Source organism: Phaseolus vulgaris, chromosome 1 (genome assembly GCF_051622355.1).
Source record: "Phaseolus vulgaris cultivar YP4 chromosome 1, ASM5162235v1, whole genome shotgun sequence".
Lineage (NCBI taxonomy): Eukaryota > Viridiplantae > Streptophyta > Magnoliopsida > Fabales > Fabaceae > Phaseolus > Phaseolus vulgaris.
The window spans coordinates 17,969,071-18,041,159 of record NC_143498.1 but is presented as its reverse complement, the minus strand read 5'-3'; the positions used below and the strand labels follow the sequence as shown (position 1 = coordinate 18,041,159).

The following is a 72,089-nucleotide window of genomic DNA, read 5'->3' as shown; positions in this document are numbered from 1 at the left end:
TCTCACGTTCGCGGTGCCATCTTCCTGACTGTCGTCGTCGCACCGTGCAGCCTCGTCGTTGCACCATGCAGCCTCGTCATCACACTGCGCTGTGCATCGTCGCGCCACTCCCAAATCACCACAGAAGTATTTGTTGTTGGTGTTCTAGGTTGGGTTTAGAGTTATTTTAAATTGGATTTAGGGTATTTTAAATTGGGTTTAGGATTAGTGATTTTTTAATTAGGGTTATTTTTAGGTTTTAGTGTTTGGAAATTTTTGGATAGATTGTGGATTTTTGGGGAGACTGGGGATTAAAGGATTTTTTAAAGATTTTTGGTAGATGAAGATGAAGATGGTGATGGAGATGATGATAGAGATGATCATGAAGATCTTGGAGATGATTGCCTTAGAGGATTAGATGAATGAGACTTTTAAACTTGATAACATTTGTCTTGTTTTAGTTATTTTGTTGGTGTATGAAGTTGTTTATTTTAATATTACGGAAATGGTATCATGAAATTTTTTTTTGTTAAATTTTTTATGTGAAGTAGACTCTTACGAGTTTACGAGTCAATTTTACAGGCCTCCCACGAGTCTGAGTAGACTCTCGAGTCTGATAACCTTGAGAGTATGTATTAGATGCTTAAAGGAAAACTTCGTTAGATGGTTTAATGAATGCATGAATGTAAAGCGAATTAAAATTACAAACTAAAAGTAAAATACAAATGAATGCTTGCAAAAGAAAGTTAAGTATAATTGTCAGATCATCTAAACAAGAATCATCTACTAAAGCGTCTAGTAGTCGTACTGAAGATGAATGGAACATCTAATGGTAGTATTAAGACATAAATGTAAATTGAAAAAATGTAAAAGACGAAAATGTAAATTGTAAGAATGTAAGAATGTAAAAATTGCTCAAACATAAACGTTGGAAATGAAAAATAGAGCATGACTAAAATTTAAAATGAAATTAAAATTAATAAAACTAAATTGAATTAAATGCATAAATTGGAAATGTAAATGCATAATTGTAAATAAGTAAGAATTAGAAGGAATTACAAAAGAGAAAAGCGAATTTCATTCTAGAAAACCGAAACAGGGAATGGAACTATGCTCAAGTAATCTTAGACTTCGAATGCAAGAAACTCAAATATGGATTCCTTGTTAATAAAAAAACACATAACCAGTCAATTTGTATGTTCAAGAAAACAATTTTCAATCAAAATAGAATTCCAAAATAATTTCGAAGAAGAAAATAACTCGAACAAAGCATCGTCTAACATCAGTTCGTATTCACTGTTACCCATTTTCATAATTCAATCAACTTTCAAAGGTAAATTTGCAAAATGTAAAGCAATGAGCAAAGGTAAATTTGCAAAATGTAAAGCAATGAGGAAAGTAAAACACAGAGAGAAGAAGAAAAATGTGAGAGAAAGAAGAAGATAAAACAAATAACTTGAATAGACAAAAACTCTAAACTAAAAATAGAAAAACTAAAAACTGAAATGTAAAGTGAATTTTCTAAGTACTTAACTATTGTGAGCCCTTATTTCTCTTTATTTATTTCCTTTTCATTTATTTCCTTTTTTATAGAGTCCTGAATCACTACAAATGGATGAGCCTTAGATAAAATAGAAATTTCCCCACTAAAATCTAATACAACACTCCTAAACTATATTTTCTTCAGCTTTTTAACCGCTTAATGCTTCATTGACCTTTTGATTGTCTAATGCTCTCTATTAGCATAATTGATGGTTTTAATCCTTCCAACTGAAATATTTCCAATCTCTAAGATCCAAATATATTCATCAAAATTCCATAAGTCAGAGATCATCTTGAAAATATTCCTACAAAAATCGTATACAATTAAATAGTCGGTCTATGCAAATTTTTAGCTGAAAATTGCAGTTTTTGTAGAAAACAACTCTAACTTTCTACAAAAAAAAGAAGAAGAAAACCTATGCTAAAAATAGAAAATAAAAATAAAAGAAATCTCTAGGAGATGCAATTAGTTTAAAAAATCACAAAAAAAAATGAGAGTTATCAATAAGGTTTCACAAGTGATAGCAAAAGATCCTATATAGTTCAAGTTCTTGGTGTTTATATGTGTTTTTTTTTTTGTTTCCTTATGTGAGTCTTATAAAACTTGGAAGCATAATGAAATTTTTTATAAATATGATAAAGCATGAATGAAAACTTCAACAAGACAAGGAAAAAAAGAAAAACTAAATAGCTCAATGTCATCTTGTAAAAGAAAAACTATGTTTAGAGAACAATAGTTCAGGATTTTGTCATCTAGAAAAGTCTCTAAAGTTCTTTGTGTTGTTAGTGCTTTTAATAAGGCATCAGATGAAGAAGAATCTAAGGAAGATGAAGAGCTTACCTTCATAACTTGAAATATTAAAAAAAGATACAAGAGATGAGGCACTAGGTGGAATAATACCAAAAGGTTCTATAAAGATAAAAAGGACAAAACAAGGAGTCATATAGTTTGTCACGAGTGTAACAAACCTAGTCATTTTAGATCATAATGTCTAAAAGCACAAAAGTCAATATCCATAGACACGGGCTTCAAAGCTTGAGAAAAAAGACTAATAGGCACTAGATGACAACTTATAAGAGACAAAAAAGGAGTCAATCATTACCTTGATGATTGCCACCTTGGGATTGGTTATGATAGTTTTCTTTGTAGATAACCATGATTAAGGGATTAACTTGGTTTGTCCTTAAGGAGTAAAAGAGTTGAAATGTATTGCATATATAATGATTGAGTGTAGATTGGTTGCAAAGTCTATTCAATCCCAACACCTTATCATATTTGAAAACCTTTCCTTTGTACACCTGTTCTCAATTTTTATCTAACACTGTTATTCAATCCATAATTTTTTTGGTTTTAATGTATGCAAAGATTTATATTATGCTTTGTAAGAGGAATAAAAACTACTACATTGTCTTCTAGTCCCTGTGGATACTATTGAACAAGGAAGCTTTGATGATTTTATATCTGTCACGAAGACCTGATGATGTGTGTCTAGTTAGGTAGATTTTGTCTTGTAAGTTTACATCTAGTTATGATCCAAGTAAATATGATTTCAAATCTTCTTTAAATGTTTTGTTTTCCAAATCTGTGTTTATTTTAACTAGTTGATTCATATATTAATCAATTCAAATTACTTCAATACAAGTTTGTTGACTATAACAAGTATTTAAACAAATTGATTTATCGTATCAACCTGTTGAAAGTACTTAAAGGTTTTTAAAGGATTTAAAAATAATTTGTTTTCTTTTTGTCTTTTATGTTAGTGAAATCAACCAGTTATTTTGAAAAAAGAACCGACTTTTTATATGGTGATTTCATTAGTTAAAGAAAACAATCAGTTAGTTTAAAAAACAATTAAATGATTTTAACATAATACTGTTATGTTTTTCAAACTATGTTTAATTGATTTACACTGATTTCATTAAATGATCAAACTACTTTAACAATCTTCTAAGCTTACATAAGATGTTTTATGATAATTTAGCATAACACTTTTCAAGAGAAAAACAAAACAATTTTAAAATCATTCTTGAATATTACATTTCAATCTTGGATCATTGTTGTGATGTGTAGGTTTTGGGTTATCATTTCTATTTTTCTTCATTTGTATCAAACCCAAGTGTATTTGAACTTCATTCCTCTTTACTGTATTTTGTTGTAAATAGATTCAGATAGGGTTTTTGAAATTTGTGTGTGTTCTTAAAGGATTCAATATCAACACTCTTGACTGTTTTTGGTAATCTTGTTTGATTGCTTTAATGAATTCTCAGTGGTATGTTGAGGATTGGATGTAGCTCTTGTTTAAGAGTGAATAAGTATAATATCCTGTGTTATCTCTTTCTTCCTTACTATGATATCTATCATATAATTTTTTCAAGTGTTCTGTGTGTAAAACAATCAATTGATTTCTCGAAACAACTGGTTTATATTTTGATTATATAATTGTTAAGCTTTTTATAATCAGTTGAACAGGTAAATGAAGTAGTTGATTTAATTTTATTTTTAATCTAACACCAGTATTTGCGAAAATCTTACGAAAATAATTCACCACCAATTCTAACAGATACAATAACCATTTATCAACTATATTATAGTTATATTGGTCCACTTCCTGAGAGGTAGAATTATCACCATCAACTAACAATGACTTGTTGAAATAAAACTTGGTTAGACCAAGAATGACTTGATAAAGAATACTTAGATAAGCTAGAGTGGTTTGAGAAAGAGTACTCAATTGAGTCAAGTGTTAGTTGGGAAAGAATACTCATTAAGCAAGAGTGGTTGGAGTCAAGAATAGTTAAGGGGTTAGCTAGGAGTTCCTAAGAGTCCAAAAAAATATACTCTAATGTACTTCACAAAATGAGTATGCCTTGTTGAGCTTGATATGTTAGTCAAGAACTAGATGTAGTTCGTTGTAAGAGATGAACCAATATAAATTGTTGTGTGTACTTTCTCTCTGTTATCTCCTTTACTTTGCATGTTATTATTATTTTCATTAACCCAAGAATGAAAGTTATGATTACAATATGAACTAAACATGTTTTTAATTAGAACTTATTTTAACTATTTTAAACATCTTAAAGTCCAGTTCACTTTGCAGAACCCTGGAATTCTGCAATTAAATTATAAGAGATGACAATTTGGGTTGGACTTGGTTATACCTAAAAGTATTTTAATCTTTTTTCAACTTTTTCAACTTTAATAATTTTTTAATCTAGTAACAAAGTGATGGAACCCTGAGAGATGAGGCAACCACTGAACTAGCCCAACCCTCTAGAAGGATGACCAGGAGCGTGACACAGGACCCATGGCTAGGTCAGGAGCATTCCATAACTAGTGTATTGAGACCTATCATTCCTCATAGGATTACCAGGAGCAGAGCCCACATGATGGGACCTGAAAACCAGTTATTTTCATTAATTTTACTTTAATTAGAGTAGGGTGCACTTAGCATAAATTGGACTTGTGCCAAACCAATTACTCTTCATATGTCACCTAGGTTTAGGTCTTTTTTTAGCCTAACTTCTAGAAACTAGGCTATAGGGTGCGACATTGACCTAGGGTCAACCCTAGCCACCCCTTTCCCTACCCCTTTATCCCTCTTGCTCTCCAAGTCACTCTCTCTTATATAAATGGTTTCTTGGCTCATGTATTGACACTTGAATTTGAATATAGAAGAGAAACTTTGTTTGAGTGATCAATGAGCTTTGTCTCCTACATTTTTCTTGGGTCTTATCTGTTGAACCAAGTGGTGTTCAAGTTTTGAAGAATCCAAATCCTTTGAAGGATGTTGAAGCCTCTGCTATGCTTGATGTTGCTGTGCTGGTTTAAGCTTTGTTCTGGGGTAGTTTATATGTTGTAATCCATCCTATGATTAAATCAAAAGCATTAGCATTCTCAATCTTTGTGAAAGTAAAATGTTTTCAAACTAAGTTAAAACAACCGATTGTTTTGTCGAAACAACCGATTGTTTATACTTAGGTGTTTTGAGAAAAAGATTGAAAACTGTTTTGAATGGTTGAACTGTTAAGTACCAAAACAACCGATTGATTCGAGGAAACAACCGATTGTTTGTTTTGGGACCATAACAGAAAAAACTGTTTTCTTTGACTGAGCTTTAAATGTTTTAACTACTGACGCTCCAGTCATTAAATGCTTTGACCAATCTTTTAATGCAATTTAAGAGTTTGTTAAGATTTGATAACAAACTACATCTTTGAATAAATTCAGAAAAATAGATTTGACAATTAAGAATCTTTGACAAAGTTTTTCAAGAGAGTTTTTCAAAGTGCTGAGATTGCTAAGAGTTTGTGGTTGATCAAAGTGTTGGAATAGGATTCTGCTTGTATTGATTTCAGATTATCTTCTGTAACAAGTGTAATCCTTGTACTCTATTGAACAATTCGTTTTTGTGTTTGCTGAGATTGGCTGTGTGTTCTTGAGGTGTTCAAGATCAGCAATCTTAGTGTTGGCCAAGGAGAGTGTGTTTCTTGAGGTGTTCAAGGTCATTCTCTTGGTTGTGGTGTAAGTGATCAAGTGGTGATTGCTCAGTGGATATCCTCAGGGTTTCTGAGAAGACTGGATGTAGCTCTGGTTTGGAGTGAACCAGTATAAACAACTGTGTACAATCTCTCTATCTCTAACTCTTTAAATTCAGTTTATTTGTTGTTTGTTGGTATAAACAACCGATTGTTTTTCTGGTACTATAGCTTTTGCTTGCTGTTTTGGCTAACTGAATTGCTGAATCAATTGGTTCCTGAGATAAATTCATTCTAGTTTTGAAATGTTTGCGAAAACCCTCTTTAAACAATTCACCCCCCTCTAGTTTAAAGCCATCTTTTCTAACAATTGGCATCAAGAGCTTGGTTCTTGAAAGTTATTCAAGTTGATCCTAAAAATCTTTTTAAATGGCTGATAGACTACCTTTTGGGGAAGGTGCTTCAATTAACAGACCACCTTTGTTTTGTGGTTTGAACTACCAATTTTGGAAACTAAGAATGAAAATATTTATGGAATCTCTTGACAAAGGAATTTAGGATGCAATTGAAAATGGTCCTTTTATCCCAAAGTTTGAAAAGGATGGATCTGTCATTGAGAAGCCATGGTCTCAATGGACTGATGCAGAAAGCAAAAAGGCCAAATTCGATTGCATTGCCAAAAATATTATAGCCTCTACTTTAAATTCTGATGAGTTTTTCAGGGTCTCACAATGCAAATCATCAAAAGAAATGTGGGACACTTTGGAAGTCACTCATGAAGGAACAAATGAGGTGAAAAGAGCTAGAAAGCATGCTCTCATCCAAGAGTATGAGATGTTTAGAATGCTTAAAGGAGAAACAATTGCTGAAGTGCATAAAAGGTTTACGCACATCATCAATCACCTAATGAGCCTAGACAAGACCTTTGATAAAGAAAAGCTGAACATCAAGATCTTGAAATGTCTTGATAGTGCATGGCAACCAAAGGTAACTGCTATTTCCGAATCTAAAGATCTAACATCATTAAGTGTTGCTTCTTTGTTTGGAAAGCTTAGGGAACATGAGCTAGAGATTAATAGACTCAATGTTCAAGAGAGTGAAGATAAGCACACAAGGAGCATAGCCTTGAAAGCATCCAAACACAAGGGAAAGCAAGATTCTAGTGATGATAGTGATGAGGAAAACCTTAGCTTGCTGTCAAGAAAATTCAGCAAATTCCTAAAGAGAAACCGCAACAAAGACAACAACAAGGATAGGTATGGAAACAAGAAACCCAATGAATTCAATTCAAATAACTATACTTGTTTTGGTTGTGGTGAGCAAGGTCATATAAAGGCAGATTGTCCCAACAAGAGCAAAGAGAAAAAGACTAGTTACAAGGAGAAGAAAGGCAAGACAAAAAGAGCCTACATAGCTTGGGATGAAAATGAGGTGTCATCATCAAGTTCTTCATCAAGTGAAGATGAAAAAACAAACATATGTTTGGTAGCTGAAAATGATGATGAATCTTGCAGCTCAAGTGAGGTAAGTTCATGTGCTTCCTTAAATGAACAAAATTATAGTGAATTACTTGAAGTTTTTCAAGAAACACATGATGAAGCTAATAGATTGGTTCTTTCAAACAACCGATTGAAAGATCTTAACAGTTGGCTTGAAAAGAAAGTTAAATCACTTGAAGAGGAACTGGAAAAAGCAAAAAGTGATTTTGAAAAATTGGAAAATCTTTTCTGGTACTATAGCTTTTGCTTGCTGTTTTGGCTAACTGAATTGCTGAATCAATTGGTTCCTGAGATAAATTCATTCTAGTTTTGAAAAGTTTGCGAAAACCCTCTTTAAATAATTCACTCCCCTCTAGTTTAAAGCCATCTTTTCTAACATTATCTTGTACCTCAAGTGAAGGCTCCTCACCACTCATCTTGGAACCATCCACCATTCCAAGTGGCGTGACCACCCCATAGTCATCCCTTACAGAAGCTTTCTTTTTCTTAACCCTTTCCTTTATTTCTCTCTCCCATTCCACCATTTCTATTTCACTATTTTGCTTATCTTTGTCATCTTCTTTAATTTGGTTTTCCTCTTGCTTCATTCCATTTTATGTTCTTTAATTACGCAAGTCATCATCATCATATTAATCATATATTGTGTTTTCTCTTTTGCTCTTTAGAAGAGAAACTTCACACTTACTTAACCACTTGGTTAAGTTTGTGTCCAGTGACAATCTTCTTCGAGCTTATCACCACGATTGTTAATTCAAAAATTATAAACACAAGTGCGACTCATAAAATGTGCAATCCTAAAATCAACTCACATCACAAAGTTTTCATTTGGAATAGAAAAAAAAACATAATCTTAATCAAAACGTACTTAAATTCAAAACTTTGATATGGGATATTTTCATCATTAACAAAATAGCTAATCTTTTGGATTCCACTAAAAAATAAATAATTTAAACACTTGAATTATGAAAATGAATAGTTTGTGATAAAAAACTGAAAATTAAATCAAATCAGTCAAAAGGGATTCTCAAATTTTAGAAACTAAAACTACTTATGCTACAATCAAGATGATCAATGCTGAAAAACAAAACTTGCAAAAGCTAACGAGCAAAAAATATAAAAGATAAAAAAATTATATTCAATAAAAAAGGAAAAAAAGTCCATAGCCACAACACAACACATGAAACCTGACTGTGTCATGCAGAGATAAAACATCTTAATGTAAATTAGTTAAAAGAGTCTAGTATAGATAAAAATGTTTTATTTGTTTGATAGAAACAATTTTGGTGTATATATATATATATATATATATAAATAAAGAGAGTTCAAGACAAATAAATTATTGTGTATTTTCTCTCTGTTATCTCCTTTTACTTTGTATGTTTTTATCATTTACATTAATCCAAGAAGGAGAGTTATTATGGCAATATGAACTACATTTTTTTCAATTAGAACTTCTTCTAACTATTTTCAAATATGCTTGTCATGTTTAACTAGACGCAAAAATCATGATCTAATCACTTGAGAATCATGAATCAAGTAACTCAGATGATTTGTACAATTTGTGTTTGTCTTGAACTCTTAGACGAAGAAGCTGAATTGGTATCTTCATTTGACAAATTCTTGTTGAGACTATAACATCTTGTTTAAATAAGATAGAATGTGTTGAAATTATTTTAAGAAAACATATGATGTAGTTCCAAGTGGGACTTGGATGAATTGAAGTGAAGATGTAGCAGAAGAATGAAGAGTTGCACCAAATGAATGATGAATGAAAGAAGTTTCTGACGTGTTTGAGGTACTTGAAGGTAAGGAGAAGTTTTGCCTACTTCTTAGAGTTTCACTAGGCCTTTAGGCTCACTAGCAAAGAAAGATTTGGAAGAGAATGGTTTTGAATTCAGAATGGTCCTTCAATTAAATGTTCAAATTTGAATTTCAAAGAGGAAGGAAGTCCTTTATATAAGCTTCCATGGGTGAAGGTAGCTTATGATTTAAGCTACCTTAACCTTTCCTAGTTAACCATGGTAAGCTTTTGTAGCTTCTAACCAAGACAAGGTGTCGTGAGTACTTATGTTCTTGTGCTCTAGAAACCCTAATTGTATATTAATTAAAATAACATTCTACTTTTTATATACTAAAACAACTATTTTATGTTGTACATTATTCTATTCTTAGTCTTGTGTTTGGTGACTTGGAGCTTGTGGATGGTCCCCCAACATACTTTATCATGTCATTTTTTGATACAAAGTTGTGTAATTCCAAATTGCTTTATTATCTATTAAACATAAGAATCACGATCTGATCATATGTTAGTCAATAAGAAAATATCACAGGATAGATGATTCAATAGACTCAATCAAATGCGTCTAACATTATATATCAGATGAAAAAGGTTACAGTCTGTTCGTGTAATAAACTAAATTATTTTTAAATGCCATCATGCAAATGTTATTTTGCATTTTTTTTTTAAATTCAATTAAAACACAATTCAATCCTCCCTTCTTGTGATTTTCCTTTTTTTGTTTTTTTTCTCTATTTTTTTACCGTTATCGTGAGGGACTCCGCCCCGAACTTGCTTTTCAACCAACCACGAGGAACTGGCTCACGGGAGGTCAACTTTCACCCCCTGCCTCACATTTAACTAGTTAAGTGTGGAGGAAGGGGTGACGATGTGTGGCACCCAGGCAGGCGTGCCCTCAGCCTAATGGCTTTGGGCGCAACTTGCGTTCAAAGACTCGATGGTTCACGGGATTCTGCAATTCACACCAAGTATCGCATTTCGCTAAAATTATGTAAATGGTTATATTTTTATATTTTTCACATTTGAAACAGTGTTGTCATAGTATTTTTACCTCTTTTCTATAATATTTTTACACTTGTTTCAATTAACAACATTTTGTATGTTGAAAGACTCAAATATAATCTACTGAGCGTAAGTTAATTATATTCAAATATATTCAAAGAAAAACATCATTAGAAGTATGCCAAATCTTTCATGGAATGCAATTAAAAATTTCTTTCAAATCCAAAAGTTGTGTTTCCACTGCTAGACTCCTAAAACTTATGCATATGGATCTGTTTGGTTCTACGAGGATTCTAAGTCTTAGAGGAAAAATATATGGTCTGGTCATCATTGATGACTACTCTAGATATACTTGGGCTTTCTTCCTTGCCTACACGTGTGTGTCTTTTAGGGTGTTTGAGGTATTTTGCAAAAGAATACAAAGATATCATGTCTTTTATATCCTAAGTATTAAAAGTGACAATGATACCGAGTTCAAAAATGGAGCATTTAAGATGTTTTGTGAGTCTAATGGCATATATCACAATTTCTCTTCATCAAGAACACCTCACCAAAATGCGGTTATGGAATGAAAGAATAAAAATCTCAAGGAGATGACAAGAACCATACTCTAAAAACTCCTTACCTAAGCACTTATAGGCTAAGAAATTTAACATCGGTTGTTATGTACAAATAGAGTGCTAATTAGACTCGTGCTTGAAAAAATCCCTTATAATTATGGAGTAATCGAAAACCCAACATCGATTATTTTCATGCTTTTGGTTGTGCTTCCTTATCATTAACACCAAGGATCAAATTGGAATATTTGACTCAAGAATTAATCTTCCACTACATGGGGAGAAGGCTAGTTTTCCATTATACTCTTATAGAAGATCTCTTGAAGAAGAAAGGTTGGTGATGATAAAGACTACGAACATACCTTATTGTAATCTTCTTATAACCCTTGTGTCTTAGCTGTGAAACAAGAACATTGTTTGTGTTCCTTAGCAACCTAAAAGAGTTTTCTTAATATTGTATCCATCTTAGGATGTTACTCTCTCTCTTTTGGAGAGCAATCTTGTGATATTTTAGATCACTTTTTTGTAACTCGTTGTCTTAGCCAAGAGTGGCTTCATTCCAAATAATACTCGATTTTAGCCAAGAGTGATTGCATTCCAAACAATACTCAGATCTTAGCAATGAATGAATGGTTGCATTTCGAACAATGGTCAGAGTTAGCCAAGAGTGGTTGCGGTCCAAAGAATACTCACCTTTATATTTGCAACGATAGTTTATCAATGACACTTGATGGTGTTGATCAAGAACTGGATTGGGTTTTCATACAAATTAGCATAAAATCATATAGTGTAAATCTCTCTCTATTAATATATTAGAATTACATATTAGTTATTTGCAATTAACTATGAAAGAGAGCTTTTCTAAAATGACTTTTAATCCATGTTTTTTATAGTACATATGTCATCTTAAAGTTGCACATGGTTGTCTTCGTCAAACGCTATTTCTACAAAAAAAATCTATGATAGTGTGGCTATCAAGTTAAAACTTCATCTATATACTGTTATTAGAGGTTGGTTTTACAAAAAAATTAAAAAATAATTAACTATATAATTCAACTCTCCATTCTTATGTATTTTGACTATTTTCACAAATAAGAAATGAACACCCAACTTGATGGGTGTCTACTCTTTGTGATTTAATAATTGTGAGGTCATAGATTGATCCCGCTAATAGGGTGAAACGACTTAGAGGCCGATCTGTATAGTTAACGGAAGAATCTCATTTTAAAAAGGGAAGGACATTAACAAAGGGAATAGGTTGGGTACATGGGATAGAGAATAATGAGGGAATAAGGGCTGGAAAGAAGACTAGATACAAGGAAGACTGAGTATAAGGGAGAGGGGAGGTCAACGAGAAAAAGACAGACTATTGAGCCAGAAGCCATTTTTTCTTGTTAAACTTCATTCTCTAGATTGAGAGGCACACCTCTTGTGTAGAACATTTGATGCCCACTGTGGGGAAGGTAAAAACATTCATGTGGCACAAGAGTTTTTGAAAAAAGAATATGAGGGCAACACGACGAGGGACGACAAAAAAGGACAATAATGAAGCGGCATCAGAGGCAACATAGGTGTTAATAGAAATGATGGAGACAATGAGGAAGCAGAATGAAGAACGAGCGAAGGAGTTTAGAAGAGCCCAGGAGAAGTTCAGAAGAGAAAGCGCCCAATCCAGAGAGATGCTGGATCAAATCGTTGAGAGATCGGTATCAATTTTGAATGAGGAATGAGTAGCTCCAACAACAAAAATAACCAACAATTTCTAGATCAACAAAGAGAAGATAAGGTGGAACCTGACTTTCAACTGTTCTCGAAGGAAATTTTGAGGGAACCAATTCCAGCGGGATATTTGCAGGAAGACAAGAACCTAGTGTCCACCTAAAATTTTTTCAGAACACATATGTTGATTTGTGGAGGGACGAATGCAATCAGGTGCAAGATGTTTGCAGGCACGTTAGTGGGGGCGACTTTGGATTGGTTCAGCAGTTTGCCTGAGGGGTTGATAACATCGTTGGAGGTGTTCACCAGGTTGTTCATTTCTATTTTGCAGCAAGTAAAGCGAAACCTTTGGAAGTTGCTGATCTTTTTGAGGTTAAACAAGCAAGGAAAAAGTCTATATTTTTGAGGTTAAACAAATTGTGAGTGGAATGAGAGGAAGGAATGTGGAGGCTTATGTAGATGATATGGTGGTGAAGTCAAGAAGGGAGGAAGCACATGTAGAAGATTTAAAAGAATTATTTAACGCATTGGATAAGTATAAGTTGAAGTTAAATCCTGAAAAATACGTTTTCAGGGTGAAGGCGGGCAAATTCTTGGGTTTTATGTTAACCCAAAGAGGAATAGAGATGAATCTAGATAAATACATGGCCATCATGAATATGAGAAACCCATCATCAGTTAAAGAGGTGCAACAGCTAACAGGGAGGATAACTTCGCTTTCTCAGTTTATTCCAAAAGAAGGAGATAAAGCATATCCATACTTGCAGTGTTTGAAGGGGAATAGTCATTTTCAATGGACGAATGAATGCGAGAAGACATTTTAAAAATTGAAGGAGGCTTTAGCGACACCACCAATTCTTGTTAAGCCCGTGGCAGGAACATCAGTGGATCTGTATTTATGCATGATGCAGAGGGCAATCAGTACCGTCTTGACGCAAGAAGTAGACAAGGACCAGAAACCCATATATTTTGTAATTCGAACTCTTCAGGGAATGGAGATAGGATACCAAAAGTTAGAGAAGGCAACTTTGGCAATTGTCATTACAGCTAGGAGACTGAGGTATTATTTCCAAAATTTCCAAGTTATTATTAAAATAGATTTAACTGTTAAACAAGTTTTTACAAAAGTTAGATTTAGTGGGAAGAATGATGAAATGGGTGGTGGAATTGTCAGAATATGGGATTAGTTTTGAATCTAGGGGATCTGTTAGGTCCCAAGCTTTGATAGATTTTGTAGTAGATTTAACACATTTGGAGGGAGAGTGGGAGGGCAGAAAGAAAATGGATTTTATTGGTGGACGGTGCGCCTAATATTAAGGGAAGTAGAACATGGGTAATTTTGGAAGTACTTGATGGGGTTTTGGTAGAACAGTTTTTAAATTTTTCTTTAAAAACCAGTAACAATCAAGCAGAGTATGAGGTTTTGTTAGTAGGGATGCGTTTGGCAAAGGATATGGGTGCAAAGAATTTTGTAGTAAGAAGTGATTCACAATTGGTAACTGAGTAGGTAACAGGAAATTTACAGGATAGAGACCCGCATTTCGCAAAATATTTGGCAAAGGTTTGCATAGTAGCTGAAGTCTTTAAAGAGTTCGAGTTAGTGTATGTACCAAGGGATCAGAATGCTAGGGTAGATTTACTGTGTAAATTGGCAAGTACAAAGAAATCGGGAAATCATCGATCTGTAATTCAGGAGAATTGAGAATTTTTTATTGTCTCAGTAGATGAAGTAATGGAGGTACAAATAGGGTTGGAAAAATATGTATTTGGGATGCTTTCAGAATGGCGAAGAGCCTGTGGACCCTCAGGAGGCGAGCATCCTATGTAAGAATATATCAAGGTATGTTCTAATTGATAATGAATTATTAAGGAAAGGTTTTTCTGTACCTTTACTAAAGTGTGTGGAGAGCCCACAAAAGGAGAGAATCATGTAGGATGTTCACGATGCACTAGTGCAGATATGTAAAACAAATGCGGCTATTTTAAATTTACAAATGCGGTCATAGAACCGCATTTGATCAGCACGCATTCGTAAATCTGGCATTTACAAATGGGGTCATATGATTGCATTCATAAATCACATTTACAAATGCGGTTACCTAAAATAACCGCATTTGTATATTATTCTGAATTAGGGAGTGAGTTTGGGGTTTAGGATTTATGAATGAGGTCTTGGTAAAAATCGCATTCATAAATCACTATTTACAAATGCGGTCTTGGTAAATGACCGCATTTGTAAATAGTGCTTTTTTTTTTAAAGTTCACTCTGTTTTGTGCAGAAATCATATATTTAAATAACCTGCATAATGATCAAACCTAGCCAGACAAATACAGAAATGTAGTAATAAATTGAAATCATCAAAATGTACATTTACAAGTGATCAAATTACATATAATAAAACCACTATTGTTTACCTATGCTAGAGTTATAAAAATTAATGAAATATGTGGACCAAGAATCTCTAACATATGAAATGCCTTCCTCACTCATTGGTGTTTCTTCTGTGAATAACTGCATTGCAAAGTTGACATAAATTAGTTTCTAGATATATATATGTTCAAGAATTATAAAAATGATTTAACATATACCTCTTTCCAACCAGTTTTAACACCTAGTCTTATAATGGTAATCATCCATTGCATAATGTAATAGCCACACTCATAGCTTCCTGGTTGTTTATTACACTATAATTCAATAAAAAGTAATATGTTAGTATATTGATAAACAATGATAATAGAGAAAGAAAAAAATTACAAACCTTTACTCTTATGTAGTTCAAATTATTTGAACTGGATCAACCTTTTAGGATGTTATATCCACGCCATGAACTGGTTAATACAAAAAACCTCGTTAGTAGATGGTTAATTAGTAACATACAAAGTTAAGTTTATACTATACTTACGTATCAATGATATCCTTAAATTTTGTGGGCATCTTCTTGTGTAGGGAACAGAACCACACAGCAGTCTTATCAACCATTGATAAGACAAGTAACTGCCAATGATGCCTATATGATCAATGAAAAGAGTTAGTAAATATTTAAAACATGAAATAATAATAATTGATGACATATAATTAAACTTACTCATTAATATAAGGGCATAAATAAATTTGTTTTCCCTCTTTTTCCAGGATGTTAGTGATGTATGCTTGAGTCTCAGTTGAGTTTGGTCCAACAGGATTAGTATATGCAGGATCTAAGAATCCATACATATTTTCCTTCCCCTCAGTGATACAGACTCTATGCAAAAACCTACAAGTTTTTAGTTAAAGCATAATCAATAATAATTTAACATAAAGTAAATTGAATAATAGGTAAAGATACTTACATCATAAAAAATTGAATTATACTTATATTGAGCTCCTGTTTCCCAGATATAAATTCTGATAAATCTGTGTTGTAAATCATCAGTGGCAGTTCAGTGTTTATTTGAAAAAATGTATTATCCCACGGAACTGAAAAAGGATCATTGCCAATCTGACTAGCAATGAGACGTAGGGAAGCCATAGGATCGTCAACTGGAACCTCACACTTCTTTTTTCGGACTTGGTGGCTGAAAAGGTTTCTACAATATAAACAAAATTTGTATTAAATTATATGTAATATATAAATATAAATAAAAAATAATATAATGAAACGAAAATATTACATGAGGTTCGGGCATAGATCGAATGAGCTCTCTGGGCCAGGCAACGAATGTTTGAAATGCATCGGCCACAGTGGTTACCTCATCTGAAGGTAGTGGAACACGAGCATCAGGAAATCGTACTTTTTCAACTGTTACCTTCGCCACATCAGGGGAGAGAGGAACGTTATGTAAGGTGGTGGCGTTTTTATAGACTTTTCCAAGTGCCACCACCCGAGGAAGTTTGCCGCCCACTACCAGTAGCTCACAATCCTCTGTCTGCCCATTGATATCATCCCCTGATGTTGGAGGAGACGCACAACTCCCCTTTGTGCTCTTGGGAGTGGGACTAACAAGGGGTTCAATCAGCTCAGCACAAACTTGTTGCGATAGAAATTCTTGTCGCATTCGATCATTCTCCTTTTTCATCTCCAGCCACATCAAATCAGTCTCCTTTCTCATCTCCTGCATTATTTCTTCACGTAACTTACTCTTCTTGGAGGAGGAGGATGGCTGTCGTTCTGAAACTCCAAAATAAAGTTTAATTCCAACCCCTTGTCCAGCGGCACGAACACGACCAGAGTGTTCAGGTCGTCCAATTGCTTCAACCAGGATATTGTGACGACCTTCAGCAACAAATTTACCGTCGGATTCCAAGGAATCCTGCAAGAGTACACAAAAATCATATTTTCAATCATTAATATAATTAATGCTTTAAAAAAATTGAAAATAACAAAAATAACTTACAATTTTTTCGATTATAACCCCAGATTGCTCAAAACTTGGTGCACCCGACTTTTTAATTCGGGCCCTCTTCCATTTTACATGGCGAAAAGGTGGTGATGGAGGAGAAGTGACCCCTGTTTCCACATTCTCAGACAACGTCCCCTGTTGAGATTTCTCCTTTTCCACCATCAGTGTTTGCTCAAGTTTTCTATATCCCGAACGAGACATAACGTGTGGGGTAAGATTCTTCAAAGCTATCTCTTGAGCTTTCTTCCGACGATCCTGTCATAATTGAAATAAACAAATTGAAGTAAATAAGATAAACTTATTAATGTTATATAAACAAAAAAGTTACTTCACTTACCATCCAAGCCTCATTTTCACGGCTTTCTCTAAAAAGACGCCATGTCTCTTCATCAATATGTTGGTACTTTAAACATGGATTTTCGTCTTTAAGGTCGCCAAAAATGTATCTCGAAGTCAGTCTTGACTTAAAGGTACGAAATTTAAGTGCGATATTGGATAATATCTTTGATCGAAGCGGTTCCACATCAGGAATGTCAAAGTTTGCCTGGAAAATAACATCATCAAATTAAAATTAATTAATCAATATTAAAAAGCATTATATGATAACAATAATAATGTAAAGCTTACCAGAACATCCTCCCATAGCATGTTCTGATCAACCTCTGAAACCTCATCCCATGAATTAATCAAAATGGAGAGCCTCTCACGAGAAACAACTCCAAGATAGCTCATAAACTCATATGCCTTAGGACCAAAAGCCACTCCAGTGTTGACGTCAATGTCAACATGTGTCTTCTCACCAACAACACGTCTCAATGCAAGACGCTTTAATCTAGTAGGTCCTCTACTGCCTCGTCCAGATCGAGGTCTGTCTGGAGTCTAGTCGTCATCCATGTCTCTGTTAAAAAAATTAGGTAACAAACATTAGTTAATGTGCATCGAATTAAAATCATATAAAAATAATACAAAAAATTCTAAATGTTTATTTACATGTTGCATGTGGGTTGAATGTTTATATGTAAATTCCTTCACTGTGGTCTTTACGGGTTGCATGTACATCATCAAGTACATCGTCATCTTTATTAGTTATCATTGCTGTGAATGAACGAGTTTCGCCATTTTCAATATCATCTATGGCTTCCCCTTGTTTTTTCCCGTGTAAAACGACATACCAATGTTCTGATGTAGGATCTTTCACATAGAAAACCTGAGATGCTTGTTGAACCATTATAAATGGCTCATCTCGATACCCTATCTTTCGAAAGTCCACTAGTGTGAATCCTGATTCATCAATTTTAACCCCACTTTTATTGTCAACCCATTTACACTTGAAAACTGGAACGAAAAACTTAGTGTAGTCAATCTCCCATATCTCTTCTATAAACCCATAGTATGTCATTGATCCAAGTACTGGATTTGTATCTTTCGAAGTCGAAAACTGCATTGACTCGGCTTCAAGAGTAACACCAGAATTTTGAACTGTACTCTTTTCATCCATGGACTTCGTGTAAAATATACAATTATTCACTTCGTACGCTGTACATGAGATGACATCAAACTTCAATCCAGCAGCCAACCAAGTCAAGGTCTCTGGTGCCGTTGAATCCTTGAACACCTCATCTTTAAACCAAGGCATGAAAGTTCTATTATGTTCCATCAAGACCCATTTCTCTGCTTGTCTTGGGTTATTTGCCTTCACAATGGCTTTATGAGCTTCTATGTAAGGTACAACTTCATCTGTGTTATTCAATATGTACAAATGTGCTTGCAAGACTTCTGATCGAGATTTGCTTACAATATTCACACCACGTAAACATTTAGTTGTAGAACGCCTGTGGTGCCATGAATTAGCTGGAACACCTATTGGATTTTCTTTTGTCATGTACTATGAACAAAATTCAATACTTTCTTCAGCTATGTACCTTTCAATCATTGAAGCCTCTGGACGATAATGATTTTTCACATAACCTTTCAAAATTTTCATATACCGCTCAACAGGATACATCCAACTTAAGTACACTGGTCCACACAATCTAACCTCTCTTACCAGATGCACCACTAGATGAACCATGATGTCAAAAAAAGACGGAGGAAAAAACATCTCCAATTCACACAAGATAACAACAATTTCATTTTGAAGTTCATCTAGTTTTGAGGGATCAATGACTTTACAACAGATGGAAGAGAAGAATGAGCACAAACGGGTTATGGTGTGTCTAACATTTTTTGGTAAGATCCCACGGATAGCTACCGGCAACAACTGTTGCATCAAGATGTGACAATCATGAGACTTTAACCCAATTAACTTCAAATCTTGCATTGACACTAGGCTCTTCACATTTGAGGAATGTCCTTGTGGCACTTTCACACCCTTTAGACATTGACAAAAACTAATTTTTAAATCTTTTGACATTGTGTAACAGGCTGGGGGCAAATATGTACGCTTACCCATTTCTATAGGTGCCAACTCGTCGCGTATGTTCATCTCAATCAAATTTAAACGAGCATTTAGACCATCCTTCGTCTTCCCGTTAATGATAAGAAGTGTACCAATTAAGCTATCACACACATTCTTCTCAACATGCATTACATCTATACAATGTCTGACTTCTAACCTCGACCAGTACGGAAGATCAAAGAAGATTGATTTCTTCTTCCAAATATTTGTCACAAATGACTTTTTTTTGGACTTACCGAAGGTGTGGTCTATGTTATTTACCTTTTCGTAAACCTCAACACCGGTTAATGGAGTTGGTGGACCACTACCCTCTTGGTGTCCATTAAAGGCTTTTTTCAACCTCCGGTAAGGATGATGACTTCTAAGAAACCTCCGATGCCGAAGATATACTGTTTTCCTTCCATGTTTCAATTGTTGAGAAGCAGTGTCTTCTTCGCATATTGGACACGCTTTGTGACCCTTAACACTATAACCTGATAAGTTACCATATGCTGGAAAGTCATTGATGGTGCAAAATAACATGGCATGAAGCTTGAAAGTTTCATTAGCAAATCTGTCAAATACTTCGACACCCTGGTCCCACATTAACTTCAAATCTTCAATTAGGGGACTTAGATAAACATCAATATCATTCCCTGGTTGTTTCGGACCGGATATCATCATAGACAACATCATGTATTTTGGCTTCATGCACAATCCAGGAGGTAAGTTGTAGATAACTAGTAATACAGGCCATGAACTGTGATTTGTACTCATATTACCAAATAGATTCATTCCATCTGTAGCTAAACCAAGTCGGATATTTCTTGATTCTTTACCAAATTCTAGAAAGTCATCATCAAATTTCTTCCATTGAATAGAATCAGCTGGATGTTGGTACATGCCATCGCATTTCCTCTCATCTGCATGCCATCTAAGATTCTTAGCATCGTCTGGGTTTGCAAACAAATGCTTCATCCTTGGAATGATGGGAAGATACCACATAACCTTCATTGGGGGTCCATGCTTTTCAATGTCATCAATAGAATCATCATCTTTTTGTTTCAACTTATAACGTGATAACCCACACCTCGGACAACTTTTCAACAATTCAAAATCTTTCCGGTATAATATACAATCATTAGGACATGCATGTATCTTTTTGTACTCCATACCCATGGGACAAAGAATCTTTTTGGCCTCGTAATTACGATTAGGTAGACTATTTCCCTCTGGAAGCATATCCTTCAACAGCTGGAGCAATTCCGTGAAGCTTTTATCAGTCCATCCGTTTATTGCCTTCAAATTCATCAATCTTAACACCGCCGACAACCGTGTGAAGTTAGTTGATCCAGGATACAAAGGAGTCTCTGCATCTTTTGACATACTTTCATATCCATGCGCTTTTGCAAAACACTCAGCTCCCACATCACGAATCATGTCCTCCAATCGATCATCATCTCCATCATCGTGTACTGCTTCATCCATGGTAGAACCCACATATTCTTCAGTTACGGAAACACGTGGTAAATTTAATAATTCACCATGCCATGTCCAAGTTGTATAAGATCGAAGAAACCCATCACATAGCAGGTGTTCCCTCATGATATTCACATCCAGTATCCTTCCATTCAAACAGTTAACGCACGGACACCTAATCTTTGCTCCATCATGACCACTAATAATCGCGTTACGTTGCGCAAATTGTATAAATTCCTCTACTCCCCTTTCGTACTCATCACTTATACGAACAACATTAATCCAACTTCGATCCATTATATATTCTGGAATATAGTTAGGATTTTCTAATAATTAGTATTCTATTCAATCTCCTTCACCTTTTGCAAATGATCCTTGGGAAGACATAAGCCTAAATTTCATATTAGATCTTCCTAGGACAACAAAAGGTTTTGATTCCATTTTCATGGACATGGATAAACTCTTCCTTAGAGAAGTGACAAGTCTTCATGATTTCTCTTCAAACTTAGTGTTGGATAGAGCTCCAAAATTTGAAAACCATCATTTGAGGATTCTCTTAGAAAAACTTGCAACTAAGTTGTCCTTTTCAAATTCTTATCATCCTCAAAAGAATGGTCAAAATAAAATTGAAAACATAGCTCTTGTTACTATTCCTAGAGAAATCATGAAAGACAACCACAATTCTTGGGATGAGTATCCTTTTTCTATTGAGCATGCATACAATAGAGTAGTCCACAAGACTACTAATATTTCTACATTTGAAGTTGTATGTGAACATAGTCCTCTTTCTCTTTTTGCGTTGTTACCACTTCCTAAAGGAATTATGCCTAAGGAACAAGTAACCACTATTGAAAATTTTACAAATCATGAGAGGATTAGAGAACACATGCAACCATCAAAAGAGAAATATTGTAAAAAGTTGCCAAAAACAAAAGAAAAACAAAAATGGCAACTACATAAAATTGATTTGTATATAACTGCTTCAACTAACTCATTTGCTTTATTTGATAATTCCCGTAGGTGGACGTTTGATCTGGGAGGGCAAGCATAGTTGAAGAAGCAAGAGGCTGCTATCCGAGATCAAATCTCTAGATCTGAGGATAGATCTTCTCAAGGAGAAGGAGATGATGGACACCATCCAGCCACATCCATTCCCCTAGCCATGAAGAAGAAGAAGCAATGGATTTGAGGACAAATCCTTTTCAAGAGGGAGGGGATGATGGAAGAGGCCCAAGCACAAGCCCACATGCAAGCCCACCAAAGGGTAGATTTGGGCCAACCATAGAGTTATGGCCAAGAGGATCCAAGAAGACGTTCTTTTACATGTTCAAATGCCATAAACTCTAGTGTAGAGTAGACTTTAATTTCTTGTCAAAATTAGCATAGGAATTTTATTTGTAATTTTCTTAGAATTAATTTTGGCACCTACAACACCAACCTAGGTAAACTTAGAGTTTCTAAAAAAACCTCTAAATTTACCAAGGCCGGTCTAGAAAGCCCATGGAGGGGGTGAGCATAAAAACTAGACACACCCCTCCCCATGTGCTCATTTGTGCACCCATGTGCCATGTGTACCCATGTGCTTCACATTTACGTTTTATTTGGCTAGCATTAGGGTTGTATTATGGTCCTCCTTAGCCTATAAAAGGAGGAGCCTACACCTTGTATTTTCAAGTTTATTGTGAGTAAAGTTATGCTGCCATTTTGTGCCAAGCTTTGCTTCTCCCTAGAACTCTAGGCTCTAAACTTCACATCCTTCACCTTTCCTTGGGCTGGCCGAACCTCCCTATATTCATACCTATCATGCACCTTCAAGATCAACACCACTCTTAGGAGGATCTTGCACACACTCATACATAGCTTCTGCACCATTTTCTTACATCGGTGGACAAACTCTATCTGTTAAGATCTTGAGAGCAAGATTTTATTGGTCGACCATGAGAGAGGATTGTTTATTATGCAAAGAATTGTGATAAGTGTCAATGACATGCTACTCAAATTAATATGATAACAGAGTGCTTATAATCTATGATAACACCCTAGCCTTTCTATAGAAAGGGGAAAGACATTCTTGGTCCTTTCCCGATCTTTGTCAGACAGTTCAAATTTATCGTAGTAGTAGTTGAATATTTTACGAAGTGGATGGAAGTAGAGCCTTTAACTACGATAACAATTGAAAAGGTTTTAAATTTTATTTGAAATATATATTATGCAGGTTTGGAATTTCGAAGGAGTTAGTATCAGACAACGGAACATAGTTTGCAAGCAGGAAGGTTCACGACATGTGCCAGGAGCTAGGAATCCGCCAAATTTTTTCGTCTATAGAACACCCTCAGACGAATGGACAGGCGGAAGCTACAAATAAAGTGATTTTACAGGGCCTAAAGAAAAAAGTAGGGAAAGCAAAGGTGAGATGGGTGGAAGTATTACCAGAGATAATATGGTCGTATCATACGATAGTCCAATCAACAACTAAGGAAACACCTTTTAGTTTAGTTTATGGAATCGACATTGTGTTACCTATTGAAGTTGAAGTACCATTTAAAAGAGTGGGGGATTTCGAGGACCCAAAGTCAGTAAAGGGGAGATTATTTCATCTAAAAAAATAGATGAGTTAAGGGATAAGGCGAAAGTTAGAGAAGTTACTCTTAAGAGAAGGATTGAAACAAGGTTTTTAAGTTGAGTGAGCCCAAGAGATTTCCGGAAAGGGGATTTGGTGTTGAGGAAGGCAGGAGAAGGTCAGATGAGCAACAAGTTAGCAACGTGATGGATAGGACCCTATCGGATTCGAGAAGCCCTGGGTAAACGCGCATACCGACTAGAAACCTTGGATGGAGGAATGGTCCCAAGAACATGGAACGTGGTAATCTACATTTTTATTACAGTTAATTTAATGTCATGGGTTTCTTTCATTGGGTTGGTCATTAGAAATTCGGATTAATGTTTTAAGATATTGTTAAATCTCGTTTGAACTGATTTGGAATAAATAAATATGGTTTATAATCCCATGATATAAGTTTTTGAGAGCAGGAAAAGCAATAAAGACCATGTGTAGATTTCAACCTAACATGAAGAAAAACCACATAAGTATTAACTTGATGTGGTGTCGACCTCGTCGGTCCAAAGCAATGAAGACCATGTATAGGTTTCAACCTAACATGAAGAAAAACCACACAAGTATTAACTTGATGTCGTGCCGACCTCACCACATAAGTATTAACTTGATGTGGTGCCAACCTCGTCAGTCCAAAGCAATGAAGACCATGTATAGGTTTCAACCTAACATGAAGAAAAACCACACAAGTATTAACTTGATGTGGTGCCGACCTCGTCGGTCTAAAGCAATGAAGATCATGTATAGGTTTCAACCTAACATGAAGAAAAACCACACAAATATTAACTTGATGTGGTGCCGAACTCGTTGGTCCAAAGGAATGACGACCATGTATAGGTTTCAACCTAACATGAAGAAAAACCACACAAGTATTAACTTAATGTGGTGTCAACCTCGTCGGTCCAAAGCAATGAAGACCATGTATAGGTTTCAACCTAACATGAAGAAAAACTACACAAGTCAAGTATTAACTTGATGTGGTGCCGACCTTGTTGGTCCAAAGCAATGAAGACCATATATAGGTTTCAACCTAACATGAAGAAAAACCACACAAGTCTTAACTTGATGTGGTGCCTACCTCGTCGGTCCAAAGAGTCGAAGACCATGTATAGGTTTCAACCTAACATGAAGATAAACCACACAAATATTAACTTGATGTGGTGCCATACAAGATCTCAACCGTATGCAAGAATTAAACACACAACTTAAGCGTGAAAGGGTACGAATTTGGTTAGTCGGTAAAAAGATTTCTTGAGATCCAAAAACGTAGAGAAGGGGGTGGATCAGGTGTCGAGTTCAAAAAAGGGTTTGGTCGGGTGTCGTGTTCAATTAAATAATAAGAAAGCCATCCACAAAGCCCCAGGCAATCTCGTCTTTGTTGAACAAGGTGCTTTGATGTCTCCAAATCCAAGTGGAAAGCTTGAAGACCTTGCTGCTAGTTGTGTGTGTGTTGTCTAGTGATCTTTGAATTGTTAATTTACTCTTTAAGATGATCCAAGGTTAATTGAATCTTAATCTTTTTGAAAAAATGAGTTTTCTAAAAGAGTGTGAAATTTCAACCTGTTGAAATGTCGAATCAACTAGTTGTTTGACACTTAGTGTTTTTAAAATGGCTTGGAAAAGCTTAGATTTGTGTTGACTTTGCTGTCAAGCAAATTCAACCGGTTGTTTCGAAAAATCAACTGGTTGTTTTTCAGGAAACCTTAACAGAATTCTGTTAGGTGGTTTAATCTATTTTAAATGATTCCAACAACTTTTAGTTCTTGATTTAACTGCTTTGACCATTTGATAGGAGTATAAAAATGTTGTTTTACGCTCCTATGCATTAACTAAGAAAGAGAGATGAATCAAAAACAGTTTTTAAGATTTCAAAAGCTTTTGGATCACCTCAAGTGTGTGGAATAGGATTGAGTTTTGTACTTCTGAACTTTAAGCTTTGATTTAGACAGGTGTATTCTATTCCCTTATTCCTTGAACATTGTATTTCTGTGTGTTCTAGTGTGGTGTTGTTTCAGAAGGTTGTTCTGGAAACTGTGTGGCTTGCCAAAAGTGGTGTGTGTTCTTGAGGGGTTCAAGATCATCACGTTTGATGTGTGTTTTGTAATCTAAGTTTAATTACATAGTGAATTCTCAGTGGTTTGTTGAGGACTAGATGTAGCTCTTGGTTAAGAGTGAACCAGTACAAATATCTTGTGTGAATCTCTCTATCCCTACATTCATTAAGTTGTTTTAACATTATTTTTCAAATATGCTGGTATAAACAACCGGTTGTTTCGCGAAAACAAGTGGTTGATTTCTGGAATCAAACTTAAAAACAAATTTCTTTTGGTGGAACATATTTTCCATTTGATTGATTCTTCATAGCTTTTCACTCTACCTTCAATACTTGCAAAAATCTTTCATAAACAATTCACCCCCATCTTGTTTAAGGCCTCTAATTCTAACAATCTTTGCTGCTTCAAGAGTAGTATCAAAAGTTTGCACTTTACTGTGGAGAAAGTTTTTAGAAGAAGCATGCTCTTCACGTTGTTTATCAAGATCGGCTAGCAATTGTTGAAGTGATGACTTTCTACGGCAAGTGCACCGCGTTTTCAGAAGTAATAATTTGTCCCTAAGGACGGATACCGATCCAACAAGGAACAATGAATTATCAAGTACAATAATCGTTAAATATAAAACATCACAATTAAAAGTGTGTTGAGAATGGTTTTGTTGGCGATGATCAATAAGAAAACAGATAAAGAATTGGTTGCTTCAAGTTGGAAAAATAGGGATTAGGTTTCATCTGTCTCACTCTTATGTATTTAGATTAGCATGTTAACTTTATGTTCTTTGATTGAAATTGATGCACGTATAAAAGTCATTTATATCAATTCCTCGCATATAAAATTCTTAAGAATGTTCCCTAATATCCCTTGCATAATTATAAGAACAACTTAGAATCAAGCTTGGACGTTAATAGCAATTAACATTTCAAGTCTATTCCTAACACTCAAATATGTTAAGTATTGTTGTTTAGGTCAAAACCCTAAAAATACTTCCTAGTCAGATTTAAGATCCTCAAACATGTCACAAATATTTAAAAGCAAAACAACAATACCAATAATCAATCAAGAACAAAATATTATATCATAAATATTACCTCAATATATAAGGGTTTGAACATATTACTCCCAATTCCAAATAGTAGAATTAGCCACGCATACTTTTTAACACCTTCCATTCTCCCAATTGGTTACAATTGGTGTTTTCCTTTCAATCTGGCACACTAGGGTTGTGCCTCTATGATGTGATTCCAATAGCCACTTAGAACAAGATTCTTGACACTTTGAGGAATCACCTTGAGCTGGAAAATATAGAGGCACTTTCTTAGAAGTTGGATCATGGTTCTAAAATCAAGAACTCACCAAAACAAGTACCAATTCTCAAACTCATTTGGATGAACCAAATATTGTCAAATTGAATCAACAAAGGAGAAGGAAAAGAAGAAACCGAACAGAATTGAACTTAAAACAAAAGAGCCGAACAGAATTTAAAAACAAAACAGAATATAGGTGCTGAAAATAGAAAAACCGAAAGCTAGACAACTCAAAACACAAGATAACATGAACAAATTGAAGAAGAAGAAAGGAAGGAGAAGAGAATGCTCATGAAGATGGAGGAATGGTTGGATGATCACGCCACTAGAAGAATGGATGCTCCTAGATGAGTGTGGAAGCCGCCACTTGAGGAAACCATGGTCCTTCAAGATAAGACTAGAGAAGAAGCTCAAAGCTCTCCAAATGCTCACTCCAATTTTGAGTATAGTTTCTTTAGATAAAATTCAAATCTGAATTTTACAAAGGAAGCACCTCTATTTATAGCCTAAGGTGCTGAAAAATAGGTGGGAAATTTCAAATAAACTCATTTGAAATTCCCACCAAAAACAAGTCACATGGGAGGTGTGACCTTTTTTCTACTATGACACCTCCCAAAAACTACACCTACACCTATCTACTAATACACCCCCCTAAAGGTCCTATTTAAAACCTAAAAGATGCTATAACAAAAGAGGTTTCTAAGGTTTCCCTCTAAGCACCTTCAACTAAAGACACTACAAAAAGAGAAAATAAATGTCCTCTTGCTCCCAAGGCTTTGAACATGCTTCTTGTAATCCTTTGAGGTGGACTTTGACCTCCATGGGCATCCTCCATTTGTGCCTCCACCTCTTCTTGAGCTTGATGAGTGGCCTCCATGTTCTCTTGGGCTTGATCTCCATCATACTCCCCGAGTTGGAGAGAATTCGACCACGAATTCTGGAGACCTACAGAAAAAGGAGTTAGATCGCTGACATTAAAAGTATGACTACCTAAGAATGTATCAGGCATATCTAACTCATAAGCATTGTCATTAATCCTCTTGAGGACTTGGAAAGGTCCATCCCCTCGAGGCATTAGTTTGGACTTCCTTTGAGTAGGAAAACGATCCTTCCTCAAGTGAAGCCAAACCCAATCGCCCTCATCAAACAACAATGCTTTTCTCCTCTTATTGGCAAGTTCAGCATACTTGCCAACCTTCTTCTCAATTCTCTTCTTGATGTCTTTATGCAAAGTTTTCACAAAAGAAGCCTTTTCATCCCCATCTTTGCACAAGACATCGTCAAGAAGGGGAATAGGAAGAAGATCAAGAGGTGTTAGGGGATTAAACCCATAGACCACCTCAAAAGGAGAATGGGAGGTGGTAGAATTTACTACTCGGTTATATGCAAACTCAACATGGGGTAGTAAATTCTCCCACACTCTAGGATTCCCCGAAATAAAGCATCTCAATAGTTGTCCCAAAGTTCTATTTACCACCTCGGTTTGACCATCGGTTTGTGGGTGGCAAGTGGTAGAAAATAAAAGCTTAGTTCCAAGCTTGCCCCACAAGGTCTTCCAAAAGTGACTCAAGAACTTAGGATCTCTATCGGACACTATAGACCTAGGAATCCCATGCAAGCGAACCACTTCTTGGAAGAAGAGGTTTGCAATGTGGCATGCATCATCCACTTTGTGGCAAGGAATAAAGTGAGCCATTTTTGAAAAACGATCCACTACCACAAAAATGGAGTCCTTTCCCTTTGATGTCTTGGGTAAGCCTAAGATGAAATCCATAGATATATCTACCCAAGGCATTGAAGGGATAGGAAGAGGAGTATAAAGACCATGGGGATGCATTTTAGATTTAGCTTTGCGGCAAGCTATGCATTTATCACACAAACTATGAACATGTTTATGCATATGAGGCCAAAAGAAATGTTCATGCAACACATCCAAAGTTTTAGCAACCCCAAAATGTCCCATTAAGCCCCCCTCATGAGCTTCTCTAACAAGAGATAATCTAATAGAGCATTGGGGAACACAAAGACGTTTTCCTTTAAAAAGAAAGCCATCTTGAATAAAAAAATCTTTGTGTCCTCCCTTAAGACACTCTTGATAGAGGAGAGAAAAATCAAGGTCATCATGATAAAGTTCCTTAATGTGATCAAAACCAAGATATTGAGAGGTTAAAAGATTTAGCAAGGTGTATCTTCTAGAAAGAGCATCCGCCACAATATTTATTTTGCCTTGCTTGTGTTTGATCACATAAGGAAATTGCTCAATGAATTCCACCCACTTAGCATGCCTCTTGTTAAGTTTGTTTTGGCTTTTCAAATATTTAAGAGATTCATGATCACTATGTATCACAAACTCTTTGGGAAAAAGATAGTGTTGCCAAGTAAACAAAGCCCTAACAAGTGCATATAATTCCTTATCATAGGTGGAATAGTTGAGATGACTTCCCTTTAATTTCTCACTAAAATAGGCTATGGGGTGGCCCTCTTGAAGGAGAACAGCCCCAATACCTATGCTTGAAGCATCACACTCAATCTCAAATGTCTTAGTGAAATTAGGAAGGGCCAAGATGGGAGCATTAGTCAATTTTTCTTTCAAAGTATCAAAAGCATTTTGTTGTGCTTCTCCCCAATGAAAGACCACATCCTTTTTCACTATGTCATTGAGTGGTGCGGCAATGGTACCAAAGTTTGGGACAAATCTTCTATAGAAAGAAGCAAGCCCATGAAAACTTCGGACCTCATTCAAAGATTTCGGTGTAGGCCAATTTTGAATGGCCACCACCTTGGTTTTGTCCACATGGACCCCTTTACAACTCACAACAAACCCTAGGAATTCTATATGATCAAGAGCAAACATACATTTAGCAAGGTTAGCATACAAATGTTCCTTCCTAAGGGTTTCCAAAACTTGCCTAACATGCAATCTATGGTCATTCAAAGATAAGCTATAAATGAGAATGTCATCAAAGTAAACCACAACAAACTTACCAATGAAAGGTCTAAGAACATGATGCATGAGGCGCATGAAGGTACTTGGTGCATTAGTTAAACCAAAAGGCATAACTAACCACTCATATAAACCAAAGTTGGTCTTAAAAGCCGTCTTCCATTCATCACCCGGTTTGATACGGATTTGATTGTAGCCGCTTTTAAGATCAATCTTTGAAAAGATTTTTGAACCATGTAATTCATCCAACAAATCATCTAGTCTAGGTATGGGATGCCTATACTTAATGGTTATGTTATTTATGGCCCTACAATCCGAACACATTCGCCATGTGCCATCCTTTTTTGGCACTAAGATGATAGGCATAGCACAAGGACTCATGCTATCTTGCACCCACCCTTTTTCAATCAAAGCCTCAACTTGTTGGCGAATTTCCTTGGTTTCACTTGGATTGGTCCTATATGCGGGACGATTTGGTAAAGAAGAGCCCGGTATCAAATCAATTTGGTGCTCAATCCCTCTCAAAGGTGGAAGTCCATTTGGAGGATCTTGAAACACATCTTTGAACTCTTCTACCAAATTTTCCAAGCAATGAGGACTATCAACAAGTGTTTCTATGCTAAGAGTTCTAGGGATGGCTAAAAAAAGAGGATGATGAGCCACTATTTCCCTTTCAATGTCACGCCTAGACACAAGGAGTGTAGGCTTAGAACTCTTATCTTTTTTATCTTTTTTATCTTTTTCACTCTCCCTCTTTTTCTTCATGATAACTTGGTCCTCATGGACTTCTCTTGGAGAGAGAGATTTTAAAGTAACCTTGTGACCATGGAATTCAAAAGATAATTTGTTGGTAAAGCCATCATGTAAAACTTTTCTATCAAATTGCCAAGGCCTTCCCAAAAGAACATGAGTGGCTTCCATGGGCACAACATCACATAATACCTCATCTTTGTATTTTCCAATGGAGAAATGGATGAGGACTTGTTTATTAACAATTATTTCTCCTACTTCACTAAGCCATTGTAATTTGTAGGGCTTTGTATGAGAGATAGTAGGCAATCCAAGCTTATCTACTACTCTTGTACTAGCCACATTTGCACAACTACCCCCATCCACTATCAAGGAACAAATGTTGTTTTGAATAAGACATCTTGTATGGAAAATATTTTCCCTTTGACTTTCATCAAAAGGTTGTGAAACTTGTCCAAGAAGTCTTCTCACAACTAACAAGTCCCCTTCAAGTGGACATTCACTCTCTTCCTCACTAGATGCATGAGAATGCAATGAATGCTTTGAAGAATCCGAATCATGCTCACTAACTACAATGCCCTCATGCATGTACATACTTCGTTTTGAAGGACAATTTGCAGCAATATGACCATAACCCATACATTTAAAGCATTTAGTGTTAGATGTTCTAGTGGGAGACTTAGGTCTAGATGTTGATGGCTTAGATTCCTTGGGTTTGAAAGAAGAATCTTTGGAAGGATGTTTTGAAAAAGAAGTTTTGTTTCTCCAAGACTTGGAGTAGTATCCATTATTGGAAGCATTTTTAAAAGAGTTTTTCTTAGCAAGTTGGGCTTCCACCTTCATTGCAAGATGAACTAAAGAGCCCAATGATGAATACTCTTGTAACTCAACAATGTCTTGGATATCCTTCCTAAGACCACTCACAAACCTAGCAACCATGGCTTCTTCACTTTCTTCTAATTCAATTTTAAGCACAAGCGTCTCAAGCTCCTTATAATATTCATCCACATTTAGCGTGCCTTGTTGAAACCGTTGGAGTCTCAACATGAGGTCTTTCCTAAAATGTGGGGGCACAAACCTAGCGCGCATATGATCCTTTAAAGAGTTCCAAGAGTCCACGGGAGGACCCTTGTGATAGATAATGTCCTTTACAATCCCATGCCACCATTTCATGGCATAATCACTAAACTCTAGGGTGGCTAGCTTGAGCTTATGCTCATCTTGGATCTCATGGATCTCAAAAATTTGTTCACACTTAGCCTCCCAATCTAAATACACATTTGGATCACTAGAACCATTAAAGCAAGGTAGTTTGACCGAAGGAAGCTTGGACTTTGCATCATGGTAGAAGCCATTGCCGTAGTGAATTCTTTCCCCTTGGTGATGATGTCTTTGTCCATGGACTTGGGGTGGAGGTCTCCTTCTCCTATGCTCATCTTCACGGCCAACATCATTTGAAGAAGCTCTTGAAGATGGTCTATGAGAATGATGTCCATCATGGATAGAAGGAGATGGTCTAGTTTGTTGGACCTCCATCTTTTGCAATTTCTCCTCCAACCTTCTAATTGTTCTTTGAGCTTCATGTAATTCACCAAGAATTGAAGCTTTGGAAGGAGAATTCTGCTTGTAGGAAGCATCACTTGAAGATCCAGCCATTTGTAATTAAAAAAACAGCAAACACACAAAACAGCAAACAAGTTAAAAATTAGCAAAAACAGTGAGCTTTGCACTTGAAACTGCCGAAGTGAATTTAAGGCTGAAAAAGATATCACTCTCAAAGAAATAATGTTCTTGCTCCAATCTGATCTTGAGGCCTTGGAATCCTCAAATGAAATATGTCAAAGCAAGCACACCAATCTTAAGAGCAAACCACCACAAAACCAAAGAAACAATAAAGACAAACAAGAAAAGGTATAAGCAAGGAAAGGTAATTGCAAAAGGAATACTATATGTAAGACAAACTCAAAGAGTAAGAATGAAAGACAATCAAGAAAATAAAGAACTCAGTGAGAAAAGTAGGCACACAAAAGAATACCTAAGGAAAAGCACTAGAGTAGATGAAGAAAACAAAAAATTTAGCTACTGGAATTTTTTTATTTTTTTTTTTATGCAAACTGTTTTTGATATTCACTGATTTAACTGGAACGTTGTAGAGCGAACTGGATTATGAAATTTATACCACAGAAACTTCAAGATGTTAACTCAATAATGGCACTGGAATCAATTAAAAACAGTAAGCCAATTGAGAGAAATAAATTTTTTAAAATCACTGCCAGATTACCGTATTTTTTTCGGCAGGAATGTACACTTTTTTTATTTTATTTATCATTTTTTGTGTACTTCATATTTTTGAATGATTCTTTTTTCTATTCTTTTCTAACACTTTGAATATCTCAAATCCAGAATTTCAGAATTTTACAGTACGTAAATCAGTTGCAATAAGGAAAAACAGTAAGCACTCTTTTCAGAAATGAGGAATCCTAATAGGAATAAAAAACAGAATGATGAACTAGCAAAGACATAATAGAAAATGATGTATTGGAACTTGTATAGGTCTAGAATACAAGTATGAACTCAATTCTAAAAAGAAAATGCACAAAGGATCAACATCAATTCAGAAAAATTATATGACACCAAAGCAAGAAACAATCAAAACAATAAAAGTACTACTAGAAGTAATGACATATATGGAATAACATGACTAAGACAAAACTTGACATGATTCAAAAATTAAAAGACACATCACAAATTGTAACAAGTGAAAGGAAGCTTAAGGTATACTCTAGGAAGGATAATGCCATTCCAAAAGAGCAACCATACTCATAAGAATTATGAGTGCCATAAACCTTTCCACAAACACTTGGTGTAAAGAAAAAACAGCAAGAATACTCAATTAAAATTCTAAAACAGAAACTTAAATTGCAAGAAATTAAAGAGCTCTTGAAATAAAGTGCACACAACTCAACAATTAAACAAGAATGAACCTAAGACTCATGATACCACATGATGTGATTCCAATAGCCACTTAGAACAAGATTCTTGACACTTTGAGGAATCACCTTGAGCTGGAAAATATAGAGGCACTTTCTTAGAAGTTGGATCATGGTTCTAAAATCAAGAACTCACCAAAACAAGTACCAATTCTCAAACTCATTTGGATGAACCAAATATTGTCAAATTGAATCAACAAAGGAGAAGGAAAAGAAGAAACCGAACAGAATTGAACTTAAAACAAAAGAGCCGAACAGAATTTAAAAACAAAACAGAATATAGGTGCTGAAAATAGAAAAACCGAAAGCTAGACAACTCAAAACACAAGATAACATGAACAAATTGAAGAAGAAGAAAGGAAGGAGAAGAGAATGCTCATGAAGATGGAGGAATGGTTGGATGATCACGCCACTAGAAGAATGGATGCTCCTAGATGAGTGTGGAAGCCGCCACTTGAGGAAACCATGGTCCTTCAAGATAAGACTAGAGAAGAAGCTCAAAGCTCTCCAAATGCTCACTCCAATTTTGAGTATAGTTTCTTTAGATAAAATTCAAATCTGAATTTTACAAAGGAAGCACCTCTATTTATAGCCTAAGGTGCTGAAAAATAGGTGGGAAATTTCAAATAAACTCATTTGAAATTCCCACCAAAAACAAGTCACATGGGAGGTGTGACCTTTTTTCTACTATGACACCTCCCAAAAACTACACCTACACCTATCTACTAATACACCCCCCTAAAGGTCCTATTTAAAACCTAAAAGATGCTATAACAAAAGAGGTTTCTAAGGTTTCCCTCTAAGCACCTTCAACTAAAGACACTACAAAAAGAGAAAATAAATGTCCTCTTGCTCCCAAGGCTTTGAACATGCTTCTTGTAATCCTTTGAGGTGGACTTTGACCTCCATGGGCATCCTCCATTTGTGCCTCCACCTCTTCTTGAGCTTGATGAGTGGCCTCCATGTTCTCTTGGGCTTGATCTCCATCACTCTAGCCCCCTATTTAACCTAATTTGCTAGGGTTAGGCGACTTCCTGCGTCGTGCTCACGGGTTTAATGATAAAACATAAAAATAGCCCAATTAATCTGACTCATTCTCGCTACTGAGTTGGACTTTTTTTTCTCTCTTCTGTATGTTTTGGACCTTCCATCTTTCTCCTTTTAGCCTATATAATTCTTCTTTAATCCAAATCTCCATTCTTCCCTAGAAATTTGCAATTAACACCAAAATTGGGAATAAAATGCTCTTATTCAATTAAAATCATAAAAAATATAAAAAGGTACAAATTCATAAATTAGGGATTATTTTATATATAAATTAGCAATTAATAATCATAAGTGTCTATATTTTAATATGAAATATTACGAAAATTAGGCACTTTTCATGAAGTTGAGAGACCACATCTTTTTTGTGTTTATTAGCCTAACACAATTGGTTTTCCAGGGCGATAATCATATGTTGAGCTTCTTCTAGTTTGCTTTTGCTCTTGTTGGCTTCAGTTAAGTCAGCTTGGATTTTTTTGCATTGAGACTCATCAAGGGAGGCTCGGGACTGATGTTTACGAACAAGGTTATCTAAATGATTCAGAAACTGAGCCCAGTATTAGATATTAAGAGCCTCAGGATAGTTCGAGAAGAACCACCACCTTGGTAGATTGATCTTCATATTTTGAATGTTGGTGTGAGGAATGCTCTTGTTCTAATATCAGTTGATCGGGTTTGGAAGAACATACACATCTTGTTTGCGTTTCAAGGGAGTGGTGGTAGTTTTCTCCGAGTCGACCGTAATGGTGGCAATATTTTACTTCTTCTTTGTTCGACGAACCATCTTAGCTCTACTCAAAGACATGGTGTTTTCCTTATAACAACAAGGTTAGTAGCGACATAAGAAATGAAGAGGAAGTATAATGGAGGGGGTAGGTACCAATGTAGACTTTAATATCGGAAGGTCGGGACTCGAGCCTTAGAAGAACGAAGGTTTCAAATATGGTGCCCAGATCGTCAAGTTTTTTACAATCATCTAGTTCACTATTGTTTACATTGTCGGGGTGAGGAGACTGACATTGAGGACGAGGTGACCAATACAGAGGAAACCTTTCAAGGAGCTCGGGAGCATGAACTTTAAGAAATTTACCTTTGAACATTTTGTAAGAAGATTGAAAAAGTGACAACAGACCTCGACCAGGAATCCCATTAAGGGAAGCCCACGAGGTCCGCTTGGAAGCCCTATACTTGAAGAAAAAGAAGAAGACATTGGCAGTGGGAGTGATATCAAAGTGCACATAAGGAATTTGGAAGGCACGAACAAATGGCCAGCTGTTTGGGTGAAATTGTGCAGGGGCAACATTCATCGTGTTTAGAATTTTTTTTTTCTAAAGAAGACAAGGGAAAGACGAATACCAAGTTTAGTGAAAAGGGTTTCATAGAAAAAACAAAATGGCTCTCCATGTGGAAAATCCTTACAAACTAGTTCGTCAGGAGCACAGGGAACCACAATGATATTGCCCTCAACACCAGAACAAATCAAAGATTGAGTGTGACGAAAACATTTGATTATTTTGACGGAGGTAAAGACAGAGGTTTCACGAAGAACATCACGTTTGGCCCACGGATACACAGAGCTATAATGCATCATGCAATGAAGTAAACAGACGAAAAGAATAGACAAACAACAAGAATGATAGTAAAATACTATGATGAGAATCAAATAAAGGAGGCTTTTATTAATGGAGGAAGAGGACATCCACCCTCACATTTGTAGTTCTTCCTTCTAGTCTTCTCAAAATTAAAAGAAGACATACAATAAAGATGAGGCCCAAGTCCAAAGCCCAAGCCCAAGCCCAAGCCCAAGAAGGCCAAAGCCCAAAGAGCCCAAGTCCATCCCACGAGGGGCAAGGCCAAGCTTTGAAATACTCTTGTATAGTTTTAGGAGGTGTGGTTATTAAATAAAGGAGTGTGAAAATGTAAAATAAAGTCACATTACCCATGTGACTTAGGAGAGTGGTGTAGGTGTAGTTTTTGGGAGGTGTCATAGTAGAAAAAGGTCACACCTCCCATGTGACTTGTTTTTGGTGGGAATTTCAAATGAGTTTATTTGAAATTTCCCACCTATTTTTCAGCACCTTAGGCTATAAATAGAGGTGCTTCCTTTGTAAAATTCAGATTGGAATTAATCTAAGTAAACTCTACTCAAATTTTGAGTGAACTTTGGAGAGCTTTTGGAGCCTTCTTCTCTAGTCTTATCTTGATGGATCATTGGAGTCCTCAAGTGGCGGCATCACTCTCATCTAGGAGCATTCCACACTTCTAGTGGCGAGATCATCCAACATTCTTCCATCTTCATGAGCACTCTCTTCTCCTTCCCTTCTTCTCTTTCAATTGTTCATGTTGTCTTGTGTTCTTGAGTTTTTTTTTGGTTCGGTTTTTCTGTTTTTCCAGCACCTATGTTCTGTTCTTGCCTTTTAATTTCAATTCTGTTCGGTTCCTTTTAGTTTCTCTTCTTTTTTGGTTCAATTTGACTAAAATTGGTTCATCCAAATGAGTTTGGGATTTGGTACTAGTTTTTGGTGAGTTCTTGTCTTAGAACAAATGATCCAACTCTAAGAAAAGTGCCTCTATAATGTCCAACTCAAGGTGATTCCTAAGAAGGTCAAGAACCTTTCTCTACATGGCTAGTGGAATCACATCAGTAGCACATTGTGAAGACAGACGCGCAAGATATAGATTGGATAAAGAAATTGAAGAAAGGATGAGAAGAGCAGTGCGTACCTGGGAGGTTTTGAGTTCGAGACAAGGAAGGAGTAACAGGTGCAAGAAGATGAAGGGTAAGAAGTAAAGACGAAAATGGGAATACGAAGGGAGAAAACGTGTGAAAGATGAATGAAGAGTGGCAGGAAGATGAAGGGGCGTGCCAAAGGAGAAACAAGTAGGAATAGTAACTGATTCAAAAAAACCAGTTATAGGTAGACACATGCATAATAATCGGCACAGTTAATGCTTGATGAGATGTGTAACAGGGGTAATGATGGGTACGAATACCAGCACCGGTTCGAAAACCAAGTACTCCCACAAAAGAAGGTAGGGAGGACGCAAGGTTGGTGGCTAAGCGATGCATTATTTGCTTTCTTTTAAGATCATGGCCCGATCTGGTTGGTAAGGTAGCTGGTTGTGAAGGCCTTTTAGCCTCGTTGGCTTATGCCTGAGGTTGAGGGACTATGAGGTCATGGGCCGATTTGGTTGGCAAGGTAACTGGTTGTGAAGGCCTTTTAGCCTCATTGACTTATGCCTGAGGCGGAGGGACTGTGAGGTCATGGACCGATCTGATTGGCAAGGTAGCTGGTTGTGAAGGCCTTTTAACCTCTTGGACTTACGCCCGAGGCTGAGGGGATGTGAGGTCATGGGTCGATTCTTCTAATAGGGTGAAACGGCTTGGAGATCAATCTGTATAATTAATGGAAGAATCTCATTTTAAAGAGGGAAGGGCGTTAGCAAAGGGAATAGGTTAGATACGCGGGATAGAGAATAATGATGGAATAATAGTTGGAAAGAAGACTAGATACAAGGAAGATTGAGTATAAGGGAAAAGGGAGGTCGACGGAAAAAAAGACAAACTATTGAGCCGGAAGCCACTGTTTCGGATTAAATTTGATGCTCTAGATTGAGAGGCACACCTCTTGGCTAGAACAATAACAACCAACATGAATATAAAAGATATTACCACTGAACACAAGTTTAATCTATAGGATTAAGTAGGTGTGGAAGTTTGCATCTAAGGGAACAAAAACAAAAACATAACAATAGGAACACACAAATACAAATAAAATAAGATAGGATAAAAATTCTTAGAAGCTTACTAGATATGAGTTTAATCCACATGATTATACAAGTATGAAAATTTTCTTTTAAAAACAGAAGAACTTGAACATATTCATGTGAGTAAAAGGTGATTGAATCATGAATAAAAAAAGAGATCATACAATTTGATAAAGAAGAAGAACAAAAGAAAAAAAAACTTATAATATAAAAGAAATCAAGTCGCTTTTTAAAGATGCTTCGCGATAAGTATTAAAATGAGATGAACCAATATAATATCAAAAGAAAAGAAAACTCTCTAAGTCTAAAAGACACAATATAAAAATATATAGAATTTCAACTCTCAATCAATATTATCTTCATTGAAAAAAATAAAAATGTTATTTATTGCAGACTCTAAATTCAAAAGCTCATACAAATAAAATGACACTTTAACCTAATTCTTTAAACATTTTGGTTGGGAATTACAATGTACAGGGAAGGAAAATTTAGATTTAAAACTTCAAATAAAAAAATCAAAGAAATTCTCTTATTGGTCCAAAAATGGTGAGCATGCATACCCTACTTGATCCGGTTTTCCTTACTCCTTTCACCTTTCTTTTAACATGACCTTGATGTATAAGCTTGACAACGTTGATAGGCTTCAAACTCGTATTTACTTCTTTGATTCCAATTATTCACACCCATTAGTTTATTAAAGTTTAAGTCAAATTACAAAATTCTTAATTACACTTATTTTTATATCAAAATAAATTTTTAATTTTTAAAAGTTTACAATCAAAACTCTATTATACAAACATTTATTTATTTAAAATTGATTTAAGATTTTTTATCTATGCACTCATTAATTTTTTATCTATTTAAAATTTATCTTAAATAGCTTAGATATTACAAGAATTAAGTAATAATTTATAATTAAGAATCTTTATCATATATAAGGTTATATTTATCTTTCAACATTATTTATTTAGTATAAAGTGATATTATTGAAACCAAAATTCTATACCATTTGGTTAAAAGGTAGGTCATTATCATTTGTGCAAATTAGCAATAATTTGTATTTTTAATTTAAAGATAAAAATACATTAATTTATTATTTCCTTTGTTATTTGTTTACCTTTTTATAAAACAACGTGATAACTTTATTTTATTAAATCATTTTACTTCACCCTATCTTATCTTTTATCTTAGCTTGTTTACTTTATTTAATTACAAGTTAGATAAAAGAAGAACATAACCAACAACAATAATATGATTAAGGAGAAAAAAAATACAGACAGAGGAAAAGTACAACTCAAACATCTCAAAGTCCAATTCAGTTTGCAAAACCCTGCTTCTCCTATTGAATTAGAAGATATGAGATTTGGTTATATCTTAAATATTTTAATCTTTCAATTTGTTCAACTTTAATAATTTTTTAATCTAGTAACAAAATTTCCACTGGAAATGGAAAAAAACATAATCTTAATCATATACTTAAATTTAAAACTTTGATATGGAACATTTTCATCATTAACAAAATAACTAATATTTAAGATTCCATTAAAAAATAGATAATTTAAACACTTGAAATTAATCAAATCAGTCAAAAGGGAATCTCAAATTTTAGTCAAGGTGGCCAATGCTGAAAAAACAAAAGCTGCAAAAAAGCTAACGTGACAAAACAATCAAAGATAAAAAAATTATATTCAATAAAAAAAAGAAAAAAAAACCATAACCACAACACAACACATAAAACCTGACTGTGTGATGCAGAGATAAAACATCTAAATATAAATTAATTAAAAGAGTGATAGAAATGTTTTATTTGTTTCATAGACACAATTTTGGTAAAAATATATATATGTATATAAAAAGATAGTTCAATAAAAATATACCTTAAACATTTACTCCATTAAAAATTATTTTTAAAGTAATTGATATCAAATTAAGAAATATATAAATATAATTTACTGTAATTAAAAGGTGATGTGAAAAAACTACACTGATATATAGTCTTATTATCTATACTGTTCTATAGGTATCTTCTTTCAGAAAAGAAATTTAGATATTAGGTATATTAGTCCTTTTTCAATTGTGCATTCTTGTTTTGAAATGTAATGTATTGTTTGTCTGGAAGCTTTTAATAATATTTTTGTTAAACTTGTGGGGAAAAAAGCCATTTGATTATAAGTGTAAGAGAGATTACTTAATAATTTTTTTATAAATTTTAACAGATTTTATATGCTTTTGATTTAAGTCTTTAACCAGTATAATGGTCAGCAAGACCTTAATTTATTTTTTCCTTTAAATGTACTGTAATTTGATAAATGATTGAACATCCATTTTTTTTAGAAAATTGATCTATATACTAACTCTTTCATGCTGTATTATTTATTCTAATTCCAATTCACTAGAAGATTGTTTTCACTCAATTTTTTTTATTCATGTATGAAAACAGCTGCATTTAAGATAATTTTGGACAATACTTTTTCTTACAATAATGATATAATTACATAGATTTTGTAAGGCTGACCTACTGTGTCTGCGGTGGAGAGGATGAGGCTAAACTTTGTGAATTTTGGTATTATAAACATAAACATGGGATGAGACAGAGTCTCATGCTGTTGTGGACACACACAAACACATGGGTCTTCCTTCAACTCCACACCCCAAATCCAACACCTAACGCCCCCCTCCCATCTTCGATTTCACCTTCTGCAATTCCTATTAAAAAAAAAAGATCTCTTTTTTATTTTTGTGGAACACCCTTCTACTTCATTTTTTTTTGGGAGATTCTTATTATCATTTGATCTAAAGGTGGAATTGCAGAAGGTTATTGATATGATTTATCTCATGCACTCTTCTGTTATCAGCCTTCATTGGTGCGTTTTCTACTTTTTTTCTATGTTGATCATCTTGAATCTTCTAGGACTTGGGTTTGATTTTTCTCAGTTTTCTGATTGTTGTTCTTCTGGGGTTTATGGGGTATCAAAAAACTGTTTTTTGGGGGTTTCTGTTCTGTAAGGTTCTGCTGTAGAACAGCTTAAAGAGAATAAAAAAAATATAAAAAATTAAATAAAATAACAAGTTGCTTGTGGTAGATGACAACACAAAAGCTTTGTGGGTTTTCGGTGAATGTGTGTATCGCAAGTCTGCGTTTTTTTATTTTTTATTTTTTATAAAAGATTTTCTTTTTTCTCTTCATGTTCATATTTCCTGAAGAAACCTTCTGTATATGGGCGTTGATTACTCTTAATTCAGTTTGAAAATAGGCTCAGATGGATGGTTTATTAAATTTTTATTCTTTGGTTTTGTGGGATGTATTTTCATCTTTATTTTCTCTCATTTTCGTTACCATCCTATTGTGATTGATGAAATTCAGTCCAATCCTCTCCCAAGGATTAACAAATGAAGTTAGTTTTTTTTTTTTTTTTTTAAATCTAACTCTTTTGTTGAGTAAAACTAAAGATGAATATGAAATGTGGTCAATGGAGTGGGGAGCTTAAGAAGATCTTGAGCTATGAATTTGTGTTTTAATTTGTTGCTTATTGTGGCTTTGCGAGCAGAGGAAATTCATGTATTTATTCAAAATTTGTATCAGGCATAGACACTGAATTGTTACGTACCATGAATTGTTTGGGATTCATCTGCTGCCAGTACGGAGGTCGAGAGATATGTTCTTGTTGCAGTTCTTGGATGTATATCATCATGTCCTGGACTTTCTCTGTATGCCCTGCTAAGGAAATGATGATTGTAATGTATCAAATGTGGATGCCGCTGATGGATACATGACATAGTTGGAACTGGGAATATCTTATAGGTTTTGAATTAATTGATTTGGATGTTCCGATTCCATTTGTAGTTGTAGGTTCTAGGAGGTTAGCATGTGTGATTGAATAGTGTAATTGGTTAGGATGGAGGCTAGGACTGTAGTTCTTAGTTGATGGTTGCATTTCACACCATGATCGTCTGTTGATAGGGGAAGCAGTAAAATGAACATTTAAGACCTCCCCGAGGGATCACATTGGTAATTTCAAAGTAATTTTTCATCTCTTTGAGAAGATCTCAACATCCACGTTGCTGAATTGAATATTTGTGATGGGTTTGCCCCAGATACCCCCAAATGAAACTGCTGAAAAGGTTGCACTTATGGGGGCAGCTTTAAATAGCTCACCGCAGTTTTCTGATGTTAGCCCCTCTGCTATAAGCAGCATGAACAGTATAACTGTTAACACAGGTGGGTTGGCTGCATGTACTCTAGGATCTTCTTTTGATGATTTTCCGAAGGATGCCTCATTAGAAACTTCAAATGTTTCTGATAATACGTTTTATAGAGGAGCCATGGAAGTTGCTTCAAATGTCCACACTTTGAAGATTGGTTCAACAGATAGAAGTACTCCTTTTGCTTCAAAAAGTGGACGGAATGTTCACATTCCTGCTTCAAGGGTTGTTGGTTTCAAATCAGGCAGAACTAATACTTCAATTGATGGTTTGGCTGATGTTCCAGCTGCAGATCTTCATTCTTCTGCTTTTACTAATTTTCCAGCCAATGACACTGAATCTGCTAGTTCATTGGTCAGGAAGCGACTTTTATCTCCGTTGAGCAGTATGCTCTCCCCAAGTCATTTTAAAGGTGATCCTCTTGACATTGGCCGAAGAAATAACGTGGCTGATGCCCTTGTTAAGAATGACAATGTTAGTAATTCTATCACACAAGATAATAAGAAGGCAAATATTGGAAGTAAAAGCATGATAATGTCTTCTTGGTCCTTGAGAAGTTCCTTTGAGCAAAAAAGTGAGCCAAACAGTACAGAATCCTTATTCCAAACTGATGGTCCTTTGAAGGAAAATACAGGACTACTGTCTCATTGTAGTTCACCCACTGCTGGAATTGATCACTTTAGTGAATCCAGTCAGGTTAGGCCTCAAAGTGGCATATTATCTGTATCTCCTATAAGCGTGAGCTCTCCTCTTTCCTTGTCACCTCTTGGTCCTAAATTTTCTGAAAGAATAAAAGCTATTGGTGGATGTAGGAAAGTTGTTGAAGAGATAAAGAATTGCAATATAACTTCAAGGAGTATAGAAAAATCACTTGACAATTCTAACTCATGCCTTGTGTTAAATCATAAGGATGATGATTCCAGAGTTGCATGTAAATTGTTTGATGATGTTGAATTCTTATGCAAAGGTTTCTGTCCATCTTCTCTGGATGATATTGCTGACATGAGTTGTTTCCTATCTCGAGATTCATGTCCCACCTCTCACTCCATGAGATTTACTAGAAGTTTGAGTGGGCTTTCGGTCAGGAGGTCTTTAGTTGGTTCATTTGAGGAGTCTCTTTTATCTGGACGATTCTTATCTGGAAACTGTAGTAAGGTCTGGCTGGATATATGCTAATTACAATTCTGTAATTGAACTTGTTCATGATTCTAAACTTCAGTGCAGTGTAAAGTTTTAGACAACTGACCTGTGGTTGTTTGCTTTTGTGTTTATTATATGTAGAAAATCGATGGTTTTCTTGCTGTGCTAAGCATTACTGGTGGAAACTTTTCTCCTAAATCACAGAAGCTTCCATTTTCTGTTACTAGCGTGGATGGAGATTGCTATTTGCTATATTATGCATCAATAGATCTTGCAGGAATTTCCTCTTCAAACAAGTTTGGAGGCCAATTTCTGAAACCAGGGCTCAGAAATGATGATTCACAAGGTGTAAAAAGCCGATTGCGTATACCAGTGAAGGGACGGATTCAACTGGTATTGATATACTTGTTTCACTGTTATAAGTTTTAACCCGTGTCTGAGTGCCTTCTTCTGATGAACCCGCTAGAGCCTTCAATTTATATATGCACGAATAGTTTGGTACACTTAACATTAAGGGAGGTAACAGATGCACTGTTGATGAATAAATTTTTTTGTATGGAACTGTCAATAGAGGGGGAGGGGGGTGGGGTACACAGTCAATGGACCAGTTCACATAGGCCACAAGGCTGGACAGGCTTGGGTCTGCAAATTCTTAATCCATTTAGTTGTGAGCCTATGTGGCTAAATGGTTTGGTTTGTGGGCCAACTTCGTTATCTGCAATTCTGCATAAATATTATTTTATTTTAAAAAGTAACCATTTTAAAGTAAAAAGAAATTACTATTTGTAGACTAATCCATGGCCTAGGTTGTTTATCATTATTTTTTTTAGACAGAAATATCATTGACAATAAAAGGAAATGTAGTTTTGCAGACCGGTTTCTTAACCTGTGGGCTTATTTGGCCCAGTTAAATTTAGTTTCCACTCAAATGTGGGCTTATGCAGGTTAGTCCATTTAAGTGGACTGGTCACACAGTATGTTTGCAATGTTATATAAATTTGGGGCAAGAATTTCTTTTGATTTGTGGTGCCAAGAGAATGGACGTTTTATCTTCTCAGTTAATGAGAAGATACTGCTTTCTTTCATTATATATTATATGCATTTCTTCATTTGTGCCATGTGGGTGAGAATGTTTTACATGGAAGGAAAGGGGAACGATTGATGTATTTGGAATGTACTTCGGCTTCAGTACAGTACTTTGCCTGCTTTACTCCTCCCCAAATTCCTACTAACAAACATATAAGCTGTGCTACAATTATTCTCGTTCTTGCAATATTCTTTACATATTCAATTTTTGAGTTTCTACTTTCAAGATATTTGTGCAGATTGGCATCTTTTTGTGCACAACAAATGCCTTACATTTGATTGCTCTGTGCAGGTGCTAAGCAATCCAGAAAAGACTCCCCTTCACACTTTCTTTTGCAACTACGATTTGACTGACATGCCAGTTGGTACCAAAGTAAGATTTCAGTCTGGCTGAATCTGAGTCAATTGATCTGGACATTTTGCTCCCTAATGGCATAATTGTTATGACATGGCTAGTTTTAGCTTTGAACTTCATTGAAATCAGTGTTGTCAAGGCATGAGAGATATGTAGAGGTGGTAACCCAAAAAACTGCCTCGATTAAATATTGCTAGGCAGGGTGGCTGCCTCAAGAAGGTGACTGGTCATAATTCAAAAGAGAAAAAAAATAGAACCTGACTATAAGATTTATTTGTAAATCAACCATCAGGCACATTAGACAGTATTATCATCATTGAAATACTCAAATGAAGTGTTGAAACACAGGAGAGAAATTACAACTATAATGAAAACTGTATCTTAAAAAGCTTGCCAAGTCATAAGTAACAAAGGAATGTGACTTTTCTCACCAAAGAAGAAATGAGACTGGAAATGTTTAGGAGTGTAAGCTAGTTATTCCTTTGCTGGAAGGGGGGTTTCTCCTGAGGATGTAAAACTTCATTTCCTCTAAAAGGGAAATAATTTGTGTGGGTTTGATTAATGGTGCTTTGGGTTCTGTGGTGGGTAACTAAAATTCAAGTTAAAAACGTGAAAAATCAGTAGCAACTCTATTACTTTTTTTTTCACCATGCCGTTAATCCAAAAGTGCTATAAATCCATTTGAGGTAGGACTCTTCACATGGTGTTTTTTCCTAGTATTGGTCAGGTCTTCACATTTTGTCTTAAGCGTTCACTTGTAATTAATGCTAACCAAATGGAGAAATATTTATTCTCTTATTATTTATTAATGTCAGAATCAGAAATATGCTAACATCCTTTTTTTTTTGTTTTCTATGGTTTTTCTACTTGGTCTTGATGGATCTGTGGGGGGTAGCTTGTAAGTTGAAACTTAGGGGTACACAGCATGTCCAGCCACATCTGGATGCTCTGCTTTTGGGTGCATCTGGTTATTATGTGTAATTGTATGAGATGCATAAATGTAGGAATGTATTAATTATACAGTGGAAATGAGGATGATTTGAAATGGGAGGCTAAGGGGTTATTAAGACTCAACTTCTCCACATTAGTGGGGATATGGATACTTGTCTCTTTTTTAAGTAGATACTTATGTCAAGTATTTTGAAGTATTATTGAACTAAATCAATGTAAAACCTCTTTAGATTTCTTTTAAAGAGTAAATGCCCATTTTTGTCCTCCAAACATTACTTTACATTGATCCTCCATTTCTTGGTAACATCCAATTGGTCCCTCAATGATAACAAGTCCATTAGTTTTATCATTTTTGGAACCAATTTGATTGCTTAAAGTTACTCTTATGCTTTGTTTGGTGGAGAAGGAAAGTAAAAGAATGGAAAAGAGAAAGGAAGAGAAATAGGTGAGAAGTGGAGTGGAAAAGAAAGTTTTTGGTTGAAGAGAAAATATTTTTATTATAATATTATTTATTTGATTTTTAATATTCAATTATCATTAAGTGTTATTTTATTCATTTATTATTCCAAAAAAAATATTTGAATAAGAATAAAAATAAACTCTATAATCAATTAAATGATCCCATAATTGATTTTGCGGTTTTGATGTGAACTATAGTTAAAAGAGTACAGCATAATCGATTATTTTAAGATAATTGTTTATGTTATGGTTCTTCTCACTTTCTATGTTTTTCTTCACAATTTTGCACAGATTCTGATTATGTGGGCCTCTCTCGATTTTGTCACTTTTCTCTCTCCTCTAACCATCCAAAACTACCCTGCTTCTGATTTCTCTTCATTTCCTCTTGCTCTCTCTGCAATCTCATACAAACCTACAAGTAATTTATACTATGTTACTTTCATTCTCATCCTTTTCTTTTCCCTATCCTATGCCCTTCTTCACCTTCAGTTTGGAGGTATGAGATGAAACACTTTTTTTCATTCCATCATGCAAATAATGCCTGGGTAACTTTAGGACAAACTTAGATAGCATACTATAAGTATAGTTGGTGTACTTTCACCTTGGTAATTAATTATGTAATTCATTTAGTATAATGGTAATTAATTGTACTTTCACGTTTAACACCAGAAATACAGTGTAGTCATCTTACTGGGTTAGGTATGTCTTTAATCAGTTCATGTATGTATCTCCTTCTCTGCTAAAGCATACATTTGATCTATAATTCCAAATTTATGAGTGCACTTTTTACATTTTAAAACTGTGTGATTTACTTATTCCTTATCAATTTCTGATTTCTTGTTATATATGGTGTAGACATTTTTGCGCCAGAAAGTCACCCTTGAATCTTCCGGGTCGATTTCCCCTCGGAGATCACCTGGTTTTAGAAGTTGGATTGATAAGGGGATTGCACCAATGCAAAAGAATGATGACATTTCATGTGATGGAGAAGCGCTTAATGTTGTAAATAAAACGAAATCTACTAATCAGGGAAATGGAAAGGGCTGTAGCTTGTTGAATTTACTAAACAAAGGGGATTCTTCAAACACAAAAATGGTCGGAGTCCCTTCTGCAGCAAAGCTTGACTATGAATGTGAGAGGAATGAACGAAAGGATTGCTGGGATAAAACATGTGATGGATCAAGGAAATCACCAAATTCCTGTTCAAAGGTGAAGGACAATTCTAGTAGTGGTGGTCCACTTCGCTATGCTCTGCACCTACGCTTTATTTGCCCTTTTCCTAAGAAGACCAATAGATCGGCTCAAAAAAGCAAACATGTTTCTCTTAAAGAAAAATCTGGATTAAACATGGAAGGGGAACGAAGATTTTACTTATGTAATGATTTGAGGGTCGTGTTCCCTCAACGTCATTCGGATGCTGATGAGGGCAAGGTATGTATGTGCATGTGTTGTGGTTCTGTTACTCCATTGCGTCTCCTCAGTGACATACTAAACTGTTAAAAGCAATATGCTTCAGATTGCTTGTGTGGAAAATTATTAATTTACTTTTTTCTGCTTCATTTTTATTGTACTTCTTGGGTGTTGTGTTTGTTGCTCATACTTGACACATGGAAATTACTTCACGAGTTTGGTTAAGCTTTTATAAGTTGCTTATCAACAAGTTTAAAAGAGCTAAATGGAGGGTCACAAAATAACTTTTGTAAACTTAACCTATCAAAATAAGCTTATTGAATTAAGCGCTTGTGGCATAAGCTCTTACTGAATATAATCAATGATAACCAATCTGGCTCATTAATGTGAGTGGCCATGTTTTCTAGGAGGCATATAAATTGAATACTTGTCCCATGATGTTGATTGAAACCATGCTAGGATGATAAATTCATTAAAAATGTCTAATCATTTCCCTTTTATCTATATAAGGTTGAATAGAATTCTGTTACATGTTGCTCTGATTGCTGTATGTGCAGGCAGAATATGATTGATGTCTTGGTTGGTGTGTTGTGCAATTGGAATCTATTTGTTTGCATTTCTTGGTCTGTCTAGTATGTGACAAGGTCTGTTGTGGTTTGTTTGGCAGTTGAACGTGGAATACCATTTCCCTGAAGATCCAAGGTACTTTGACATCAACTGAAGTTCTAGTTTACCTCAAAAAAAAAAAAAGCATGCTGCTTTTGCTGACCCTCTTGTACATAATCACAAGTTTGTCTTCACTCGAGTCTTGTCCTCTGGAAAAATAGCACTAACCCTTTCCTTTCCTCATGTAAATACTAAAACAATTTCAATAATATAATGGGTTAACTATTTTCAATTCCTGACCTAATTATCCAATTACCATGAAAAATGGATGTTGAAGTGCATTGTGGAACTTGATTACCCCACCCTTTGAATTATATTCTAGACCCAGAGCAGCTTTCTAAGAAGTGCGTGTGGTAAATGGTTACAATCAAACTTGAGTCTTGAGAAGCGTGAGATTAGTGAATTTTGCTTTTATTATACCTACGTTTTCCCTCGGTTGTTATTGATTTATTGTTCCTTGATCTAAAGCATGGTACTTATTACCATGTTTTAAAGGATTGGGTTTATTAAAAATATAAGGTGCACTTCAGCAGATTAAATAGTTATACTTGTTGATCGAAAATTTAATAAAATAGATTTTAAAAGTTTAATAGTTTGATGCATACGAGTTGTGTATTTTTGCTATAATATTAGCATATAAGCATACGTATTATTTATTCAGTGTCCTTCAACTCACGTCTAAAGCTTAAGTGATCTCTTTTAGATGATTGATTATTTCCGACTCAACTAGTTTACTCTTGAAAGCATGCGAGACTAAGAAAAAAAGTGTAATTTATGCTTTGTTGAAAAATCTTAAATTATATTTCAAAGTTTCTGTTAAGATAAAACTAGTCACATAGATAACTTATTTCTAGCTAAATTTTAAAAAGTCAAAATTATATGAAATCAAGTTTATAAGTGCATATTCAAAATTATTAGTTATTTTTTTTCAATTAATAATTATAACTGTGCATTTCATTGTCTAAAATTCATCTTTAATTTCACAGGGGAAATCAGGCAATTAATAAGATCAGTATTTTAGAGCTCTTTTAAAAAAAAGTATATATGAGAAGGAATGTATTAAAAAATAGTATTAATATTTCTCTTGGTTAATAATTAATAAATGTTTAACTTGTTAAAATTTGAATACTATATTAACTACCAATAATTAATTTCATATAATACTTTTCTAAAAAATGAATCTTATTTTCTCATCTCAAGATTTTTCTTTGATTAAGAGAAAAAAATAGAAAGTTAACATAACAACTAGGAGGCCTGTCCTTAAAAAGGTTAAGAAAAAATATTATCCGAGTTTGGTTAGTTATGGAACGTTGGACTAGATCTTTTGTTTACTCCACGGTTATTTTTTTTTTCAATATAGGTTTTTACTTTCTTATTTAAGTTTGTTGTTCCTCTTTATTTATGAATTGTGGTCTAGTTTCTTAAATTTGTTTATGCTCTTTTTTATTTTATTTTTAATTTTAATAATAATTTTTTATATAATGACATATCAGGTTTTATAGTGATGTCCAAAATAAAATTTTAAAAAATATAAATTAAGAGGAATGTTTGCAAAGCTTGTAAGAATTTGTAATTGATTTAACTGATGAAATAAATTTTAAAATAATTTTATAGTGAAAATATCTATTAAATGATTAAAATTACTTTTATTATTATAAATTAGTTTTAATTAAATATTAAATTATAATTTTGCTATTATTATTTTAATTTTTATTACTTATATATATAAGTTCATTGATTATGATTATGTTATATAATAAATATGTTTTTTACATGTTTTCTGACAATGTAAAAATATGTTAAAAAAACACAGTGAATTGTGCATGCATTGCATAATTAATTATTTAATGGTTATAATCGATTATTCGGTTAAATATGGATAGCACAGATGCAATGTAAACAACTTTTAGTTTACTAAGCCAATCAAACATATGAAAACGAAAACGAGGAAGGAAGAAAGTTATGTTAGAGAAAGCAAGAAAGAAAAATAATCTGAAAGAAGTAAGGAGGCAAGGAAGCAAAAGATTGTGAATAAATCTCATGCATGGAATAAATTCACATGGATAATGTGAATAACCTCTGTGCCAGTGCAATAAAAAGAGGGGCAATAAATCAATTACTGTCAATAAATATTTTTTCACAAAAACAGGATATGAGACCTAAAAAACTGTTGAAGTATTCTTCTCCTTCCTTCGGTCGATCAGGTAGCTGGGTGATGACTGTGATTCTTCTCGTCCTCCTGTTTCTCCTTCGGCACTCGGTCTCGGGTGAACACCGGATGGTGGGGGTACCTGCGAAGGCACTCCGACGTTCAAGTCAGTAAAGCGGGTGGTCAACTCTCAGGTAGGTGAACAGTAATAAATGACATACCTTACTCCTTGGAATGCGTGCTATTTATATTATTCTAATGGGCCTACCTTGTTGGACCCGTTTATCGAGGGGGATACCGCTTAGGGTTGCATTACCTAATTCTTAATGATAGATTAACTTCACTCTAATAGGGGTCGGCCGTCGGCCATCCCGGTCGTCTCGGCCAAGTCTTTTAAGATCTCGGCCAAGTCTTTTAAGGTCTCGACCAAGTGGATCATCGGTCTCGTCATCCGGCCAACTTTCTTAAGTCTCAGCCAGGTTTCCCTGATCTCGATCAGGTGGACTCGGCCTCGGACAGCCAGGTGGACCTCGACCTCGCCCATACCGGTACAGTTTTAAATAAATATAGATAGTCCACACATGAACAAAATAAACAATTGTTAATTGGTTTCATTTCCATTTAGTTTTTCAATCCATTATTGAAATGTTTCACCGTAATCAACATATTACAACACACATTATTCTTGACTTTCTTTACCTCCATTAAGATAAAAAAAAATACAAGTATATATTTTGATCAATATATTAGGCTATCTTTTTTAAGTATTCTATTATTGTCACTTTTTCCTATAAACTAAAGATATGTGAAAATTTACAGTCAACTCTTAAAGAGGATTTAAAAAAAAAAACACTTCTAAAAAAGATTAATTTTACTTAGTAAAGGATTTCCAAATGTAAGTAGTCTCTGAAACTAGATAATTTAGTAGATGATCAAGTGATTTGTCCTTTGATCTTAGATTTTATACGTATGCTAATTTTGTATGCATTTGAGTTACTCCTTAAATAAGGATCTTCATAAAGTAACCATTGTAGGTTATATGTGTTCCTTTTGTAACTTATGAGTTTTTTTTAGGTAGGCGTGTGAGAAAAACATGAAAAACGGGAGGGTTAAATTGTGTTTTAAATACTTTTTTTTTGAAAACTATCAAATGAATAGTTTGTTTGGATTCTAATTGAATAGTTTGTTCAGTTGTATTATTGGTAAGAATATGATCAAGGAAAAAAATCGTCCTAAGACAAGTTGGAAGTGGTTGTTACCATCTTTAGGATGTTATTCTATACACATAATCTTTTATCTTTTTTCCTAAATTTTCGCTAGGTTATTTTTTCAGTACCTAGGTTTTTGGGAATACTTTTTGTTAAGTGTTGGCATTCTATAAATGTTGAAAGACCTACTTGTAGAGATTTAGATCGCATAATAGGCATATAGTTATTGATATTCGATCATTGCAATATTTGAGTTCTTAGAGCTTAAATCTTTCCCAAAACATTAATATACCCATTGGGTCAAGGTAAATTTTTTTCCACATATCTATTGTTGATACACATTTCTTTTAAATAGCTTAGAAAAGCACTATAAGAAAATAACAATTTAGTTATCGAATTCAACGACCGAAAATAAGTGGTCGCAATTTGCGATCAATATAGTCATCAAATACCCATAGTGTCAAATCTGCGATCGAAATAGCGACCGACTGAATTATTAATAATGTCAGTAAGTTTTGTGACCGAATCAGCGACCAAACATACTCATAGCTAAAGTGGTGGTTGTTTTGAATAAATTGGGAAAAATATATTTGCGACTGAATATGTTTATCTTTTAGCCATCGATTTTTTTTGTGTGGCTAAACATAATTGTTTATTTTTGCCACCGAATCAGCCACCAAATTTGTTTATTTTTGTAGCCACCAATTTTGTTTTGGTCGCTAAATATAATTATTTATTTTTGCCACTAAATCAGTCACCAAATACGTTTATTTTTTAGCCACCGAATTTCTTTTGGTCGCTAAATGTAATTATTTATTTTACTACAACAAATAATAATAATAACAATTCATTTTTATTTTAAAAAACTATAAAAGAATCACACTTTAGATATTAATGAGTAGTCATCCCTTTAAAAAAAAAATTAGTTGTATTACTGGTTTCTTTTTCTATTTAAAAAATATGTTTCAATTATATTTTTAATTTCTTAAATTTAAATAAAATTAATTAAATATTTTTTTTAAAATATCAGCTAAAATAAAAAATCTAAAAATATTACATAAAAGAAATATTATTAGTAATAAAATTAATCCTTTTAAAATAAATAAATTACGATACATAATTAAATTTAAATAAAATTATCTCTTTAAAATAACTTTAATTTTATAAAAATAAATACATTTTTAGAATTAAATTGTAAATAATTTTTTAATTATTAATATTTTTTTATTAATAGCACTTTTATCACTTTTTTCTAAAAATATTTTTTTATTAATAGCACTTTTTCTAAAAAAAAAATTTAAATAAATTTTTTTAACATAGGTAATAAGTATCTGCAAGTTAAAAACCATAAAATTTGTATTAGTATGAAAAATAATTAACTAATTAAAATATTCATATTTATTGTCATGGGTATTTAAATACTTATTTATTTTTAAATTTTACAAAAATGTGTATGGTTATAGTTTTATTCACTCCTAATAATAAATAATGTAATTAAATAAAATATTGGGATTGATATGTTGATTCTAAATCAATTTTAGGACATTGAAGAGGGTAAGTTTTACAGAGCCATTAAAGGTGAGGAGGAAGCTGCAGGTGGTGGTTGTGGTGCAACGGAGATGCGAACGGAGGTGCTAGTGGAGGTGCGAACAGAGGCGAGTGGAGGTGCGAGCGGAGGTGCGAATGGAGGTGCTAACGGAGGTGAGCAGAGGTGCGAACAGAGGTACTTTGATTCAACAATAAAAGAAGTTGCCATTGCTGGTTCCCCTGGAAGTAAAGCACTAAAGCATCTTGCGCAAACACTAAACCATCATTTTTAGCAATTAAAGCTGCGAAAGAAGGTAATTTCTAGTTAATGTTGATTGCCAACAATTTTTTCCTTTGCAGATGTAATTGATGTTGTGTTGTTACACAAGGAAAACAATACTCTCTTTTTCTCCATCCTCTTCTCATATTTGATAACTTTGAACCTCAAAAACACTAAACCCTTTAAAATACTAAGAGAAATTAGTTTCCCTTCAATTTTATGGTCTAGACACGTTTTTAATGTATTAAGTTTTAAAATAATCAATTAAACTTATAACACTTGATATGGTTATTTGCAGAAATAATGTTATTTGAAAAAATAATTTGTTATTCTCGAACCTTTGAAATATCTTATAATTGATTGTTTCAAAACAAACAAACACCATATTTCAAACAAAACACTATCTATATGTTACAATTTACTAGTTATTTGCTTTTTGTGTTGTCTCTCGAGTATTTAATATTTATTACTAAAAGATGAAAGTGTTGGTGTTTTACTTTTGTTTGAAAACTTAAATGCTTGAGTCTTTTACAGTTAATCCTAACCTATCAAAGGAGGCAAGTGACATCTTTATTTGGTGCTTGACTCATAATCCTGAGTGTTACAAGCAATGGGTAAGTACAAGGGAATGCTATTTCAAAATTTATTTTCATTAGTTTCCTACACTGTTTCCCACACTTTTTACCTTGAGACACCTTTTGTACTTACTAACACAAACATGCGTTTTATACTGGTATCTTGCTATTGAATCAACAATTGATGTGAAATTCATTTTTCTTTCTTTCTTGCACTATTCATTTTTTGCATGTGAGATTCCTCTGCATTTTTCTTTTCTATAATGTGTGTACGTCCTCTTCTTTTCTGTCTCTGCCATGCTCCTCTTCTTCATACTACTAGTAATTGATGTGAGACATTATATCCCAGGTTTATGGTGTGATGGAAAGTCTTAAAGATTTGAGCCTATGCTATTCATTGTTTTGAGCCACTTCAATGCATCATGACGTTACCACTTATATGGCTCACTTTGAAAAGGAATTTTTTTTTGTCTTCCCATCAAACACATATGAGTTTCATTCCCGGATAATGATTCTGTAAGAGAAAAAAATATCATCAATAATAATTAAAATTGAAAATGAGGGTCCCCAGATGGTAAACAATTATTTTTTCGTCACCCTGCTTCCTTCTACTTCATTTATATACATCTCATTCTTCCACTTCTCTTCTTTCTCTTCCACTACTTCACCTCATACATTATCTATTTCTTTAATTCACACTCATCTTTTTAAAACTGCATAATGCATGAGGAAATGAAAATCACATGCTCCCAATAATTTGTGTTAGACAAGTTTAGTTCTTTTCTTTACACTTGTTGGAATAATATATTCCATATGTTAATAAATGATCCCTATTCCCCTTGCTGAGAAAATTGAATGTCAGACTCAACACTTAAGCCTAATAATGCAAGGCCAAGGCCAGGGTGTTCTATTCAATATTCCACTATGAACATGCTAATTGCATAAACCCAAAGTTCTGAACTATGCTTAAAACGATTGGAGATAATTATCTTCACTATCTATTTTCTGAACTTCCTTTTAGTATGTTGCTCAGTAAATATCAGCCAAACCTAATAGAATATTCTTAAAATATCTTAACTTCATAATTGTTTCCATTTCCCTCTTTACTACCACTAAAATATTTTAGGGCATCATTGGAATGTAATTGTTACAAGTTTTGGCATTGTACATATGTATGTGTGCCCTAAATGAACTGTGAGAACACAATTTTCTGTTTAACGATGATACTTATAAATTATAATGTTGTTTTACTGTGTAATTTGTTTAGTTATCTTTCTTTAAGAAGTCACTTCTGAATCCCGTCCTAATTTGTAAATAAGTAATAATGGGTTTGTGTATATTTATTTTATGAAAAAAACGATTGACCAGTAAAAGTTTAATTGCTGAAAAATAATATATATCAATATATCTCATGCTGATTCCCATCAAATGGAACTCCTGTTATCAATCAACTAAGGTTTTTCAAAATTTCCTTTTAAAGCTATAAGATAAAATTGTCTCTTTTACATTTCTATATACCATAATTTTATGTAAACTAAAAAATAAAAAATTGTCCTTAAACTATAACTTCATGTAAAACACAAGTTCTGTCATTTGGTCCTCACAGACTAAAAATCTCTGATTGTGTTTATTGTTTAATTCTTTTGAGTATGTATTTATGTGATGATGGGCATTAGGTACAAGACATTCACTAATCTTTCTCTGTTTCCATTACAAGCATGCACATATACACTAAGGAATAACTTGCAACTTTGCTACACCATTTCACTGCTAACCTGATAATGCTTGTGGTTTGGGGATAACCATTTAGGTTCCCACGACAAGGGAGGCTATGTCAAACAGACAAGGCATGGAATTCTTTTATGGTCCAAACTTAATTGAACACCCTTCTCTCTCTTGGTGGGCTTGACAAGTCTTTTCTATGTTGTACAAATAAACAAATTAAACTTCTAGCCCAACAAGGAAAATAATTTGTTTAGTAAACGTTATTTTTATTAGTTTATTTTATTTTATATGGTTCATGTATTCGCAATATTCAATTGTAAACTTAATAATGCTTATTTTCTTTACACCGTCTCTTGAATCCACAACTTATTTGATTAATGATTGTCATAAGTTTACCGTTGAAGTCACGTAAATACAATAAATATTTAAATGTCTATGTTTTAGTGACTATATGCTAACTAAACTTTTATGATTAGGCTAAAGCAAGTTTTACTTATTTTAATGATCTTTTGATTCAATATGACTTTCTTCATCTCTCTTGACTATAGGAAAAATAGATAACAACACCTCTATATAAATAGTAGCACCTCCTCCCAAGATCAGTTACAAAGTGAACCAACAAAGGTATGCTTCCCTTCCTGTCAACGCAATACTTTCATATGTGCATTTTTTACTTTCTCCATTCAGTGTCTTGTTTTCTCTCTCTTAAAACAAGTGTATGCATTAGGAATTTGTTGTAGTCAGATTGCATTAATGGAAATCCCCGAAGGTAGAAAGTGGATGTATAAAAGATTGGACAGAAACAAACATTTGATAGAGGAATTTAGAGAAAAAGTGTATGAGTTCCTACAACATGTTATTAGTCAAGAAAAGTTTCAAGAACAAGGTGAAATGTTAAGATGTCCTTGTATTAAATGTAGTTGTAAAGTTTTCAAGTATGTGGTCAAGTTGGGTGGTATCTTTATCAAGAGGGATTCATGCCTAATTATTATTGGTGGACAAATCATGGTGAAGAATTGCCACAATCCCCCAGTGAATGTTGCCAGTTCATGTTATGGAACTTGTGAACAAAGAGAAGAATTAGGTCGTTTCCATCAAATGATAATGGATCATGTGGGGCCCTCAAATGCACATTGCATGCAACCAGAGAGTGTTATTGGATCTGAGTACATGGAGGAAAATCCTGATCTTGAAACTCGAAATTTTTTTAACATGCTTGCTGCTGCATAAGCACCCTTGTGGGAAGGATGTGAGAATCACTCAGAATTGTCAACTTCTTTGGAAGCTCTAAGCTTGAAATATGTCTGAAGGATGTTTCAATAGAATGGTCCAACTTATGGGGAAGACTATGCCCAAAGATCATCGAATGGTTAATAATTTTTCCAAGCTAAGAAGTTGGTGGAAAAATTGGGTTTGGGTTGTATGAAAATTGATTGTTGTCCAAAAGGATGCATGTTGTATTATAGGGAAAACTGTCATAAAAGTATAACTAATTGCTTTATTTGTGGAATGGAGCGATATTAGACAATCACTAGGAGGGGAATTGAAAAGAAAATTGTTGTTAAGAAAATGTGGTACTTTCCAATCATTCATATACCTAGAAGGTTATACTCTTCAATGGCAACTACACCTCACATGAGATGGCATAATAAGAATCAAAGAGACCCGTCTATTTTGTCTCATCCATCTGATGGAGAAGCTTGCAAGCATTTTGATATAATGCATCCAGATTTTAGTCAAAACCCAAGAAATGTCGGGTTAGGTTTATGTGCAGATGGGTTTAATCCTTTTGGTCAATATGGAAAAAGTTATTATTGTTGGCCAATTATCCCAACCCCATACAACCTTCCACCTTCCATGTGCATGAAAAGGGAGTTTATGTTTTTGATAATCTTAGTTCCAGGTCCTTCAAATACAGAGCATAAGATTGATGTGTTCTTGCACCCACTTATACATGACTTATGCACCTTGTGGACTGAAAGGAAATTGACTTATGACGTGTCACTAAGGCAAAATTTTATGATGAAAGCTGCTTTGATGTGGACAATTAATGACTTTCCAGCTTACGACATGTTATCGGGTTGGATGACTTCTGTTAGACTTGCTTTCCCTATATGTATGGAAAGAACAAAGGCATTCTATCTTAGTCATAGCCACAAGATATCCTGTTTCGACTATCATCGTTAGTTTCTTTCACCTGATCATCAATTTAGGAAGAATAAAATGGCATTCAAGAAGAAGTTTGTTGAAACTGATCCCCCTCCTCCACGTTTGTCTAGTCTTGACATTTGGATTAGGGTTGCACACTTACCAGTTTGCACTGAATTTGAAGAACAACAAAATATTCTTGAATATGGTATTAAACATAATTGGAAGAAACAAAGTACATTTTGGAGGTTTCCATATTAGAAAACTCAACTTTTACGTCACAATATTGATGTTATGCACACAGAGAGAAATGTGTTCATGAATGTGTTTGACACTGTGATGGATATCAAAGGAAAAACTAAGGACACAAATAAGGCTCGATTGGATGTAGCACAAATATGCAATCGAAAAGAGCAAAAGTTGAAAGACAGTGGTGGTGGCAAACTTATCAAACCAAAAGCAACATATACATTTAGGAAATCCCAAAGAGTCTTTATTTTTAAATGGGTTAAAGAACTGAAGTTTCCAGATGGATATGCTTCCAATTTGGGTAGATGTGTTGACCTTACTCAAGGCAAGTTACATGGCATGAAAAGTCATTATTGTCATGTGTTCATGCAACGTTTTCTTCCAATTGCATTTGACGCATTATCAAAATCAATTTGGAAAGTTCTTATTGAACTTAGTCTTTTCTTTAGAGAATTAAGTTCGACAACACTAAATGTTGAACACCTAATTTGTATTATTGTGTAAATTGGAACAAATATTTCCACCAAGTTTCTTTGATTCCATGGAACATCTTCCAATTCATCTACCTTACGAGGAAAAATTTGGTGGTCCAGTCTAATATCGTTGGATGTATCCATTTGAGAGGTATACAATTACTAATCACTATTATAACATTTGTAGTTTATTTATTTAATATTTTAAATTATGTACATCCATATTCTCTTTTAGGTTCTTACACTCCCTAAAAAAGAAAGTAAAAAATAAAGCCAGGGTGGAAGGCTTTATTTGTGAAGCTTACTTGGTAGAGGAAACATCTACATTTGCCTCATTTATTATCCTGATCATGTTGAAACAAGAAAGACTAGGATCCCTCATAATCTTGAAGTAGGTGAGGGTTCTTCATGTGCTTTTCCTCTTTCAAGAGTGATTTCAGTGACACATATACCTTTTCGATAATTCATGCATTAAAATTGATTGTATACCTTGTCCAAATTATGTTTGACATTAATTTTATTGTGGTTTCCCATAATTGTAGTGAATAACAGGCAAGATAACTGACATACTTGGTTGTAGAAAACACAATCAGGTTTGAGTCTTTTGATCATGATTACTTTATTTGTTTATTCAAAATTGGTTGATCCACTTTGATAATTGTATTAATTACATCTTATATATGTAATATGTTTTACTTGCAGATGACACCAAGGGGTAAAGGTGGTGGTCGTAGACCACCTAATCGTGGTGGTCAAGGTATTCGTGTTGATGATATATCTTTACCCAACACCAACTGATACAACCCAAGTAGCTATGAAGATAACCAAGGAAAAAAAAGACAAAGCACATGATGAATAGTCATTCCAGAGAATAATTCATAACCCTACTAAGGATCACATGGACCTCACCAAAGGAGCTGAGCATAAACCAACACACCAATTATTCTTCCATTTGGTCTTCTTATAAGATACAAATATGTTGTTAATAATTTGGGCTCTCTTTAGGGGTCCAAATAGCAAAGATAGGCTAGAATAAGGTGTCTTTAGCATAATAGGGGGTGTAGTTAGCATTTTAGCTCATTCCTAGCCCTTTAGGAAGAGATTTTGACCTAGTTTCTAGAAGGACAAGCCTAGGATGCGGGTTTGACTTAGTCAAACGTCAAACCCTAAGGCTGCCCCTTTTTTTAGTGTTTCTCATCCTACCTTTCATGCTTGTTCTCCAAGGCTCCTTCACCTATAAATAGAAGGCCTACCTCATTGTATTTTACAAGTTGAATTTGAATGAAGTAAAGAAACTCTGCACAAATTGTGTGAGCTCTTAGTGAAGCTTATGTCCTCTTAGGTTTGAGGTCTTATCTTGAGTGATTTGGGAAGCTCTCAAGTGGCGGCCAACACACTCATCTTGGAGCACATCACACTCCAAGTGGCGTGACATTTCTCACCCACCAGCATAAGTTTTCTCATTCCATTTTCCTTTCATTTCTCCATTTCATTTTATGTGTTGGTCTCTTAGTTTCTATTCTTTGTTGCTCTTGGGTTTCGCTCATAATCATGAGTATGGTGCATCATTTGGGGGGTCATGACCACCATTGATGCTAACCTTGTGCCCATTTTCAATTCCGCAATTGCATCTCATCCTCACCATATCTTATTTTTCATATTTGCCTCTGGGAAGTGAACTTTCACACTTACTTAACCACTTGGTTAAGTTCGTGTCCAGTGGGAATCTTCCTTAGGTCCTCACCAATAATTTTTAAAATTCTAATCTTAAGTAAAAGTGTCACCATAAATGAAAACATCTAAAATCAACTCACATCACCAACATTCCCCTTCGTTTGTTCTTCCAACAAATATGTAGTCTATGAAAAAAACAGACACTCACTCACACTTAAATTCTCTCTAAAAGAAACACTCTTCTTTGTAATTCTCTCTATTGTATTTCTTTCTGTGGTGCATCTTACAAATGAGAAAGCATCCTTTTTATAGGCTTTAGGAAGCTCTTCTAGAAAGATCTACATTATGACCTTAAAATTCCACTAACAACATAATTAAAAACCCACTTACAACTTTTGACCTTTCACCTATCCAAACCTTCATTCTATAATATTCTAGTAACTTCTAATTTTAAAACACACAAACTAACATTTAAAGTTTATTCAACAAAACTCCCCTATAAACTTAAATGTTTCTACTATCCATCATGCCAATCATCTTCTTGTATTTGTCGAAAAAGACTTTCGGTAGCGGTTTTGTGAAGATATCAGCAACTTGATCTTGACTTGCCACATGCACCAATTCCACACTTCCTTTCTTCACATGATCACGAATAAAGTGAAAACGAACGTCAATGTGTTTGCTTCTTTCATGGTTCACTGGGTTCTTTGCCAACTCAATTGCTGATTTGTTGTCAACTTGAATCACAGTTGCATCTAGTTGCTTTAGCTCCATCTTACTCAACAAGTTTCTCAGCCATATCGCATGACATACACACCAAGATGCTGCCACATATTCAGCTTCACACGTTGATAGCGTCACGATCGGTTGCTTCTTTGAAAGCCAAGAAAATGCTGTGTTGCCCATAAAGAATACATATCTCGATGTACTTTTCCGATCATCTATGTCTCCACACCAATCACTGTCAGAGTAACCCACCAACTTGTAATCTTCTGCTTTTGAGTAGAACAATCCAAGTGATACAATACCTTGGATGTACCGTAGGACTCGCTTCAACGCCTTCCAATGTGAGTAAACTGGTTCCTCCATGAATCGACTTATTATGCCGACACTTAATGAAAGATCCGGCCTCGTGCATGTGAGATAACGAAGGCTTCCTACCAAACTCCGGTATCTACTTGCATCGACACGTTCTCCTCCATCGAACTTTGAGAGTTTTGCACCTGGTTCCATTGGTATTGATACTGGGTTGCAATTTTCCATCTTGTATTTCTTCAAAATCTCTTTTGCATATGTCTCCTGTGATACAAAAATACCCGTCTCTTTTTGTCTAACCTCCAAGCCAAGGAAAAACTTCATCAATCCCAAATCTGTCATCTCAAATTCCCGTCTCATTGTGCCCTTAAACTCTTCTATCATCTCACTATTATTACCCATAAAAATGAGATCATCAACATAAAGAGCAACAAATATCATGTTACCTCCATTGTTCTTTACGTAAAGAGCATGCTCGTAAGGACATTGCTTGAACCCGTTCTCCTTGAAGTATGTATCGATACGAGTATTCCATGCCCGCGGTGCTTGCTTCAACCCGTAAAGTGCCTTCTTCAATTTTAGCACCTTCTTCTCCTCTCCGATTTTCATGTACCCAGGTGGTTGTTCGATGTAGACTTCTTCTTCAAGCACACCATTCAAGAATGCCGACTTGACATCCATTTGAAATATCGGCCATTTAAATTGAGCCGCTTGGGAAATGAGCAATCGAATTGTCTCCATTCTTACAACGGGAGCAAACACCTCATCGTAGTCTATTCCCTCCTTTTGTTTGTATCCCTTCGCAACGAGTCGCGCCTTGTATCTCTCTATCTCGCCTTGAGCATTCATCTTTTTCTTGAATATCCACTTCACACCAATGGGCTGACTTCCCTCTGGCAATTCTGTTAGCTCCCATGTGTTGTTGCGGTCAATCGCTTTAATCTCCTCATCCATGGCAGTTTGCCACTTCTTGTCTCGCACCGCCTCTTCAAAGCTGATATTTTCAGCATCTGCCAAAAGACATACTAGGTGTACCTCATTTGTCGAATCATACAAATCATGCAAACTTTGAATTTTAGGTTGTCGTGGTTCATCTTCATCATCGGTTGTTTCGGAATTTATACTTGTCGGTGATGATTTTCCAACTTCAATCATAACCTCTGAAGAATTGTTCCAATCCCACTCGCTTGCTTCATTTATTTGCACATCACGACTCACCGTCACCTTCTTGCTTATTGGATCAAGTAGCTTGTACCCTTTTGTCTTCTCATCATACCCAATAAAAACATACCTTTTGCTTTTGTCTTCGAGCTTCGTTCTTCGTCGATCTGGTACGTGTGCATAAGCCACACTACCAAACACTTTGAGATGAGAAACTGTTGGCTTTTGTCCGCTCCATGCCTCTTGTGGTGTTTGATCATCTAACTTCACATGTGGACATCGATTTTGCACATAGATGGCGCATTGCACAGCTTCCGCCCAAAATTCCTTTGGCATCTTTTTGCTCTTAAGCATTGATCGAACCATGTCGAGAATGGTCCGATTCTTCCTCTCGGCCACACCATTTTGTTGAGGAGTGTATGGTGCAGTTAGAAATCGCCTTATGCCTTGCTCCTCGCAATACTCCATGAAAGTCGTTGAAGTATACTCGCCACCTCTATCAGATCGTACAGCTTTGATCTGTTTATCAGTTGTCCTCTCCACCATCACCTTGAACTTTTTGAACACCTCAAAAGCCTCGGATTTTTCTTTCAGAAAGTAAACCCAAGTTTTCCGTGAGAAATCATCAATGAAGGTAATGAAATACCTTTTACCGCTGAAGGACTCTGGAGTAATTGGTCCACATATGTCGGTATGAATCAATTCGAGAGGTTGCTTAGCCCAATATTGAGCCTTCTTTGGAAACGAGGTTCTCACATGCTTGCTGAGCACACATTCTTCACAAAATTTTCCCTCGTAGTCCATGTTGGGTAGCCCGTGCACCATATTCTTCTTCGCTAACTCTTTTAGTCCACCATGATGTAGGTGACCAAAACGGAGATGCCACAATGATGCCTTATCTTCTATGTTGACTTGCAAACATTTTTCTCGTATGCTTCTCAAATTCAGCTTGTACATCTGATTTCTTGCCATCTCGATTCGAGCAACCAAACGCCCTTTCTTGTCCTTCAAGTGTAGTAGCCGATCTTTCAAAAATATCGAGTAACCTTTCTCTGTGAGTTGTCCCATACTCAAAATATTGGTCTTGAGGTCTGGTACGTAATAAACATCTTGGAGTGACCCAATTAAGCCATCCTTTTGTAAGTAGCAAACCGTACCTCGCCCTTTGACCTCCACCTTTGATGCATCTCCAAATGAAACATGACCATCTTCAATCTTTTGCATATCTTTGAATAGGTACTCGTGACCGCACATATGGTTGCTTGCTCCTGAGTCGAGGTACCACAAAGTGTCATTGTTAATGTTGACTTCATCTTGAGCCATCAAGAGAACACCTTCATTCGTTTCGACTTCCAAGGCTAGGTTGGTTGTTTCTTCTATCTTTATATCAGCACGACAATCTTTTGCAAAATGCCCCACTTTACCACAATTGTAACATTTGTCAGAGTTACAATCCTTCGCATAGTGACCATATTTGTGACATTTGTAGCACTCGATGTTGGAATAATTCGATCGGCCGCCTCTTCCTCTACCATGTCCTCTTCCACGCCAATTTGGTTGGCTCGACTGTTCCTTCTCCTTATAGTACCCTTCATGGTTGTTGTCTTTTCCACCACGACCGTTTCCACGACTTCCACGACCACGCCCTCTATATTGAGAATTTTGATGATAGAGTACCTTTTCGTCTTTGATTGACGCCTTGGTTTGAAGTGCTTGCTCGAGTGTTTCCTCCTTCTTCTTCTTTCGTTGCTCGTGTGCCTCGAGAGAACCGGCGAGCTCGTTGACTGTGAGCGTCGCAAGGTCCTTTGACTCTTCTATCGCGCACACAATACTCTCAAAATTGTCTGTTAATGTTCTCAAAATTTTCTCCACAACTCGTGCATCGGTCAGAGTTTCACCATTTCGGTTGAGTTGATTCACCACAGCCTGTACACGCGTGATGTAGTCAGATACACTTTCTGACTCCATCATCTTCATGTTCTCCAACTCGCCACGCAGAGTTTGTAGACGCACTTGCTTAACTCGATCAGCTCCTTTGAACACCTTCTCCAATATGTCCCATGCTTCCTTTGAAGTGGACGCACCAGCAATCTTCTCAAAAATGGCCTCATCAACAGCTCTATACAACATGTACAAAGTTGCCTTATCTTTCGATCGCGTCTCTTTCAACGCCTTGGTTTGAGCTGCCGTATAACCCGTGGTATTTGTTGGTTCTTCAAAACCTTCTTCGACCACCTCCCATGAATCCTGAGAACCGAGAAGAGCTTTCATTTGAATGCTCCAATTGTCATATCTGGTCGCCTTCGTTAACCGTGGTAGCGGTATTTGACCCGTCACATTCGCCATTGGCTTTGATACCAAATTGAAAAAAACAGACACTCACTCACACTTAAATTCTCTCTAAAAGAAACACTCTTCTTTGTAATTCTCTCTATTGTATTTCTTTCTGTGGTGCATCTTACAAATGAGAGAGCATCCTTTTTATAGGCTTTAGGAAGCTCTTCTAGAAAGATCTACATTATGACCTTAAAATCCCACTAACAACATAATTAAAAACCCACTTACAACTTTTGACCTTTCACCTATCCAAACCTTCATTCTATAATATTCTAGTAACTTCTAATTTTAAAACACACAAACTAACATTTAAAGTTTATTCAACAGTCTACACATCCTATCTATGAAGGACCCCCACTTCCTACACTTCAAGAACAAGATATTGAACATCATGTAGGAGAATCAAATCCTACTACCTTTTCTATAGAGCCAACTATGAATTAACCTTCACCGATACAAGACTTTATTACACCTAACAATGAGTCTAGCAATGTAGTTGATGATCAAAGACCCCGGCTTCATGTAGAAAAAGGAGAGTAAGTATATTTTAATCTAATTCTAATTCATCAATATATTCTGATTTTCATATATCATTTTGATAATATGTTTTGAACACAGTTTTTCACCAGCAAATGGACCTTCCAATGTAATCTCACGAATCATCAAGCAAAAATATGATGAACCCAGTCCCACTTGGAAGAAGGTTCGTATTGAGCTTAGAGATAGATGGTTTGGAGAGTTTAAGGTAATTTGAGTTATGATTATATTTAAAATGTTATTTTATTTTTCTACAATGTTTGTTTTCTAATTTATTTTTCATGCAGAAAGAGAATAGGTGGGATATGGAACCCTTAGATCCATTTTTGATACAAAAGCCTCCCGTATCTTTAAAAATGCTATGAGTAAAGTTAGGGATGGTCAAGATAAGCGAACTTGGATTCCAACACTTGTTCGAACAACCTTGGATCAACATTGGAGTTCTACAGAATTCCAAAATAAGAGTGTTATTGCCAAGGCGAATTGGGCTGTTGAGAAGGGAGCCTCGGCCTACTCTGGTGGTTCCATATCTGCCGCAGTTCACTTTGAGAAAATGGTAATATTATTATATTTTTTCTCTTTCTATATTTAATTTAAATACAATCTATTATATCTTTTTATTAAATTTATATAGACTAAGGAGCTTGAACGAAAACCAACTGCTTGGGAGGTTGTAGACAGAACGAAGAAATTAAAGACTGGACAATGGGTCAGTGACAAGACTCGTGACCTTGCAGTATGTTTAAAATTGAAGTTATAATTTAATTTTACTATATGTTTTCTTCACAATTATCAATTTGACTCATTTTCAGGAGAAATATAAGAAATGTCGAGAAGTAGTCCAACAACAACAAATGCTTGAAAGTGCATCTTTGCAAAACTCTTATGTTGCATCTATTGATAACAATGAAATATACATTGATGTTGTTTGAGGTGGAAATAAAAAAGGGAATGTCTATGGTCTTGGTGTATTGAGAAAAAGGTTAATAGTTCAATAAGTGTTCACTCTGCTACACGCCAAACTTCAATATTCCATCAAATAGAAGAAATGTGTGAGATTATTCAAAAGCTAAATGATGAACTTATGACAAAACATGTCAAGGAGCGGACACTTGAAGAAAAGACGGAGTTATGGATGAAAACATGGAGAGCAAAGTGAACGCATGCACAAACAAGATGAGCTGATGCACAAGCAAAATGAGCAGATGCAACTCATCATACAACACATTCAAATGAATAATCTCATATCAGGTTCCTTAGATCCTACTACCAGTGGACATCATAAAGGAGACCACATTAGAGATGACAGTTCAGAAGAAGATTAGTTGTATGTTGAATTATATAATAGATTTGACTCTTTTAACTAGTTGTCAATAATTTTCGTTGTGTAATACGATTTACTTTTAATTTGAGTACAACTCCTTCTTAAACTATGTATTTGAAGTTCATTCCTATTTACCTTTATTGAATTTTGAGTACTATAAGCAGGTTTAAATTTTTTTTATAAAATGGTCAAAAAACCATTTTAAATAAGTATTAATAATACATATAAAAATAGCCACCAAAACCAATTGGTGACTATATTTACAAAGTTGTTGTTTAGCGACCGAAATAGAAACAGTTGCTGTAATTATAAAAGTATTTAGCCACCGAAATCAAATTAGTCGCTATAAGGGTCTTCATTTAGCCACCGATTTTTTTAAAATAGTTTGGTCGCTAATTTGGTTTCTAAATTTTGTTGACGAAATTTTCTACAACCGATTTAGCCACCGAAATTTCGGTTGCTAATTTGGTCTCTGAATTTTGGTGACCAAATTTTCTGCGACTGATTTAGCCACCAAATTTTTGGTTGCAAATTAGCGACCAATTTGTAATTCGGTCGTTAAAGGCTTTGCGACTAGGGTGTTCGCTTTCATCTTTATTTGGTGACTGTTTCGTTCGCAGATACGTTTAGTGACCGATTATAGTGCTTTTAGCGACCGAATTGGGTGGTCTCTAAAAGTGATATTTTTTGTAGTGAAGAATCATTATGAGAAATTATAGACAAACAACCCAACCAGATACGGAGAATGATGACATGCCTACCCCCCGAAAAATATTGTAGATAACGCATAACAAGAAAAATGGAAATGAAGAATCACGACAAAGAGTTGAAGTAGATCAGCAAGAAAGGGAGGCCCTACGTAGACAAGTAGATGAAGATCAACTAGAGCAGGAAGCCCTTCACCAAGAAGTCGAGGAAACTCGTCGATAGTTGGAAGACGCCTTCAGGATGCAAGAGGAGATGCAAAAAGCAAATGTTAACTTACATCAAACACTACAACATCATATAACTAGATAGTTTGAAGATCGAGGCTGAATTAATTCCAATGCCACATGACACTCAACCATTCTCTCAAGTAGTTTTTGAAGAATTCATTCAACACCATTATATTATGCCCAAAATTAACTACTTTATGGGAATAACGAATCCGAAGGAACATTTACGAGTCTTCCAAGCACAAATGATGATTCTGATGTAGTGAAGTACAAAATTAGTTTCCATTATTCCATCCACGGAAGGGTGTTATCGGGATCCTTTACTTGTTAAAGAGGTATGGGCTGACATATGAATATGCGAGACCATTTTTGGATGCTTTCAACCTTGGTCTAAGAGGGGTATTAATGTACTTGAGATGAGGATGACCTAGAATAACTTGACACTTCTCCACCCACCTTGTCATAGTTGTTGTTTTGGGGCTTTGGAGGTTTCCTCTAACGTCCTCCTCACCTAAGCATTTTTATCTCTAAGAGTGTTCATATCTTTAACGCTCTGCTTCTTAAGTTTGGAAAGCTCATTTTGAAGCTAAACTAGCAATGCTCACTAGCGTGGTTCTCTTGTGTCTCTAGTGTTTGGTTCCTCTCATTGTTGTTGAACAAGGTGTTTTGATGACTCCAAATCCAAGTGGAAAGCTTGAAGACCTTGCTACTAATTGTGTGTATGTTGTCTAGTAGTCTTTAAATTGTTAATTCACTCTTTAAGATGATCCAAAGTTAATTGAATATTAATCTTTTTGAAAAGATGAGTTTTCTAAATAGCGTGAAATTTCAACCTGTTGAAATGTCGATTCAACCGATTGTTTGACACTTAGTGGCTTTTGAAATGAGTTTGGAAAGCTTGGCTTTGTTTTGACTTTGCTGTCAAACTAATTCAACCAATTGTTTCAAGAATTCAACTGGTTGTTTTTCTGAAAACCTTGACAAAATTTTGTTAGGTGGTTCTAATTTGTTTTAAATGATTTCAATTGCTTTTGGTTTTTTATTTTAATTGCTTTGACCATTTGATTGGAGTATAAAAAGGTTATTTTACGCTCCTATGCATTAACTAAGAAAGAGAGATTATTAAAAAAATAGTTTTCAAGATTTCAAAGAGCTTTTGGATCATCTCAAGTGTGGAATATGATTGGGTCTTGTAATTATGAACTTTAATATTTGATTTACCCAGGTGTATTCTATTCACTTCTTCCTTGAGCATTGTATTTCTGTGTTCTGGTGTGGTGCAGTTTCAGAAGGTGTTTATGAAAACTGTGTGTTTTCCAAAAGTGGTGTGTGTTTCAAAATCATTACTTTTGGTGTGTGGTTTGTAATCTAGGTTTGATTACATAGTGAATTCTACTAGATGTAACTCTTGGTTAAGAGTGAACCAATATAAACATCTTGTGTGAATCTCTCTATCCCTACACTCATTAAACTGTTTCTACTTGGTTGAACAAATTTTTAATTGATTAATTCTTCATAGCTTTTCACTCTACATTCAATACTCGAAAATCTTTAAAAAACAATTAACACCCCTCTTGTTTAAGGCATCTAATTCTAACAATTGTTAGTTATGCTTCTTATAAATACCATACGATCTTCAAAGTCCAACTCAGCTATAAGGTAGAAGACAAATATTAAGGATCAATATGTTCTTACCAACACATGTCCTCAACTTGATCGTTGCTTATTTTCATCGTAATTATTAAGATGTTAATTCACACTTCACTCATTAGGATATAGTGGTGTACGTGCAAAGATAGTTTGACACTTAAATCAATAAATAAATAATAAATTACCAATATCTATATCATAAATTTAACTTATTTATAATATTTTAAAAGAATTTTTACTTAGATAGGTCTAATTTTAAAAAAAATCTCAATACTTCCTTAACGTTTTATCTAATAATTACTAATGTAATATTATTTAAGTAATTAATCAATTTAGGTGACCCCACTAAGTAGCACACTTAATATTCCCTTTTGATACAACTTTATAACTTTAATATTATTATTCAATTCGCTAGCATTTTTACATAATAATCAAATTTGATTATTGAAATTAATTATTTTCAAGACATTAAGCCTTACATGACTATTTATTGCATTGGAGATGAAAATAGGAGATATTTTGGTCTCGCGTGCCATTCTCGTATTGACGTCACAACTTGACGCAGATAACGCTAACAATGTAGTTAGATACATCATAGATACTTACAATTAAAAGAAAATAAACAAATATGGGATTTGTTTTAGATATTTATTTTATCTATGAGATGAAATCGAATTAAGATCCTAATTTTTTTTACCACAGTTCATATATAGTAATAAACAATTAAGTTATAATCTTTATTGTTTTAGGAGAATATGGAAACTTGAATAAAATATAAAAAATGTGACAAAATAAAAATTAAGATGTAATTTTATAATTATTTAATGTATTTCTCGCACACTCATGTTTCTTGAGGTTATAATATTTTTTTTTTGTATGCAAAAAAAGTAAATTTAAACTGATCATTAGAGTTTTATTCTAAGATGTATAAATAAGTAAAAAGAACATTTTGGGTACATACTAATACTTTAAAAATTCTGATTTTTCTATATATCAATCATAATAAAAATATTTACATTATGAAAACAGACAATATATTTTTCTTATACAAGCACATACTTTTCATTCCATATAACATTTTCTATAAGTTTCTCTATTAACTTATTTTTTTATTCTTTAATTGGCTTCTTATAAAAAAAATCAGTATATATTGTTAATTTAATTAATACTTACGTTTCTCTATATTTTTTTCTCAACCATTTTAAACCACCCTCTTTTAGCTTTATTCATATATTTAATTTTAGTTACTTATCATTTTAACTTAGTATTAGGGTTCAATAACTTCTATTATCTCTATTTGAAATGTGTGATCAAATGAATATTATTAAAACCATCTAACCAAAAAATTAAGAAGAAAGACGGATACTTTATTACTTTTAATATTATTAAATCAGGGAAATTGCTTATTACTCTTAATATCCTATCCTAATTTAGTTCTATCTTTAAATTAAATTTTAAATAGATTTTAATAATTAAAAACAAGTTTACATAACAATTTAAATTATATAATGTGAATAGAAATATAATTTATATATTTATAAATATTTTTTATTGTTAATTTTGATCATAGTGTATTCTGTATGTAAAAAAAGTATTTGAGTTCTACTTTTCAGTTGTTTAGTCTTTCATTATATGGTTGACAAGAAGATTGCAAAAAGGGTTATCCTATTTGATTGTTGTAAATAACAATGTTTTGCAGAATTTCGCAGCATAACTAGCTATGTGCCAAAAAGCTGAAGCCTTAATTTGTTGTTAAGTTTTGGTTTGTAGTTAGGGAAAATGATTTTTTACACTTGTATAAGAATTAGGATAGTATTAAGTATCTCATTTGGTTTGATATGTAATAAGTTAATTATTAATTAAGTAGAGAATGATTTAGTTGTGAAAAGGCATATGAAAAAAGAGAATATAGTTCTGAATTGAAGAACATTAAAGGTGATTTGATTTATTATATAATTTAAAATTAGTTGAGAAAAAGTAGATGAGAAAATGGAGAGAGGGTAATTAATGCATGAGATAAGGCGTCTTATCTGAGTCGTAGCTAGCTAGTTAAAGAAAACGTGACAGCCAAATTTCATATGACCACAAAAACCTGCATGATGCCGTTATTCTATACATCACGCGATTTCACACCCGGAGAGAGAGTGTGTGAGAGGGTGGAATATGGAGGCTTAACATCATAGAACAAACCCATTAGGGTAACATGGAAGGTGAAGCCAGACCTATCTATAGATGACATGAGCCATCTTTGCATTGCACTGAGAGAATGTGGCATCAAACGCACTTTGGCTTTGGCTTTTGGCTTGGGACTCGCAACTTTAATTAACCAAGAAGAGTGATTGAATAATTACTGCTACACTGTATGCACCACAACACAGCACAACACAACACAACACAACACAAGACCACACCAGGCAAACCTCAATCACTTTGATAATCTAATCAAATGTCCCATCAGCGTTCCCCCATAGATTAAACAATATAAACAAACTACGA

General features: G+C 34.6%; 2 protein-coding genes and 2 pseudogenes across 2 annotated transcripts; 3 read left to right on the top strand and 1 right to left on the bottom strand.

Moving 5' to 3' along the window:
* Positions 1 to 10,167: 10,167 nt before the first annotated feature.
* Positions 10,168 to 10,285, bottom strand: LOC150029539 (5.8S ribosomal RNA; annotated as a pseudogene; the record flags this gene model as incomplete).
* A 30,453-nt stretch (positions 10,286 to 40,738) lies between these two features.
* On the top strand, positions 40,739 to 48,838 carry LOC137813640 (uncharacterized). Its single transcript, XM_068615998.1, has 6 exons — positions 40,739 to 41,200; positions 41,920 to 43,694; positions 43,821 to 44,072; positions 45,058 to 45,138; positions 47,386 to 47,961; positions 48,608 to 48,838. The coding sequence occupies exons 2-6, from the start codon at positions 42,417 to 42,419 to the stop codon at positions 48,659 to 48,661; spliced, it is 2,241 nt and encodes a 746-aa protein (XP_068472099.1). The 5' UTR covers positions 40,739 to 41,200; positions 41,920 to 42,416; the 3' UTR covers positions 48,662 to 48,838.
* Positions 48,839 to 56,637: 7,799 nt separating this feature from the next.
* Positions 56,638 to 59,738, top strand: LOC150029538 (uncharacterized; annotated as a pseudogene).
* A 6,307-nt stretch (positions 59,739 to 66,045) lies between these two features.
* Positions 66,046 to 66,616, top strand: LOC137815549 (uncharacterized). Its single transcript, XM_068618665.1, has 3 exons — positions 66,046 to 66,240; positions 66,319 to 66,420; positions 66,497 to 66,616. Exons 1-3 carry the CDS (start codon positions 66,046 to 66,048, stop codon positions 66,614 to 66,616), a joined length of 417 nt encoding a protein of 138 aa, XP_068474766.1.
* The last annotated feature ends 5,473 nt before the right edge of the window (positions 66,617 to 72,089 follow it).

Excerpts from the sequence above, each read along its gene's own strand:
- LOC137815549 (XM_068618665.1), top strand. The coding sequence starts at position 66,046 with ATGAGTAAAGTTAGGGATGGTCAAGATAAGCGAACTTGGATTCCAACA. Across the intron at positions 66,241-66,318 it reads CAGTTCACTTTGAGAAAATG|ACTAAGGAGCTTGAACGAAA; the intron begins GTAATATTATTA and ends AAATTTATATAG. Across the intron at positions 66,421-66,496 it reads ACAAGACTCGTGACCTTGCA|GAGAAATATAAGAAATGTCG; the intron begins GTATGTTTAAAA and ends ACTCATTTTCAG.
- LOC137813640 (XM_068615998.1), top strand. The coding sequence starts at position 42,417 with ATGGGTTTGCCCCAGATACCCCCAAATGAAACTGCTGAAAAGGTTGCA. Across the intron at positions 44,073-45,057 it reads TGAAGGGACGGATTCAACTG|GTGCTAAGCAATCCAGAAAA; the intron begins GTATTGATATAC and ends TGCTCTGTGCAG. Across the intron at positions 47,962-48,607 it reads CGGATGCTGATGAGGGCAAG|TTGAACGTGGAATACCATTT; the intron begins GTATGTATGTGC and ends TTTGTTTGGCAG.